Below are 61,772 nucleotides of genomic sequence, written 5' to 3' on the forward strand. Positions count from 1 at the left end.
GCCGTGGTTACAATTGATTGGTGCATAACCTGCGATGAATATATTGTCGTGGGTACAGAAGAATATTTTTAGCCAAACAATCTTACGATTGTCACACTCCAATCCTCACAGTATCCCTTATGAACACTAGAGATATATTTCGAGCATGTTGAAAGATCTGGCCACGAGAAATATTGTTATGGGTCTTAATCGTTTACACTTTGAACAATCCGTTATAATCGGGGCTTAAGACCACTGTCTTATCATCAAATGTTTGGTCGATGAATAAGCTCATTCACATTGAAGGCTGATGAGTACATCACCTTATATTAGAGAGGTTACACGACGCAACTTGTATGTAAGAGAGGTTGCACGACGCCATTTGTATGTACGTTAGGTTGCACGACGGCACTGGTATATTTGAGAGATTGCACGACGCCATTTGTATGTAAGTTAGGTTGCACGACGGCACTGGTATATTTGAGAGGTTGCACGACGCCACTTGTATGTAAGTTAAGTTGCACGACGGCACTGGTATATTTGAGAGGTTGTACGACGCCACTTGTATGTAAGTTAGGTTGCATGACGGCACTGGTATATTTGAGAGGTTGCACGACGCCATTTGTATGTAAGTTAGGTTGCACGACGGCACTGGTATATTTGAGAGGTTGCACGACGCCATTTGTATGTAAGTTAGGTTGCACGACGGCACTGGTATATTTGAGAGGTTGCACGACGCCACTATGTCTTGTATGTTAGAGAGGTTGCATGACGCCACTTGTATGTTAGAGAGGTTGCACGACGCCACTTGTATATTAGAGAAGTTGAAGGACGCCACTGGTATATAAAAGAGGTTGCATGACGCCACTTGTATGTTAGAGAGGTTGCATGACGCCACTGGTATGTTAGAGAAGTTGAAGGACGCCACTGGTATATTAGAGAAGTTGAAGGACGCCACTTGTATGCTAGAGAGGTTGCATGACGCCACTGGTATATTAGAGAAGTTGCATGACGCCACTGATGTATAAGAGAAGTTGCATGACGCCACTTGTATGTTAGAGAGGTTGCATGACGCCACTGGTATATTAGAGAAGTTGAAGGACGCCACTTGTATGTTAGAGAGGTTGCATGACGCCACTGGTATATTAGAGAAGTTGAAGGACGCCACTGGTATATTAGAGAGGTTGCACGACGCAACTTGTATGTAAGAGAGGTTGCACGACGCCACTTGTATGTGAGTTAGGTTGCACGACGGCACTGGTATATTAGAGAGGTTGCACGACGCCACTTGTATGTTAGGGAGGTTGCACGACGCCACTGGTATATTAGAGAAGTTGAAGGACGCCACTGGTATATTAAAGAGGTTGCATGACGCCACTTGTATGTTAGAGAGGTTGCATGACGCCACTTGTATGTTAGAGAGGTTGCACGACGCCACTGGTATATTAGAGAAGTTGAAGGACGCCACTTGTATGTTAGAGAGGTTGCACGACGCCACTGGTATATTAGAGACGCCACTTGTATGTGAGTTAGGTTGCACGACGGCACTGGTATATTAGAGAGGTTGCACTACGCCACTTGTATGTTAGGGAGGTTGCACGACGCCACTGGTATATTAGAGAAGTTGAAGGACGCCACTGGTATATTAAAGAGGTTGCACGACGCCACTTGTATGTTAGAGAGGTTGCACGACGCCACTGGTATATTAGAGAAGTTGAAGGACGCCACTTGTATGTTAGAGAGGTTGCATGACGCCACTTGTATGTTAGAGAGGTTGCACGACGCCACTGGTATATTAGAGAAGTTGAAGGACGCCACTGGTATATTAGAGAAGTTGAAGGACGCCACTTGTATGTTAGAGAGGTTGCATGACGCCACTGGTTTATTACAGAAGTTGAAGGACGCCACTGGTATATTAGAGAAGTTGAAGGACGCCACTTGTATGTTAGAGAGGTTGCATGACGCCACTGGTATATTAGAGAAGTTGAAGGACGCCACTGGTATATAAAAGAGGTTGCATGACGCCACTTGTATGTTAGAGAGGTTGCACGACGCCACTTGTATGTTAGAGAGGTTGCACGACGCCACTTGTATATTAGAGAAGTTGCATGACGCCACTTGTATGTTAGAGAGTTTGCACGACGCCACTTGTATGTGAGTTAGGTTGCACGACGGCACTGGTATATTAGAGAGGTTGCACGACGCCACTTGTATGTTAGAGAGGTTGCACGACGCCACTGGTATATTAGAGAAGTTGAAGGACGCCACTGGTATATAAAAGAGGTTGCACGACGCCACTTGTATGTTAGAGAGGTTGCACGACGCCACTGGTATATTAGAGAAGTTGAAGGACGCCACTGGTATATAAAAGAGGTTGCATGACGCCACTTGTATGTTAGAGAGGTTGCACGACGCCACTGGTATATTAGAGAAGTTGAAGGACGCCACTGGTATATTAGAGAAGTTGAAGGACGCCACTTGTATGTTAGAGAGGTTGCATGACGCCACTGGTTTATTACAGAAGTTGAAGGACGCCACTGGTATATTAGAGAAGTTGCACGACGCCACTTGTATGTTAGAGAGGTTGCATGACGCCACTGGTTTATTAGAGAAGTTGAAGGACGCCACTGGTATATTAGAACGGTTGCACGACGCCACTTGTATGTAAGTGAGGTTGCACGACGCCACTTGTATATTAGAGAGGTTGCACGACGCCACTAATATGTTAGAGAGATTGCACGACACCACTTGTATATGTACGGGTTGACTTAGTCTTGAGAAGTATGTCATGAAGTTAAATGTTGTCTTAACACGTTTAATGGGTATATCTAATATAAAGAACACCTATTAATTGAGATCTTAATATCAAGTTCATAGTTATGTAATGGTAGAAGGTTCACGAAGACAGATACATACGTTTAGGTCGCATGCCACTAAATGTTACAGTTCATGTGACACTAACTAATTTCACTTAACATAACCATACGACTTTACATTGTTTACCAAATTATAAATCAGTTAATAAACAAAGATCACAGAAATAGTGCCAACATTGGAATGAATAGACACACAAGCAGACGGACGGCAGGACGGTCCGCAGAGTTTGGTTGAATATCCTTCAGGTGGTCCACGTCATACCACGCGGGTTTTGCAGCGGCGCCTGTGCACGTGTCAGCCGTCATGTTCACATTCTCGAACTGTATGCGCAGGACCTTAAACATCTGAACGATAGAGGGTTCGGTGCTGTTGGACATATCAACTCGCTCGCACGTGTTCATTGTGGTGTTGTGTATCATGTACGTGCACATCCTCACGATTGTCTTTGACTCCACTGCACCGCCTTAAAAAATACAAATACTGTGTAAATGTATACATCCATGTGATGTTTGTAATTTAATTTACATCTGCGCTGCCTACAGTTTCTGAAATACCGGTTTCGGTTTAAAGCGTTTATATCAATACGCGTTCGGTGCACAGCATATTTGTAAGATGATTGTAAAATATATTTTATATTAATCATTTTCCTTCGCATTTGCTTCATAAATATTCGTTAGAGGTATGGCGTGAGCCATTATCTTGTATAAAGACAAAGCATATTTCATTATGAAACAGCCTCTTTGGCAATTATATTCATACTTTATAGTAAAAAGATCGATTCGAAATTAAAGATCGAACGATTCGCTCGTTGAAATGACGGGCCTAATATTATCCGCAATAAAAACTAAAATTGCACGAATATTCGAGCGCATGTTATACACTTCCGCGACGGAAAAACACGGGGTGCACGATTATGGACTATGGACGACAGGGTTGTTGAAAACGTTAATTTCAGTGGTAAATAACGGCGACAAAATTTGAACCGCGAAGAGTGACAGCGTCGCAAACGATGACAGGAGTGTAATCGACAGCGATTGAAGAGTAACAACGACATTTGGAAGTGTAAAAACGACATACAATAGTCATAAAATCCTTAGTTGTTAGTTTCCAAAAATAAATTCAACAGACCAAACAAAGACATAAAATGGATAAACGTCCTTTTTAAAAAATATTTTAGTTTTAAAATCGAGTATCTATAAATATGTAGTTCCCGAGGGTTAAAAAAACACATTAATTACATCAAAATTCATTGGAAACATTTTTTTTCTATGCATATATGTTACAGTCCATTAATAATTTTTAAATAATTCACAAACAAATTTGATAATTCGGCATCCATCTTGTTGATATCGTCATCACTGAACATGTGCTTTTTCGGAGCACTGCTACCCGACTAAACTTTTGACTTTTTAATGTTGAATAAAGATGCCAATATTGAATTCCAGAAAATGGGGGTGGCATCCTTTGATAGGGGTAAAATAACATTGTTTTGGTAAAAATGGGGAAAATTTAAGCATTATTTTATTATTGTTATTTTTTCCATACTTTTAATTTAACAACCTATATACACTCCCATGAATGACACTGTATTGCTACATTAGATAAATGTAAAGTGTTCTATGCTCCTCCAAATTTTCTTTAGAGGAATATTTTGTTTAATATAGATTTCATTTCTGCAAGGTGTACTACAATTCTATACCCTGACATTGCTGACATAATAATTTAAGCTTACTGAATGGAAGTTTAATGCAGTATCTACATGTTCCATGATTTCACCGGTAATTGGTAACTGAAAAATCCAAGATGGCAGCCACGGTCGGTAAACAAAAGGCAACCAGAAATCGAAAATGGTGTTCCCTGGTATACAAAACTTACTGTTACTGGTGGCAAAATGATTTTTTTTTTAAATATGAGTGAAATTTTAAGAAACTTGCATGTTACCTGGCCAAAATTCCATTGGATAGTTTCTTAATACACCGGTAATATCGGTACATCCACGATATGATTTTTTTCATTTTCAAAAACATACTTGTTCATATGCGACAATAACGTCAGATAGGATTTCAACAATAACTCGTTTTGAACCAAAGTGGCTATTTTGTATGTTGGTAACACAAATCTTATTACGTTAAAGCAACTGTGCACCAGGCCTCAATTTCTCGTAACTTCTTATGCTCAACACGCTTAAGTAGCTTATTTTAATTAGCCAAAATACATACTTAAATTGAATCTTAATAAATGAAAAATGGTTTAATGTGATTTGAGTAATGATAATTCCTATCCAAAGTATAAAAACTCTTAAAGAAGTTAATATTACGCAATTTGTTGTAAAACAAAAATAGTGAGGTTAGCTTAATCCTGTTCTAAGGGACTTAAGTCGAAGTTTTCGAAGTTTCGAGAAATCGGGGCCAGAATATCAATTTGCATGATTTTTTTTTGTCGAAAACTGACATAAACTTGGTATTATTGTGTACAATGCATTTGAACTTACTAACTGAAGTACCACAAAGTTTACAATTTATTTAAGTTTAGCAGTTCTTTCGTATTTTTCCATTAAAAAAGATTACTAGGTATATCTACCTAGTAGAATTCATTCCTTAGGCGTGATTGGCTAGTCGGTGTTATCACGTGATATTACCGAGTTATGAGTATAGCTTAATTATGGTATCCTATTAGATTAAGCCCTCGTAGTTTAGTGGATACGACACTGGCCCCAATTTCTCGAAACTGCTTAAGCTTAAAAGGCTTAAGCTGCTTATTTCGATAAGCCAAAATACATAGTTATAGTGATTTTTTTTTAATGAAGAATGGTGTATTGCGATAATCGTAATGATAACTTTTATCTAAAGTATTAAACTTTTAAAGGAGTATATAAAACGCAAAATATTGAAAGACAAAAATAGTGGGTTTAGCTTAATCCTGTTATAAGAGACTTAAGAAGTTTCGAGAAATTGGGGCCTGGACTGCAATTTTGGCGACACGGGTTCGAACCCGGTCTCCGACACATTTTTTTTTACATTTTGGTATTTTTTTACAATTATGATATCAAAGCGTAACACATTCTATTAAATAATTGTCCTGAGATTCGATACAGAAAAAATGCCAATCTGGTGTATAGTCCCTTTTATCTGGTTAGTATGTTCCTTATTAAGTGGAATTTGCAAACCATAACTAGTTTACCTGATATTGTTGTTCAGTTAAAGAAGGTTATTCATGGCATTTCTGGGCACTGTCAAGTCTGTTTTTAGTCTTATGATATTTATCTTACCAAAAAGGTAACGCGAATATTAACTAGATAGTAAGATAATTATCGCGAAAATTAAGTGGTCAACACGAAACAATTCGCGAACGCTATCAGGTAATCTTACGGCAGTTAAATGCCACCATAGGGCATGAAGATAAATCGATACATATCCCATTGCGAGTTGGCCATTTACTGCAGTTAAATGCCACCATAGGGCATGAAGATAAATCGATACATATCCCATTGCGGGATGGCCGTTTCCTTTCACCCCGTATAGACGTGTAAATGAGGACAACGTTACAATGGGGATACATTAACATTTCAGATATCTTTCGTCAGCAAGTTCCCGCATAGACCGTATATACGCGTACATGTACAATTGATATATTTCCTTACCCGGGGAACCCTTTTTCATGCCTGTGGCCACAAGGGACATGTACATGGTCTCACAAGCGTCTTCAAAGTTCGAGGTGCACTCTGTGGCCGCGGTGAGGTCGTCGCGACACGCGGCGTCTTCCAAGACTCCTACCCCCGGAAACGTCTGGTCCGGTTCTGGGATGTTCATCGTGTTAATGCCTACGTGCTGACACTGCGGGCATTCTGCAACAAATAAGCGAGGACTATATACACACAGCATAATCTCTCACTGGTCGAAAAATTGACTTAGTATAGCTGTAGCCATGGACCCGCTTTAGCATAGCGTTTTTATAAGTTAACAGAAATATGCTTACATGCCAAGAACAAAACATCAACAATTGAGCTACGGCATCGTCGGACAACGACGATACATGAATACACTATTTATGAAATATAACAGAATTAAGTACAGTGGTTGCCGACGATGAGGCAACACATGGCAACAGGGGAAGACACTTTATTAATTATGATAACTATATCCGCAAATCCAAATACAGTTTCACTAACTCATACAATATTTAAACAAACGAGTATGATTTTGTTTTACATCACTTAATAAATATGGTTAAGATAGCGTACTATAAGTGCTAGACAAGCATATCCAGTCAACAAAAGCGCACAAAAACAAAACATTTCTTAATTGCGCCATTTTAGTGTACCCCTTTCCGTTCAGTGTATGTGAAATAATGCTTATCATCCCTTTTATATAGGACATACCTGTCCATATTTCGACATCGCTTTGTCTTAAAGAGAGATGTTCACATTTAAGTGTACTGCAAAAACACATATCACAGAAAGAATACCCATGTGAAGTTACTTTTTTTATAAAATAAAAAGTAACATCACATGTGTATTCTTTTCCGCGTCGAAGGGACTGTACACCAGATTGGCACCAATAAAAGTTTTTTTTCTGTAACGAATCTCAGGACAGTTTAATAAAATGTTTTACTCTTTGATATCATAATTGTAAAAAAAACATACCAAAATGTAAAAAAAAAATCGGAGACCGGCTTCGAAACGTTGTCGCCAAAATTGCAGTCCAGTGTTGTATCCACTGTGCTACGAAGGCTTACCCTGAGTAGTTGGAATGTTTAAGCTATATACCTAACATGGTCATATCACGTGATAATATCGACTAGCCAATCACGCGTAAGGAATGAATTCTACTAGGTAGACATACCTAGCAATCTGTTTTAATGGAAAATTACGAATAAACTGCGAAAATGAATTAATTTTAAACTATGTGGTACTTCAATAAGTAAGTTCCAATGCATTGAACACATCGATACCAAATTTATGTACGTTTTCGACAATGTTCTTCTTTTTTTCGCTGTTTCATCATACTGAGTACAGTCCCTTTAAGCCGACCGGTATCACTTGTAACTCTTATTATTCCCCAACTAATCATACATTTGTGTAATATACGCGACAAAAAGATCAAGATTGCAAATCAAGTATCAGTCACAAATAAAGTGTTTTACATTTTGGGAAAATGAAATGAAAACTAATACGTAGGTGAAATAGTTCACAACGTCAAGCCCACATTTGGTGAGTCTGGCGTCAAAACTCACCAAATATCCATATCCATAAAAAAAACAGCAAAGCCAATTTTATGATGTGTTCTCAGTGTTAGTGCGTTGCAAGCACCACTCGTAAAAGAAACAATCAAGCCCTTGAATTGCGTGGTTTAAAATGAAAGAAAGAGGACAGCTGTGTTAAAAATGGGCTTATGTATGATTCAAGATCCACCCAAAAACTTGAAGAAGAGAATTTCCAGAGATGTCTTTTAGCCGTTTCACGATTGACTGAGAGTCATCTAATCTAGTCTAAATAAACATGAATATTCAAAAGTATTTTGATAAACATGGCTTTTTATCCATGGACAAAGCGTAACTTACATTTTCTACAAACTGCTTTAGTTATAACCGTTTTTTGGCTACATGACTCAACGAACAAACCACTAACACTCTGACGTTGACGGCTCACGTCAACAATATGAATGCAATATTTAGAGCCGCGTGAATTGATACAACAATGTACTGTTTTTTAAACTAACGTAACGTGTATTTCTAGTAGATAAAATGGAAGGGAAGAGTCCGCATGTAATAATTACATTGTCACGCCAATTGGGTCAATAGAGTCCTGGGTGTCGGCCTTTAAATTATGATGAACTCTCAAATTACAAAATACAAAAATATTTATCATACTCCATTGAGTAGATTGCTCAACAAATATTTAACACCCTTAGTAACCGTGCGAGTCCTCAATACAAACATTGGGTAAGGATTAAATAAGAGGGAAGAAACCAACTTATAAATCATATGCTGTCGTTTGAAAGATTTTTTTGTAACGATGGAAACATTCATGAACAAACAAAATTACAAACTATATGTAACAGTTCAGAAAGATTGTCATAATAATTGCCAGTGGATTGTCATTGTAAGCTCACTGCCACCAGGAAAAAAACGAAACTTTTAAGAAGTCAGACATGCGTTAAAAAGTTATGTTTTGTTCATAACTTTCATGAAACGAATTGTTTATAAATTGTGTTTTAGTTCTAGCAATGAATATCGAATTTTCAAGAAATGATGTTGTAACGTGAATTGTGTATATGCTGTTGTTAACGTGAACTTTTCTCTGCTAAATAAGGCCAACATTTTTTAATCGGTACGCTTTACAAATTAACATGCTTATTTTAAGGTTAGAAGTAATCCTTCAACAGTGGCGATAATCCATACAACTTTTATTCTAAATGGTCGTTCTTGCATAAAATGAATATGTATCCATTTGATCTATTTAAAAATGTGCCGCCATTGGGAGTCAATTGGTTGAAACAGTTAAACCGATGTGAAGTTCTACACAACGCAAGAGTTATCTCCCTTTAGCGGAGCGGGACAAAATGCAAAAATCCCAAAGGAAGGGCCTGAAATGTGCCATGTGGCGGGACAAAAATGCGAAAATCCCAAAGTAAGGGCCTGAAATGTGCGACGTGGCGGGCCAAAAATACGAAAATCCCAAAGAATGGGTCTTAAATGTGTCACGTAGCCAGCCCAAAATGCGAAAACCCCAAAGAATGGGTCTAAAATGTGCCACGTGGCGGGTCAAAAATGCGAAAATACCAAAGTATGGGTCTAAAATGTGCCACGTGGCGGGACAAATTGCGAAAATCCCAAAGTAAGGGTCTAAAATGTGCCACGTAGCAGGTCAAAAATGATAAATAAATATGCGGCGCATTTTCGCCTCGCTACGCTGCGCATGTCTGCACCGATACTTGTCGTATTTTTTATATTTTCGAAAGTGAAAATACGCCAAATGTCGGAAATTGCGCTGGGCAAAAATGCGCATCATAATTATTTCTCATTTTTGCGACGCAAACTCCTTCTGTAAAAGACTAAGCATGATAAACTACGATTTGGTTGATAAAATTAAATTTCATCGAGTAACTTTGCTAAATGACATAAAATACTATTAGATCATCAGGATCTAAGCTCATACACCTTGTAGGCTGATAAGAACGTACGGTATTTTGAAATGTATGAAGATTGTCATTATGTACATGTTAAAGATATGGAGAATCAATTACGATCAATGCATATCAAAATGTTATAAATTGTAATTTGTGAATATAGTTAGAATACGAAACCGCACATATGAGTTGATGGTCATTTGAGTCACCGAATCACAACTCATCTTTACAATGTTCGAAATATCACCGCGAAAGCGTCAACGTTGTGGCCAAATATACTCGTATTTATATATTAACTATTTGAAATACTAGTAGGTAAAAACCAACAAGAAAATAACACTGCTCATAGGTCGCCGTCAATGTTATAGTAAGCTGAGACAAATTGTTTATTGGGAAAATGACCTTATTTTTTATACTACATTGTTAATTATTTATCATTAAAATTATGTACTTAATGGGGTAATAATATAATCAGCCAGTAAAAATACAAACAAACACAACAGAGTTGCAATATGCTGTTTTAATTGTACCGTTGACTTACAACTTGTCACTATTTTGCATGCTTATGAATCAAAATTTAAATGCGCAAAGACTATGTTGCTTCCGAATTAATTCAAATAGTTTTGAATTGAAAGCGTTGAATTTTTGTGCCACAATGGAAAGTTATTTTGGTACTGCTATAACGGACTGTAGATCGTAGTGTAATCTTGGCGTTTGTATGAAAGTGATTATGTGTTGTTGATATATCAATGTTTCACTTGATATATTCACATTCTTTACTTAAATAACCTTAAAAGCATTGCTCTTATACCCAATGCATACACTCATGTGGACATTAAGGCCCGGTTGTTCAAAGTGTCGTTAAGGATTTAACGTTAACTATCATCGTTTAATGTTACGCTGTCATCGTTAAAAGTAGGCGTTAACTTTACGACTCTTCTACCGTTGGTCTGAACCAACGTTAGCTCAGACGTTAAAAAAGTTGTTGACGTTAATAATGGCCGCAATAATAGGAGCAATGGTCAACAATCGCAGAAAAGAACGGATTTATAGAAATTTTACCATCAACATGATTGATGAAATAGAAATGCGTAGGCGGTACAGATTTGGACCCAATGGTATTGACCTTATTACTCAACTGTAATAATGAGTAAGGAGATGAAATGAGCAGGAGCGGAATACGAGTCGCTCAAGAGCCCTGACAGTTCGGGAACATGTTTTCTTGCATTCCGAACGTGTGTTGCCGGTCATGTGACCAGTGCTGGAAAAACCCGTCTTACATACCCCATGTAAGATGAGTCACGCGCAACAACGTGCCACTTCTTATTTCTTTTATTGTATGGTTTATGAAAAGTATATTATGCTATTTCAATAAAGCGCAATCAAATATATAAATATGCAAGACTTTTAATTAGAATTGAAAATAAATAATCGTTAAAACGCGATTTTAGAGAAACTATTTGACGGCGATAGTGATTTAAATTTATTGCGCTTTATGACGGCAGTACACAACATCGCACGCGCTTTTTGGTGAAATGTACAAAAGTCGTTTTCTACGTCAATTTTTCAACAAATTCATAATTGTAGGTATGCAAGAAAAAATATCAACCATGCAAGCCTCGTTACCGGCTTACGCGCGTGCCCTCGGGTCGGATTTTTTCTTTCCGTACCGGAAACACATGATAGATATTTATATTCCTGGCCCTGAGATACTATGCTTCTGGCTCATTTATGCAGGTATATATATATTTCAAAACTATTTAAGATTTATCGTTATTTTATCAACTCGTTTGAAACATCACTTAATTACTTGACTTCAGTCATGTTCATTTGATAGACTTGTTTTTACAAACTCTTTCAGGTAGTTGGCGATTCAACTGGCCGCGACAAGGCAGCGGTGAGCCGTGTTATCGCCGATGTCACGGACAGTTTGGTGGTCAGAGAACACCAATTTGTCAAGTGGCCTAGCCAAAACCTACATAAGAATAATTATTTTTTGCGCGATCGGCACTACACGGACACATTTACCGAAACAAAATGCGATGGAATATAACCTTACCAAGAAGTCAGTTTTATGCATTCTTTGTTTCGACCAAATCCTACAAATGTAACAAAAAATGACAATGGTTAAAAAATTTATCAGAGAAATAAGTCAAGAAATCTCTACGTGGAAAAAAAACACTCTTAAAATGATGAAATACGGTTATGTCAATAAAAAATAAAATGCATTTGTAGATCACTTCGTCGAAATGTTCAAACTAACTCTCGGTTGTAAAATGTAAATTTGTAATGCCATTAATATGTATCATCATAATCACCACTGAATGTGCCTCATTAAAATTTAAATGGGAAATAAAACATGAAACAACCTAACTAACGCAATAATAAGGAATTTAATCGCCTAAACACTGACTTAATTATCTTTATTAATGTGTATGTTTAATTTTATTCTGTATTAACGAGGTCATTAGTTACATTGTCTTTTTGTGGTTGTTTTCAATCAAATGATGGTATTTAAACATTGTTTGCGGGCTTTAACTTTAATACTGACCTATTAGGGCGTTCGCGATATTAAAAAGTTCAACATTTTCAACATATTTGTTTTTTTGTGAATCAATTTAACAGCTGAAGACGTCACTACTGCTAAATTACGAAGTTCTTACGCGTGACAGGAAATGTAAGTTAAATTATATGGCCACAATTTCTCGAAACTTCTTAAGCTTAACAGGCTTAAGTTGCTTATTTCAATCAGCCAAAATACATATTTATAGTGAATTTGTATAAATGAAAAATGGTTTATAGTGATAATCGTTACGATAATTCCTATCTTAAGTATTAAACCAGTTAAAGGAGTATTCAAAACGCAAAATATTGAAAGACAAAAATAATGGGTTAAGCTTAATCCTGTTATAAGAGACTTAAGAAGTTTCGAGAAATTGGGACCTGGATTCAAAAATATTGTATGACCAGTACTATGTCGTCGCAGTTTGTCGATCACTTCACTCGCTTACGCGAACAGAAGTTGAACAGAAATTTGACTTACACTTATAAATATACTTAAAGGTGAAAGTAAAAAGCATAAAATTAATACAATCATTGTATACAAATAATTAGGTAACACAATTAATGAAAAATAAGGGAAGTAATCCTAGGGAGTTTTGGAAAATAGTTATAATGACATTCATAAAAAGTATAATAACAATGTAACAAATGGAGATAAAGGTTCTAATTCTATTAATAATACTGAAAATGTAAATTCAAGAATTAACCAGGAAGAAATAAAAAAAAAAAAAGGCTATATGAAGTTGTTTAAAGAATAATAAAGCCAATGGCATCGATAAAAGTGTAAAGGAGCATACTAAATATACTTACCAGATAATGAAACATGTCTATGCAAAATTGTTTAACACTATATTTAATAACAGCTTTGTACCAGAAGTTTGGACAACTGGAATAATAAATCCAAATTATAAAAATGTAGATTCCACTTAACCTGAAAATGATCGTCTAATCACACTTCGAGTTGTTTAGGTAAATTATTTACTTGTGTATTAAATAACAGAACTACAAACTATAAAGAGAACAATCAAATAATTAACAACTGCAAAACCGGTTTTAGAAATGGATTCATAACAACAGATAATATGTTTATTTTACAGCAATTAATTGCAAACCTAAACCATCCCAAAAATATCATTTATAGACCTTCAATAAGCTTTGGACAAAGTTTGGAGAGAAGGATCGTTGGAAAAAGTGCAAACTTGCAATATTGATGGTAAATGTTTAACCAACGTTATAGTGAATATGTACAGCAGTATTAAGCCATGTGTATTCTCCTCAACTACATCAAAGTATTCAGATTCTGAGGGGAAATCGTTCGCCTCTTTTATTTTACATAATGATTTTTACAGTTACCTACAGTCAGTACCCACAGTTAACGGAATTTCGGTTATTCTAAATGTTATTCTCAATATTTCAAACTTTTCATTATGTTATATGCGGATGATAGAGTTATTATGACGGAAACAGCAACATATTTGCAAACTGCTTTGGGTGCTTATAACAGTAATTGTACTAACAGGAAGCTAACTATAAACACAACAAAGTCTAAATTTAAATCATAGTGTTCTCAAAGGGTAGGCCATCAAATATTATTTTTCACACTCAATAATCAACCGCTTGAAACTGTAAATGAATACAAGTATCGAGGAGTTTTGTTTAGTAGAACGGGGTCTTTTTATTCAAAAAACATGTTGCAGTGCAGACAACACGAGCCACATTTAGTCTCTTAAGAAATTCAATTTTGATAATGAACGTAAAGAGTTAATGAGACCATATTTTTACAGACATCATTATTGTTAAATAATGCTAATAAAAATATTTCATAAATCTGTGCAAAATGGCAAAAGTTAACCTCAGACAAAATAGGTAAGCGCGGTATGTTGTAATGTTATTTTTGATGTTTACATTTCTAGTTATATCTAGTATTGATATATCTGTAAGTAAATGCATTTATTCCAACATATCCAACATATATACTATGCTACAATGCTCAATGCTTTTTTTTTGTTTTTGTACTTTACTAAATAAGTAAATCTCCCATTGTTTTAAATTATTATTAATATAATTGAATTAAATTACATTACATAACAATATGCTCTTTAACTTCTTATAAGTATCAACTCTTAAATATTTATGTTCAAGATTATAAAGGTAAAACGTTATCACCAATATCTTTTTATATTATAACTGATACGAGCCTCTATATTTCTTTTCTTTTAATATGCACCTCAATGTTTTCATGTTGTACATGATTTTGAGAGAATAAGAGTATATCTCTTACATACATGTAGTAATGCAAAGGTGTTTTTATATAATCAATGTCATATAAACGAGTTTGTAAACATATTGGTCCTGAATAGAGAGGGGCTAGCCATGACAAGTTCGCACATAAGTGGGAGACGTAAGTGATGAATGGAAATGACATTTATTCAATGTGAAGACTATATATTAAAGAAAACTTTGACATTCTCGTAAAACATTCAGTATTCAGGACTAACATCTTGGGCGTACAAACAATCGCTCATGCCGCACGGTGCTGTGTCTAGTGTGTATGTTGTCTGCGTTTCCATTACCTTCTGTGTGTATGTTGTTTGCGTTTCCATTACCTTCTGTGTGTATGTTGTTTGCTTTTCCACTAGCTTCTGTGTATATGTTGTCTGCGTTTCCATTACCTTCTGTTTGTATGTTGTATGCGTTTCCATTACCTTCTGTGTGTATGTTGTTTGCTTTTCCACTAGCTTCTGTGTATATGTTGTCTGCGTTTCCATTACCTTCTGTGTATATGTTGTCTGCGTTTCCATTACCTTCTGTGTGTATGTTGTTTGCTTTTCCACTAGCTTCTGTGTATATGTTGTCTGCGTTTCCATTACCTTCTGTGTGGATGTGATCTGCGTTTCCATTACCTTCTGTGTGTATGTTGTCTGCGTTTCCAATACCTTCTGTGTGAATGTTGTCTGCGTTTCCATTACCTTCTGTGTGTATGTTATCCGCATTTCCAATACCTTCTGTGTGTATGTTGTTTGCTTTTCCACTAGCTTCTGTGTATATGTTGTCTGCGTTTCCATTACCTTCTGTTTGTATGTTGTCTGCGTTTCCATTACCTTCTGTGTGTATGTTGTTTGCTTTTCCACTAGCTTCTGTGTATATGTTGTCTGCGTTTCCAATACCTGCTGTGTGGATGTGATATGCGTTTCCAATACCTTCTATGTGGATGTGATCTGCGTTTCCAATACCTTCTGTGTGGATGTGATCTGCGTTTCCAATACCTTCTGTGTCGATGTGATCTGCGTTTCCAATACCTTTTGTGTGGATGTTGTCTGCGTTTTCATTACCTTCTGTGTGGATGTCGTCTGCGTTTCCAATACCTTCTGTGTGTGTTGTCTACGTTTCGAATACCTTCTGTGTGGATGTTGTCTGCGTTTCCAATACCTTCTGTGTGGATGTTGTCTGCGTTTCCAATACCTTCTGTGTGTATTTTATCTGCGTTTTCAATACTTTCTGAGTGTAATCAGCGTTTCCAATACCTTCTGTGTGTATGTTATCTGCATTTTCCAATACCTTCTGTGTGTATGTTATCTGCGTTTCCAATACCTTCTGTGTATTTGTTTCCTGCGTTTCGTAATGCCCTTCTTAGCCAATATAAAATGCGCTACTATATTTATAGGCCTTCTGCGGTTTATATCAATTGATTGTTACAAAGTTTATGACAGACGCACAAAAGGAACGTTATAATTTTAATGCATTTTTATGTTTTACTGATTTGACTTTAATGATTAAAACAGAAAAAGCAAATGATTTTTGAACATATAAAAGAATATTAACCATTATAAATGGGTTTTTTTAATTATAGCTACATAGCCACAAATATCCCAGTTAAAAAAGGCGCCTAAATATTGTCAATATTTATGATATCCTTAACATTTTGTCTTTCGGCATGACAGACTTTACAAACTTCATAAATGTGCATGCTTGCCTCCTTGTGCCTTATCTACAATACACGAGGAGCGCTTTAATAAGGAGAGACAACACCGGTACGTTACGATCATAGTTTGTGTATGTAACCCCTCAAAGTACTGTCCCCATTCACGTGCTCTATGAGCTGAAAATGGCGTTCCAAACTCTTCTTTCAAACCATTAAGTATGAGACAGCTCCAACGGCACTGCGCGTCTCGAAACTGCGAGGATTCAGCGAGAGTTCACAAGGTAATAGGCAGGTCTCGACTGGATGATGGGTACAGTATTGCAAACCAAACTGAAATGTGCTGTTGCAAACAGTCTGTTATGCATGGGTACTCTGGTGCAACAACTTGACACCGCGCATTCCGGTACGTGGTCGCTTGGTTAAGAAGAGGACAATAACAGCAAAGAGAACATGACCCTTATAAAATATACCTGTGACACTACTGTCTTCATATATTGGGAATATAGCGTACTTAACCCGCACTCTGATTCGACGTACAGTATTCCATGAGCAGCAGAATCATTCGGAACTCCTTGCCCATTTTTATCGAAAACAACCTCGGATATATATGGACGGTTTACATACTCAGAAATTGGTACGTTTAAGTCCGTTGCGAGTAGATCGCGTAGTAATTTAAGTTAGCAGTTAAACTTAATGACTTAACTCCTGGGAATCTTAATTATGTTTGCAATAATACACTTCACTGGCAATCAATTTAAACTTAGATCAATAAATACAAGCCTAAAAACTAAATTTAATTAATAATATAATTAAAAAATTAACGAACTACTTCTAGTTTGTTCCTATGAGATCAAAACCAGGTAGTGATTACGAACAGTCTCAAGTCTGAGTTCAGACTCCAGACTCCATATGGCAAAACTTTATTTTATTGTAAAACTTTCCTTCTAGGTCATGGTGAACTATGCTGAAATATATTACTATTTGAATGTTGTCCTATTATTTACTTATATTTTTGTAAAAGAAATAGAATAAATATGAATTTTTGTTCCTTAATATAAATGTTTTTCTGGGTCTGGACTTGGACTTGAGACTGTTGGTAATTATGGCCCCAGAACTTCAAGAAGTTTTCCAGTTTATAGGAGGATTCCCTTTCTTATCCGTGTTTTATTCGTGCGTTTTGCTGTTAATATACGTAAAACATTACAGCTGTGTGAAGTTTAGATAAACATACGAATTTAGACGATGGGCACGACATTCATTTTTAAATGTCCATGTCCAATCTCGTGCTGGCACGACATTCATTTTTGAATGTCCAATGTCGTGCTGGCACGACATTCATTTTGAAAGCCCAATGTCCAATGTCCAAAGTCGCTGGCACGACTTTCATTCTTGAGTGTCCAATGTCCAATGATGTATGTTTCGCTATTTTCACACAGCTAAATATTACAAACTCTATTATACAAGCATTATTTCAGGTATTTTTCAGAGTCTGATTTTAATTGAAATCTGGAACTTTTGTTTATGATATTTAACTCCACATTCGAAGATATAGAGAAAAGCTCCATTACAGATAAAATTTGTTTACATTAATTATTTTCAATCACAATATGTATAACGATGATTTGTTTACAAGTATGGTGATGGTATACAAGTATTGTTATGCTATACAAGTATGGTGATGGTATACAAGTATGGTGATGGTATACAAGTATTGTTATGCTATACAAGTATGGTGATGGTATACAAGTATGGTGATGGTATACGAGTATGGTGATGGTATACGAGTATGGTGATGGTATACAAGTATGGTGATGGTATACAAGTATGGTGATGGTATACAAGTATGGTGATGGTATACAAGTATGGTGATGGTATACAAGTATGGTGATGGTATACAAGTATGGTGATGGTATACGAGTATGGTGATGGTATACGAGTATGGTGATGGTATACAAGTATGGTGATGGTATACAAGTATGGTGATGGTATACGAGTATGGTGATTTTTTTTGGGCTTTTAACAATACCGGTGATGCTTATACTGATTGTGTAGATAATCTTATATTATATTTTTAGCATATAATTCATAGACTGTAGTCCTTTTGTAACTTAAAAATGTCAAGAAACATTTGCCTAATAAACGAATAAAAAATATTTTCTGACCCACCTACATTATTTCTTTGGCATATAACCGGAAACAAACATGCTATTTTGTACGCCTGATGCTATACAAACGGATGACATTGAAGCCCTTGCATAACAATTGCGTTGCCACTAGTAAGATACGTAGACAGTTCAATACATAATATCATTAAATGTACCAAAGGCGTCTTATTGTACTGAGTTAACATCATAATTATATAGATGTATCAATACTCGATGTTCCGTATAAGGGTATATCTAACGTCTGACATTAAACATTATGGTGCTGTGTGTGGAAAGACGCTAACAGTTTGTGGATGGTGATGTTGTTGAGTTTATAAAGGTCTGTCCTGGCCTCATAATGGCTGTGGTATAATGGCTTGACCCCGTCACATCCCCAAGTCTCAAAAAAAATTGGAAGCCATAAAGGGAGTTTTACCCCCATCAGTTTGATGCAATATTAATCTAGTCCAAACTAGTTATAATTTAGATATTTGATATAAAATGTATTCGAGAAACCGTTAACATGTTAGAATGGTATGTTTTAAAGGATGAACAAGACTCGCGGTCAGTTCATTGACTCGCAACACTTTATTGCCAATGAACTGACCACGAGTCTTGCTCATATATATATGAACTGACCAATTTGATGTCGATGCCCGACTATTGCCTTATTATTTAAATATTGGAACATCTTTAAGACTAGAGGGTGCGTTGACATTATTTGTTTTCACTACATGTTAATTTAATGTTCATGTACACATATAGAGAGAAATCAATGCTAATTCGTATTGGGATTTTATTTTTATCATTATGCTGTTGTTGGTGTATTTTTTATTCCGGCCCGCGCATTTTAATATGCCTGTGCGGGATATTAATAATACGAAATATCCTTTCTAGACATAGACATGTATCCCCTGGTCCTGTGTCTATCAGGGGGTTATTATATGTATTTTTATTTGTTTAATATATGTATGTTAATGAATTAGGACAACATGTAGGATCACAATCTGTATGTTGTTGTTTTTTCAAACATGACCAAAAGTGTTATAAGAAAATTTATCATCATAGACTTCAAATAGTACTATGGATGTGTACACCGAGTATGTATACATATAATGGTTTAAAGTAGTAGAATTGTTATCATTTCATGGACTATTTTAATATGTATTTTATGCCAGATCTGCTTGCCCGAGGCGAACGGTCAGCAGTTTCTTGTTGTTATTGTTGTTGCTGCTGTTGTTGTTGTTGTTGTTGTTGTTGAATGGCCAATGGTAAGATGCCGATTTGCCAATAAAAACTTGTACTTGTTGTTATTTCAACCATATATAAGATTCTTTCTGTTTATGAGCTGCTGACATCTGCATGCGTACTCCATCACATTTAAGCTAACAAATATATTATAGAACCCTGGCGTCTCATCACATTCCTCATACTTGTTTTCACCAGTATGACATTAGAGAGTGATGTTGATGGAAATGATGCGTCACCATGGTAGCACGCTTTTTGACAACGACATTTTCTGATAATCAATACTTCTATAGTCTGCCTAAGCATAAAGAAGTTCCGCATGAAAACACATATGAAATGTTTACAGCTCTATTCACAAACAGGTCCACAAGTACATAATAATGTATTGAAATACATGCGAACTATTTTAAAATAGGTGAAATAAGTGCGATCATAATATGGAGTGCACATTGGTATTATAAAACTGCTGTTTATATTCTTTACGACGATCATTGTAAATTTATAACTTTACAATGCGTTTACCCGGAGGAGTGAACTCAAGTCTTTATATATAGTGTCTTCAGAGAGGATTCGATACTGGCAGTGAGGCATGGACGTTCAGGACATAACTACCGTGTTGGTATTCCTTGTTACCTTCCTGCTTGCGTACCTGGCCACCAGGCGGCGGCGCGGCGTTCCGCCGGGGCCCCCGCTTTTTCCGATCGTGGGAAACCTTCCGCAGCTGGCCTCCAGAGACGTCCTAGGTCGGCTGAATGGATTCCGTAAAACATATGGGGACATTTTCGCATTGTATGTAGGCAGTGAATTAACAATATTCTTGAACGGCTACGATGCGTTATACAAGACGTTGGTTAAGAACGGGACTCTGTTTAACGCACGTCCGCGGTCGGGATTTGATGCACTGGTCGTGAAAAACCCGGGAATCATCATGGCACATGACCAGCTGTGGAAAGAACAAAGACAGTTCATACAAGCAGCTATCCATCGGGTGTGCATGAACAACAGCGGGGAGGCTCTTGAGAATTTAGTGCATAGGGAGGTGGACGCTCTTGTTGAAGAAATTGGAGAAATCGACGGCCAGTTTGATATTAAAGATTTCATAAATGTTGCAATAGCTAACGTGACCTGCACATTTCTTTATGGTACGAGGTTCAATTTTGGGGACAGTGGGATTTTGCGCGCAATGTCGACATTACGTGACAGTACGGAAGATACAATGACTGTCACCACGTTATGTAACTGTTTCCCCGCTCTAGGTAAACTACCGTTCGATATCGTTGGTGCAAAGAAAATTATCGTACGGTACCACAAGGTTGTGGACTATTTGAGACAATTTCTCCCCAAATCAGAGGAAGAAGAGACAAAGGGTGAACCGACCGTAGCGAACATGTACCTGGATAAGGTAGTGGAGTGCGTGCGGGATGGCAGAAAGAATACTTTCACGCACCAGCAGATGGAGATAACCCTTTTCGACATGTTTGGTGCTGGTACGGAGACTTCCGCTAATACGATCCGTTGGGGTCTGCTCTACCTCACACAGAACCTGGACGTGCAGGAGCGCATGTTCCATGAGATATCCGGCGTCCTAGGAAACAAGCAGCCGTCGTATGCTGTTCGAAACCAGCTACCGTACTCTCACGCGGTACAGCTCGAGGTTTTGAGATGTCGAACCGTCGCACCGCTCGGTGTACCTCACTCGGTGAGACGCGACGCGATTATAGACGGCTTCCTGTTTCCAGAGAACTGCACGGTCATGACGAACCTACACTCCGTTAACGTGGATTCAAACCTCTGGCAGGACCCGGATCTCTTCCACCCGGAGAGGTTTCTGAACGAAGCTCTGGATGAGGTCATCGTGCCCAAACATTTCATTCCATTCTCCGTTGGGCCGCGGTCATGTCTCGGGGAAACTATCGCCAGAGTCGAGATTTTCATATTTCTCGTTACGCTTGTGCAGCATTTCAAAATTCTGCCAGTAAAAGAAGGGTTTTCTCCTGATATGAATGGGTCCTTAGGGTTAACTTGGGCCCCAGAAAACTTTAAGATTATAATTGAAAAACGAAAACACTGACTTTCATATATTAGACATTTTTCGAAAGTTTTTTAAATGAGATTTTTTTTATTGACATTACGGCGATTGTATAATCATGCAGTCATGTTATGTTATTTCTTTTTATTATGTTACAAGTTTCTTGTAAATAGAACTGTCACCTTTATAACGAAATTTTAAATAGCCCAGGGAAGGATCCAGGATTTTGACGTTAGAGGGGCGTAACTGAGGGGCGTAACATTTTGACCTGCACCCCTCCCTTATCTTAAATCGAAATATATATGGTTCAAAGTGTTGGTACGGGGATTTGGGGGTACTCCTCCATTTTTATTAACAATATCCAGTCCTAAATGGTGCATTTTGTGCGCATTTACTTTGAATCCTATTTGTCTCCTCTTTTGAAATTAAAAGTAATTTTGGACGATTTTGACGCGTTGTATTCACTGAATCCGCTAGTGAATACGTATTGTTTACTTTCTGGAATAGACACAATAGCTTATGATGTAAATACGGTATTGTATGCTGAGAGAGATATACCTTGCATAGATCCATACATGTACAGAATGTGTATTACATACCAGTCAAAAGACATTTACAAATAGTTATGGCAAATTTGATTTTATACACGTTTTTACTATTTTGTGAAAAAAAATGAACTCACCATGCATTGCTTGTTGTGTTTGCTTTAAAATTGCTACCTGTTACCATAATACATTGTGAAATGCAGATACTTCACGCAATCTTAAAGATGCACTTAATCGGTGTCTAAATGATTTATTGAAACTTAGTATTGGATACTCAGAAATATGTATGTTGGCAAAGAAGGTTTTAGTGCGTCGGCCTTAGAACATACATGTACTGGCAGCCCTGATAGCTAAGTAGTAGATGGCTCGCTTTGGTGCGAAAAGTCGTGGGTTAAAAACCCCGCCGCGTCAAAAAGAAAGACGTTCGAATATGGAACTAGTAGCTTCCTTGTATAGCGATTGGCATTAAAATGGTAGTACATGGAAAATAGTACACCCAGTACACGTTTAACCCAGGAAAGTTGTATACCGTGTATCGGTGCGTTACACCGCGCACCTCTGCTAGTATCTGGATTTGACTGGGAATTGCGTTTACTTCTATTTTATGTCAATTATAGCATTAAAACACAATCTGATTCTCGATGGCGTCACGGCGGGGTCAAACCCCACAAGCACGGGCAGATTGTCATACACTCAAAAAACAGAACAAAACTTGACATGTACGAAGTAGAAATGGCCATCGTCGTCATTGTGTTGTTACAAGAAATAAGAATCTGTATTTAAAGTCGGGTATTGTCAGTATATGATTACAAGAAACATGAGTCAAGGAGCTATTTTCCGACATATACTAATTAGTTTATTTATTAAAATAACACTCTTATCAAAAATCAATACATACACATGTATAACAAACATAAATCTTGAGTGATGAACCTTTAACTACTTACTTAATAATGCATTTATGGAAAATATTGATTACTGATAACAAAATTGTAACCGTGTATTTAATAGCTGAAAACGCAAAAATATTAAATGATTGGTGAGTGATAAAAGATTGAATGTAATCTACTATCGTCTCATAAGGTAGAAATGCCATGTTTTCTGCATCTTTCTTTCAAATTAAACTCGGTATCCTTCATAAGAACCAATGTTTTCGACAGTTTTTCATTATTTTGGGTATATTAAAACAATTGTATTCATTGTGGTAAATCTTATTTGGGAGTAAGAGTGCATCTTTAAGGTCATGCTTATTCGATGCAGTATCGACGTTTGTTTGATGTCATGTTGAAGAAAAATTATATCTTATACACATTAAAAGATATAATTTTTCTTCAACATGACTCTTTAATGAGACCGTTTTCGTGTTTACCGCTATGACTAAATTTTTATCAGATGGCGCTTAGTAAAGCAAGCGTTTTGTATGATTCAGAGTGAAAATGACAGAAAGTGTTGTCACAGTTGTTCCAACTATTCGGCAACTTTTGACGACAGTTAAGGATGTTAAATGCACAGTTGACGGGTGCAACAAAATATTCTGTCATACTGGCGCTTTGCATATGCATTTAACAAAATCACACCGGCAGATTCATGTTAGCAGTTTTATATTTTTGTTTCCATACTTCCTTCATTGTCTAGAGACCAAATCATGACAACACGGACCTATAAACCAGGTTCATGGTTTAAAAGTCCGTGACGGGAAAAACTGAAGAAGAGTTTATTTTGCTAATGTTGCTGATCATAAACATGGGTTTTTTCATTAAAATAGCCTGCAAAAGATACACTTTTTATTACCTTTTTGTTATTTGGCAGGTTGCCATTTCTGTTTTCTATTATGATAATATATTTACTTAAGATAAATGATTTTTTTACAGAATGAACGTGATGGACGTCTGTTTCACAAAAGGAAAGCATCATCTGGTGACAGTCTGGTCCACTACAATTGTCCAGTCGATCCTTGTGTCTACAACAAGGGGTCCAAAAAGTTTTTTTCAACATTTGCCCTTGTAAAGCAGGTATGTTTACATCCTCCTGCTTGAAACAATCAATACTCAAGGACAGCTGATGATAATAATTTGATTTATCTGACTATCCCTTCCTACATTATTGATTCCGTAACAATTGCTATGGAATAATCAATAAAGATTGTATTTTAATGTTCTTAAATGATCATATCGTTGCAGCACTACAGGAGAGTGCATGCAGAGCGCAATTATGTCTGTACAAAATGTGCATCAAGTTTCTGTCAGGATTATGACCTCCAGAAACATTGGGCCAAGTGTGGGGTAATGTACCAGTGTGGATCCTGTTCTGTGGACTACACAACAAAGGAGGCCCTCCTCATGCACTGCAAGACAGAGAAACATGTTTACCCTGCTGAATACCAGAGACAGAAAAAGGTGGAGGCCAATATAAAAAAGTGGGTTTGATTCCAAAAAGCATTATACTAAAAATAAAAGATAGTTTCTTAAATGATCTTATCGTATTTTATTTTGAAATACACTAAATCCATTAGTCATTACATACAATGTTTACCACTATCTATATAAATATAGAGCAATTCTTAATAAAAGAATAAAGAATTAAATAATCTGATTTGAATGTGCTGGGCCATATGGATGTGCACATTTTTAACAATTAAGATTTTTACTTTAAAGGCTTGTAAAGTGTCCTTTGTTTTTCTAACTTACAGACCTAAGAATCAGCCACAGGAAAGTAGTCCAGCAGTTATCACTATTACCCAGACACCCATCATTGTAATTCCCTCGAACGCTTTACAGACTTCTTTTGAACAAAACAATTCAAGAAATATCTTAGAAGTTGACCATTCCTCGTCTTCTAAAATGACAATTCCAGAAAATAGCCATACAAACATTTTGTCTGATAGAAATGATGCTCTTGTTCAAACAGATATTTATGGGGTTGAAACTTTGAATTTGAGCTCCACAAATGATCATAGTAATTCAGATAATTTTAATGCGTGCAATAGTCCCCATGTTTCAAATCCACAACAGTACTCTGTGATAGATAGACCAGTAAAATCACCAGGAAGACGACAGGGACAGATAAAGCGGAGAAGTGTTGGGGGACGAGACATGAACCCAGGTTCTCCACGAAGGAAAAAGCTGAAGTCTACTACAGGAATGCAGACATCGGTTAGCTTGACTAGGAAAAAGGCTGCAGCTGTGGTGATTAGTACACAAACGCCAGGAGATTTTATCCTGCAAACTGCCATGAAGCAAGCAGATATTAAAATACAGAAAAGAACAATAGGGTCTCAAGTAACTCCAAAGAAGGCCAACTCACAGGGCCAAAGTCAGCTGAAGTCTAGTGAGATTCAGACTTTCATATCTGGGTTCAGGCCTCAACTTGTAGATTCCAGCAGTCAGGTCCAACAGAAAAATATTTTATCTGAAGTGATGGCCCAGAACATGTCTGAACAGGAGACCATGACTGAACTGCCCCTGACAGCTGCCACTCAGACCCCACAGTCATACTTGGGAGGGGAGTCAGCCAATTATAATGTTGGAGGTGGTGGAGCTTACCATTCAAGTGTAACAGTAGATGGTCATTCAAATGAGCCTTTCTCTTACAATGGAAAGTGTCCTGTTTCTACCACAGATAGTAGTGTTCAAATATTCAGTGAAAATTTTGAAACTTCCGTCAAGTATCAAATGCCTTCATCTTTGAGACAGGAAACAAGTGATAGCCAATTATTCAAAGGTACTGCATCAAATCTAGGTGGTTCAGAGCATACTATCTCAAATTTCAGTGCAGACAATAAACTGCCAACTGATTTAAAGACTTCAGATCATGAGGTACAAGCTATGTCTGCATCAGAATTTGAAACACTGCTGCAATCCAGTGGGATATTCATTAACAACTCTGACTTATTTAAACAAACATCTTTTTCAACCGTTCAACCACATACAAATTTTATCAACTCCTCCAGACTCGACAGCCAGGCTGCCAACCTAGATTTTCTGAATATTGGAACAAGCATGACAGATATGAACACACAGACTGGTTCAGATTACAACTTATTCGATGAACTTGAGGCTGTGGATTCCAACACACAAACACCTGGGGACATGGACTTCATAGATCTTGTAATGTCCAACATGGAAACCCAGACTCTTAATGACGACGATTTAAGAAGTCTTGGTCTGATTGATACATACACAATACCGTCAACCCACACTCACAGCATGGCCATTGGGACTAGTGACTTTGAATCCAACTTCAGTTCATTTGATTCCAATCCCTTCATTGAGCATCATGCGAACAACACAGATACGTGTACGATGGGAGTAGGAACCAGTGACTTTGATAAAATGGAAGATGCTATTGCAGACGTTGGTAAAAAGAAAGCCCAGAACATGTATTATGCGTACAAACTTTCAGGTAATGAACGAAACAATGTTTCAACAGAGCTTGAAAGTGTGGCTGATTTGGATCCTTTCAAAGATAATCAAAGTAATGAAAGTGAACGCCATAAAGTAGTAGCTTCTGAAGCACAGACTGGCAGTAGTGGCACGACTGGTGGAGAGGGTGGAGATGGACTTTCACAAGCCGGTATTAACCTTGGCTCTGCTCCAAATGTGTCTGAGACCCAGACGCAGGTAGATTCTACAGACACAGGTTTCACAACCATCAATATGGAAACGCAAACAACATTTGAGGACCTACAGCAGCTTTGTGAAATGATCAAATAGACCCGCGGTCATTAAACTTGCCACTCTGATTTATTATACTCTTGCACTGATTCTGGCTTTTTGTATGTTAAGCTTGATTTGCATCTATTTGTATGCTTACTATGTAGTGTTGTCTATATGCACGGAGTTGTATTATATATATATATCCATGAACGTTGCTCCTTGTCACATGTAGTCAACATATTTGTTTTGCCATCAGTCTATATGCACGGAGTTGTATTATATATATCCATGAACGTTGCTCCTTGTCACATGTAGTCAACATATTTGTTTTGCCATCATATTTATATTACTTAGTAAATCTTATCTTGGTGACTTTTGCCCAGGTCTGATGGTTCAGGAAAACCATTGATATTGTTGTTGAAGCTCTCGTTTATTAGAGAATCTCAAACAACATTTGTAACAATGATATGGGGGAGGAAGGTTTCTATCAATCATTAACTGCTTTCAGTAGTAATGGTTTGTCTATCTTAAATATCTGATCGCACAGTAAAAACAGCAAACAAGTCTTACATAAAATCTGAGCTGTGGAGTGCGGTAGTGAGACTACTGTTAATTTCAAGCTATACATTTAGGTACAACAGATTGATTTTGCTATGTGTACAACATAGATTTTTCATTATCAAATCTCTGTTGAATGAGAATGAAGCAATAGGAAATCTGTGGTTTTGTTATTGATAATACTCTAGCCACAATTTCTCCAACAATCTTAACTCCATTATAACAGGATCAAGTTGCTGATCAATTTCCCGTAAGCTCTCTCTTTTTGCTTCCGTATTATTTGTGTAAGATTCTTATTTGGAGAGTTTTAAAGGAAATTATTTATAAGATAATCGTTATTAACAACTTTTTGTATTGTTAAATCAAGTTTTAGCAAGTATTTAGGATGGCTTGTTATGCTTCACTAGTTGTGAAAAAATTGAGGCCTAAAATTTGATATGAGATTTTCTGCTTTGTTTTAGACTTGTTACTTTCTTAGTTTGTTATGTTTAGTCTTGTACCTTTAAGGATTAGCACCCAGTTGCCTTTCAAATGTAATTTAATTACACATAGATTATGCAATAACAAATATAATTTGTTGAATGAATATAGTAAAGCTTTAAATTGTAAGAAGTGTTGTTTTATATATATCTATAATGAGGTAAGTTGATGTTTAAATGAAAGATGGACTTTAAGCAAGTTGAAATTCTGTATTCGCAGTTTCCGAAGTAAGTTTTGTTCATATGTAGATAAATATTTAGTTTTTGCTGTGTTTTTCTTTATCTATAAGATGACACACTTGATGGTTTCTTCAAGACAACTGGGAGAACAAATGTCATTGATTGAAGGTCATGGTCACTCGGAAGGAGTCAAATGTCGAAGGAACAATTTCCATCACTGTTTAACTTATGTTTAATTAACTCTGCACTTTAATCAAATGAAGGAAAGTGAGAAGCAGGGCATACACTGTTCAGGTCTGAGCTATGACATTCACAATAACACTGTCGAGACTCATATACAGATGTATTTCCTTTAGATGAACATCTCTCAGTTCTGCTTATCTGATGGCAAGTTCTCAATATTAGATATTCCGCAAAATGTCTTGCCTATCTGCAGCGCCCATCATTGTGTCATTATGGAATACACATTTCTGGGCATGCCCACACCCTGGAGGGATAGAACCAGTTCCGCTTGAGTCCTGGGCCGAGTGTCTGGTGTACGACACCTTTCTGTCCTAAAACCAGTTGCAAATACCTTTTATTTTTGTATGTGTGTGACTTCACATATGCACCTTGAACCTACTGACCTCACAATCAATATTGGTGATCTGCTAAATACGGGTATGACCAATGGTAAAATGCTAAAAGTCCAATCAAAATTAGTTGCATGTAAAAAAAAGTAATAGAATTTCGTACGATTTTTAGTACCACTAGACCCTCCTGTTAAACAGAGAAAAAACATTTAACTGGACATGATTTATTCATCACATAGCACACTAACATGAACACTAACTTTGAGTTTCCCAATGATCCATATGGTTTACCTGAAAATTGTAGACACACCTCACATAGCACACTCATGACTGAGTTTTAAACATCAATAAAACATATTTGCATCCTAGAGTGTACCTATATACAACATAGAATAAATTGTTTCTGAGCAAAGAAAATTCTCAATTTTTTTGTAGCGTTGATTAGTAAGATTCGAGTTCAGATATTAAGTGTTCTGACCATTCCTGTCCACTTTATCAACTATGGCATAATCGCTAGAAGTAATAGCACTAAAAGACAATATTCTATTTCTTGCTGTTACATCATTGTACAAATACACAAGCATACTTTTAGTATCCAATCATCAATATTTGCACATCCCCCCCCTTTGGGCCCAAAAATTCAACACTCAGATCAGTACAAGTCTTTGTTCATTTATCTTTTATCATATTGTCTCCAAAATAATCCTAATAGCTCATGTGTCTGCTCCGTCTCATAACACAACCACATCATTATCATCACCTCCAACTTCAAAACGTTTTTTCTTTGAGCTTGGCGACTCCTCAACCTCATCCATTTTACGTTTACGGCTTGCCACTTCATTTTTCGTCTGCTGTGACTCCTCGACGTCATCTATTATCATCAGATCGTCTTCCTCTACAACTGAAACAAACCCAACCTTGTATACTAGTTGCTGTTTTAATTGAATGTTTAAATAATACAAACATCTAGTAAAATCTATCCACGATAGAAAAAATCATCATCTCATCATTAAAGCTTGCCTTTATATTGAATAATGTTACACAAAAACATGACCAACACAGGCGGATATAACAACTTCTCAAGGGGGGTAACATTGTAAAGACATTTACTACACCCACGGTTAATCACATGTCATGACCTTAGTGCAATGACTCAATAACTGCTTCAATTTCTTAATGCAGTTATTGAATTAATGCGCTAGTGTGATGATGTGCCTATCTGACTTGTTACATGTAAACAATGTTCCAAGTCAAGGTCAAGGTTAAATATATGCATAGTGCTGCCACTGCCAAAAAACATGAATGCTAGGACAATAACTTGACGAAAAACAGACGAACCAAAAATATGCTAAATGTGTTTAAACTTGAACACAACTCAAGGTGCTAGCTATACCTATTTCTTTCGACTTTTCCTTGTCACCCCCATTCTCCTCGCCGGCTGTCTTCTCATCTGCCTCCGCCCCTGCCTTGGCTTGCAACTCAGAGATGTCACCCACCACAACAAACTCCTGATCCTCCTCTAGCTTCTCCCTGAGGATATACAGAAGAAATAGTTGTTAAGACACTATTCTTTATAATGAATTCAAACACATGTATAAAACACATGTATAACAAACATACATTTGAATGATCAACTTTAACTATTTACTAATTAATGCATTTATGGAAAATATTAATTACTGATACTATGTTGTCAATAAGAACCGACTGCCGGCCAAAATAGACGGTTCAAATGGCAATTGGGCTGGTTTAAATTCCGAAAAATAAGTGAAGTTTATGTACAATAAGTAATAGCTGGTCGGTTACTTTTACTATTTGAAACGGTTCAACCAAAACTTGTTGAGAACCCTGAGTCTGATAACACGATTGTATCTGTGTATTTAATAGCTGAAGACGTAAAAATATTTAATGATTGGCAAGAGCTTAAAGTTTTACTGTAATTTACTATTGTCTCATAAGGTAGGAATACTGTGTGTTCAGTAACTTTATTTCAAATTAAACATGATATCCTTCATAAAAAAACATTGTTTTCGACATTTATTCATCCTTTATGGTATATTAAAACATTTTATTAATTGTGGTAAATCTTATTTGGGAGTAAAGTTAATGTTGTGGCACAGTGGTTAATGTATTTATGTGGCCCCCTCTCATCCAAGGTTGTAGGTTCCATCCCAATTGTAACGACACCTGGATCCAATTTCTCCAAACTTCTTCAGGTGAACAGGCTTAAGTAGCTTATTTCAATTAGCCAAAATACATACTTAAATTTGATTTTCATAAATGGAAAATGTTAAATTGTAATTATCATAAAGATAATTTCTATTTGTCTGTTATGACAAGCACTTATTTGTTACAGTTACAGGCCACTCAAAAGTTTTTTTCAATTCAATTTTTATTGCCTGTGAAAAGAATTGTAAAAAAAAGTAAAATCATGCTTGAGGCTGCCCCAGCCTCTTAACGGTTAATCTTTTTATCTAGATTGCTTTATACTGATCAGCATATTACCAACTCTGTGTAAATACAATATAGAGTTAACCTCTATCCATGTTATGGCAAAAGATACAGTGTTTGTGTGACCATGACATCACAGTACACACCTCAACAACTATTCATTATTTTAAATCAGAAAAGCCCTCAGGAAGGGAAAGCACACTCCGACAGTGATACTTACTGATGGACAATGATGACGTTGAGTTCATAGTTCTGTAGGAAGTCGTCACACTTCAGTATAGTGTGGTTCCCAATGTTGAAGTTGCTCAGCAATTTCTCATTGTTCTCTGTAATATGATTGAATGCTTTAAATATAAACCAATAGTACAAGCATGTAATACCTTACAACTATTGCCATATGACTATTTCCACCATAGACATCACTTTCTATATTTCCATATCAGTATCCGCAAGTACATGGCAATATGTTGGGTCTTGGATGAGATATTAAGCAAAGGGCAGTTTCATGAAGAATTGTTATCAGTGGTTTTGAATGCAGGGCGGATTGTAAACAGTGAATATGACTGCACTTTTAGATATCTCAGCCACATATGAAACCGTCCCAGGAATTATTGATGAACTTTTATAAATCTATGTAATAAAAGATATGTAATATTTTTTTTAAATTTAAGTATTATTTAGGTAAAGATTCCCTCCAAAACAGACAACAAAGTCAAACCTTCTGTTTCTCCCTCTTCACTGGATATCAGGATAGTGCCTGTAAAGTAGATGAATAAATACGGTATCAATGACATGAACAGTACATGCAATGTTATTAAGTCAGAGATGTGATATTAACACATGACATTTAAATATGACCCATTGCATTTGGTTGTATACACACACAACTACATGCATTAGTACAGACATTGCAAAAAACTTTGGTGCGACGGACCTTTCCAGTAAATTTGGGCTCGCTCGGATTAAATTCATAGTGGGGTCAGAGTGTCTGCTGATAGATTTTCACAAAAACAAAACAAGGTTTAACCTTTATTATTTCGGAATGTGTAATGCACCAAGTCAAATAGTGTATATTACTGTGTATATATCGCGCCATGTTTTCAAACGGTAAAATGATTAACGTTTGTCATGAACATTGGAATGTTTTAAAGGATACTTTCAACTTTTCCGAACAAAATCAGTATTGGTACGGTCCAGGAAATACACTTTGCCAACAAATCAACCTATCCAAATTAAAATTTTATTTCAGAGCAAAATCTGGCAAAAACAACTGGTTTATATCTTAATACTTGTCAAAATACAATTAGCATAAAATGCTTTGAAAAAGCACGTTTTCAAACAAAAAATGTCAAATTTTCAGACAGACAACATATAGTGGGCTGTCTGTCCTTTTCAGAACTTTCGCGATGTCTGTAGTAATACATTTAATAACAAGAAATCCCGCAATGCGACGAAACCAGGTTTTTAATGATCGACAGAAGAACTTCAGCCTGTGTCTGTTTTTCTATTTTTAGTAACAGTGACATTGACCCTAGGGACCCCAAATGCAATCCATTGAAAGGTATCCATAAACTCTTCCTTTATACCAAGTTGGGTCAGGATATGTCAACCCTAACTGAAGTTATTCAGTTTCAACCATTTTTCTATTTTTAGTAACAGTGACCTTGACCTTGAATCTAGGGACCCCAAACGCAATCCCATGAAAGGTATCCATAAACTCTTCCTTTATACCTGGTTTGGTCAAGATATGTGTACCCTAAAATTATTCAGTTTCAACTATTTTTATCTTTTTAGTGACCTTGACCTTGAACCTAGGGACCCCAAACACAATCCCATGAAAGGTCTCCATAAACTCTCCCTTTAGACCAAGTTTCGTCAAGATATGTCATCCCTAACTAAACTTATTCAGTTTCAACCATTTTTCTATTTTTAGTAACAGTGACCTTGACCTTGACCCTAGGGACCCCAAACACAATCCCATGAAAGGTATCCATAAACTCTTCCTATAGACCAAGTTTGGTCAATATATGTCTACCCTAACTAAAGATATTCAGTTTCAACTGTTTTCTATTTTTAGGAACAGTGGCCTAGACCTTGACCCTAGGGACCCCAAATGCAATCCCATCAAAGGACCTTGACCCTAGGGACCCCAAACACAATCCCATGAAAGGTACGCATAAACTCTTTCTATAGACCAAGTTTGGTCAAGATATGCCAACCCTTACTAAAGTTATTCAGTTTCATAGGTGAGTTTGACGCCCGCCCACCCGCCCGAACAACGACGTTCGTCATTCTAATAACCAGGTTTCAATATGTGAAAACCTGGTTAAAAACATATAATATAAAGATTAAGTTAAGATAAATAAAGTTAGAATATTTTATTACTATTATTATTTTTAAATTGGTTCATGATTTTGGAAGTTTATTGGAAATATGATAAGTAACTACCAGTAACTGTGCAATTGTATCAACTTTTTTGACATAGGGCTCTGACAGCAGTTGTTCTGATCTTGGCTTAATATATATTTTTTCTTCAAGCTTCATGATATTTAATGAAGACATGTACAATGTCCCGTCTACTTAAACTAGCACATATAGACATGTGAGCTATAATACTGTGTGTTTCTCTTACCTTTTCCATCCTCTATTTCCACGTCCGGGGCTACCATACCAAGAGCCACTTTCAAAACCTGAAATATATGAAGGGTTTTAAGTACATTATAACATACTGGGATAAACCTTACAAACCACTAATATGATATCAAAATTCAACATTTCAGCTGATGCCCTCATCAGTACTGGAAAAGTCGATAACTTGGGGACATAATTTTTATAACTTGGGGACATGTTTTTCATTAATATCTTTGTTAATTCCAAAGGAATTGCAATAAAATTGGCACGCTAAATGTTAAGTTCCACTTATGAATATCTATGTGAAAAAGGTGAATGATTTTCCATGCTTAATAAACCTTTGTTTTAGGGTTAAGAACTTTTTCTTTATTTTATGAAGGTACCTTCTACTTTAACCAAACTTTCAACAACCGTAACCCTACACCATAACTCAGGTTACCAGCTAGAAACACACATATCATACCTTCTCCTCTAATGTTTTGACAGTGATTTTCTCTGTGTTAAGGACGACAGTGACCTCTGGTTTCGGGGCGCACACGTAACACTTTGGGTTTGGTTTATCCAGGGCACAAGGGATCAACAGCTTCTTGCGTGGGTTGGGCTGTCGGTTCAGGTATATCTGGAGGTGGAGTTTATATAAAAGAAACATTTTACACACATGTTGGTTTCCAATGTAGATTTATAAGTATTACGATATATATTATGACTTACATAGTGAAAATGATCTTCTAACTACATTAAAACGTGGTCCTAGAAAAACTGTTCAGGTTTGGTCCCTGACCGACATGAAATCTTCGAATTTCAATAAAATGTCTTTCAGTCCTTATTTCGATATAATTTTTGAAGATTCGCAATTTTGTGCATGCCCAATTGTACCAGAATTGATGTTTTTATGGCGGTATTTGATGTTTTTCACAAGTAAACAAGGGTAAAGTATGTGTTTTACGTAAAAATGAGTGACATAATCAATGGATTATATTTTCAGAATGCAGTTCATAAAGTCATATAAGATTAAATTCTATTGGAATTATAAGTGTCAGCATGTTTTGTACTCCAAATAATTCATTCTAAAATATATTTGAATTCAGTACAGAGTGCAAAACTAAATACAAGGACTTAGAAGCATCATGGGAGTTATTATCTTTTGCCTTGAAGATGTAACACTCAGTATTCAAATATTGAATACCGATATAAAATCTACCCATTTGAAATGGTAAGAAATGATTTTTTATCATGAAACGCTTTTATCTAGTATAAAACTTTGATTCAGTAATAAAAACTCTTTTGATGTCCTGCACTTTGTAACATGCATGTCATATATTTATATATAAAATAAAATGACCACAGAATGGGTCTGAAATCAATGTTTTAGAAAGTATTTTATCAGACTGACTAATTTTCTTTTGGACTGACAAAATTTCAAATGAAGACATTTCCTGAACCTTTATGATGTTTGTTTTGATAATATAAATTTATTATAGATCACATGTACAAATTATGAGAAATTGTAAATAAAACTTTATCTTTACTTGAAGAACTGCTAAAGCTAGCAAAAGTTGAAACAATGCCTGTGGTGTTTTGTTCACTAGTGAGTGTTTTCCTTACAGAATTGCACTTTTCGATGTTTCCACTCAAAATCTTCAGGCATTCCATGACAATAAGGCCTGCTATGATGGCATTGGTCATCGCTATTGCTGGTATGATGTTCCCTGCCATTGCTGGCAATATCAAATACAAGTATATAGTAATCATATAACAAATAATGTCATAATATTATCATGGAGCTTTCAGGAAACATCCATTAACAACCATAATAAATGAACCTTTCAAACAATTCAAAACCATGAACTTTCATGAAATACATCCTACATCCTTTGCCAAAATAAATTTACCTTATTATCACACTATTTCATATTTTATATCTGAATGAGCACTAGCCACGTGATATGTGCACTTACATTTAATGTCAAATCTTGTTTTGAAGGCAATGCCAAAGATCTGTGCCCGGATGTTGGCTGCCGCAGCAACAAAGTCCATGGCTGAATCATCATCCTTGAAAAGGAATTGCTCAATATTGTAATTTGATAAGCATAGTAGCACTTTAACACATCAAAAGGCATGCTGGCATTTTAAGACTTAGGTTAAGAATCAAACCAAAATACACATTTTTGCATATTAATTACTTATTATAATCAGACCCACAGGTACATTGTACAGTCCAAACTCGCTATGTCGACGTCAGATATCTCGACCTTCCAGTTGTGTCAACTTTTTTCTCCGGTCCCGAATTTATTCCTTCTTATTTTACATAAAATAAGTTTGCTTGTGTCAATTTTTCTATCTCGCTTATTTTGCTATGACGACCTCCTATTTCAGTCCCTGAGGTCAAATTTCACACATTTTCCTTGTTTCATATATCGAACTGTAGATCGAGTTGTAGGTGTGAAAATATTCATGACGGTTTGTGACATGTCGCTAAATTACCGTGTGCATCAAAATAACAAACTGTCATAATTGGATATGGTTAATTGGTAAGTGTGAATAATTAAAGTTGTTTGTTTATGTTTTTGATTAAAGAGAGATTTATTGCTCAAGCTATTGATTGAACCGCACAAGAACGCTGATGACATCATCGGAAAATTCAACAACATTGAAAGTAACGTGACAAAGAAATTTCGCTATACTCCATGTAGAACACAAACAGGCATAACGAATATGCTATTGTAACTTGATCTCATATGCGCTACACCGTTGTCTTACAATGAACAAGTGAATGTAATTGTGGTTTTATATATGTTTTGTGTAATCCATAAAGTGAATTAAATAGATTTAACACAAATAATTCATTTTTTTCACTTTTTTTTCTATAATACGTTTGCTATTTTCATGATGGACACAAGACAGTTCAATTGCAGAAGTCAGATGACGTACATAAATCAAACTCAAACAAAAAATGTAAAGGGATTCGTAATATTATTTTTTTAAATTCGGATGTGTGGAATGTTATCGACCTTTTTCCCTAGGTCCCGACAAAGTCGACAAAACGAGATTCGACTGTATAACAAAGTCCGATCTTTCATGATTGTTTATATTTTGTTTCAGAGAGTCAAGAAATAGTTGCAAGAGTAGTTTCAAAGTTATAGGGGTAAATCACTACCTAGACCACCCTGCCCCTGACTTACTACCCCACCCACCTTGCCCCAGACCAGCATCACTCCGCCCCCCTGGCTAGCCAGGTCAGCCTTGAGAGACTTCATACAATGAGCCAACATGGCTGCACACTCTTACTAAGTAAACCACTATCCAACCCACCTTGTCCCAGACCAACATCCCTCCGTCCCCCTGGCCAGCCAGGTCACCCTTAAGAGCATCAATACTGCGGGCAAACACGTCTGCACACTCCTGCATAGACCACTGTCGTTGATCCTGTATGACACCCTGCGGACGCGCACCATCAACTGATAACAGAATATACAGAACAAAATATTTATTTAACAAGGACTGGCTTTCATTGACATGTTTACTGTGGTTAATTCCTTATCAAAAAGGCTAAAAAAGTATCATAAAGGCCCTATATATATTAACATATTTGCTAGACAGCAACTGTTTGACCAGGTATGATTAAACTTAGAAAGCTCTGTCAAAAATGACAATAGTTCAAAAGAGTTCAAAAAGGACAAACACTCCCAGTTTTATAAAAAAAGATGAACAACCAAAGCTCACAACGTACTGGAAATAAAAATCTTATAAACAAGTGACCTACTTTTTGACCTAACATGACGCATAAGCTATATTGACCTTTATTTGATAGAAACACATTCTGATCAAGTTACTTAAGCATTGGTAGAAAATGTGCTTAAGATGTGAAAACAACCAAACAGCTGACCAGTTGATGAGAACAACAGATTGCAACAGCTCACTACGAGCATTCTTTGCTTGGTAAGGCTTGAAACCATGTTAAATGTTTGTAACAATGCATTCAAGCTAACCTGTATTCGGCAGGTTGTCCCAGTCAAGGGGGGTAGGGGCCCGTCTCTTCTTCCACAAGGCTTCCATAGACAACAGGTACTTTATGTCATCTCGAAACATCTGTAGGGAAAGGCATCTACATGTTATTACCTTAACACAAAGAAGAAGTTTCAATAAAAAAGATTCAAATGACCATTTTATTATACGACTGCTTTGCTTACATATAACTCTATATTGATATTTAAGCCTCTAAACCTTTTCTTAGTACTATCATAACAAAAGAAACTCTTTTATTATTTATAGACTAAACATTGCACATGTAATATATTGAATCATGTTGCAATAGATTGCAATAATATCTAGGTTGTTTTATTGTATTAATATTCACGATACCATTTTTGCATTTGAAACATCAATAAAAACCTTATGTGTCTACAGAAGCATTTCACATACAAGTTGTCATCATGGCACTGCCAATAGTTCATGAAAATGTTAAAACGCCTACACTGTGAAAAAGACACAAGGCAGGTGCAACTAATGTCAGGCAATTAACAAAGGACAGGGCAATCCCATCACTGACCTTGTTAAACAGCTTCTTTGGCTCGTATTTGATCTCCTCTACCCATGCCCGTGTGGACACACGGTGGAGGCCCCCTGTGCCCCCTGCCTTAGCTTCTCCATCTAGGGCATTCTGGCCTGCTTTGGCTGAAAAGGGAAATACCCGGTAAGTGTACAATTTGAATATGATCTGTTATATTTTAGAGAGCAAAAATAGCTTCAATGTATACTTAATGTATAACCTCAACACATTTATCCCCTTTAAAGATACAAAAGCCATTTTGCAAAGAAACCAAAAACATAATGAAATTTAAAACAATAAAAAACAATAATAAGCTACAAGTTTATCTAGCCGAATGTTTTCATATCATCTCAGTGTTGTGATGACATTTCCACTTCCTTCCTTCTACAAGTCAACCTTCCTGTCTACATCCCTTTCCACCTCCACAAGTCTAAACCCCTGCTCCACTCAAGTCCACAAGATTTTCTCTCCCTTCTACACCCTTGCTACACAAGTTCCCCTCCCATCTGCACCTCTGCTCCTCCCAAGTCCACAAGCTTACCCTCCTGTCTAAACTCCTGCTTACCTCCTGTTTACAAGCTTTCCCCACCCATCTACAACCCTGCTTCAATGATGTCCACAAGCTTCCCTTCTGGTCTACACCCCTGCTCTACTCCGGTCCACAAGCTTTCCTCCAGTCTACACCCCTGCTCCACTCCAATCCACAAGCTTTCCCTCTTGGCTACACCCCTGCTCCACATGTTCACCTCCTGTCTACACCCCTGCTTCAAAAGTTTCCCCACCCATCTACACCCCTGCTCCACTCAAGTCGACAAGCTTCCCCTCCCTTCTTCAACCCTGCTCCACAAGTTCTCCTCCCATCTATACCCCTGCTCTTAACGCCTGCTCCAACCCTGTACACAAGTACACCTAACCTGTGAGTTCAGGGTCCTCTGTGTCCGGGGAGACGTCCTGGTCCGGATCTTCCTCACCAAACAGCTGGCTGTAAAAAACGTTATAATATATTAGTTATTAAACATTACATGGCACATAGTTAAACTTGGAGTGGCAATACTTCTGGATTACAGAAGTTTTTTAAGCAATTAATTTCCAACAACAAAACAAGTTTGACAGTGATTTGCAAATTGTCAAAATAATGCTGTGACAAAGACGTGTAAAGAGAATTCAAACTACCATTGACCTTTCTCTTAAAGCCTTATACTTAAGCCTGCAATTGCATTTTTAAAATATTTCAGAAAGCCTCTTACTTGAATAAGTGTTTAGCCCAAACGACACAATGTATTGGCTCGGAAGGGGTGTTTCGGATTGTGCAGCCGGGGAATGTCTTTTGGGGAGGCTTTGGTATGCACTCATAACATTCTGTCAGACCCTGCGGAGACGAGCGCACACATTTGTTACATTTCTTTTATTAAAAATCTAAAACAAAATTCAACATTGGCACTGTTCAACAATTCTTATAAATAACTATTTTACACATGTAAGGCAAAGCGCTAGCTTTTGCCTTTTATGGTGTTGAATTTTAGTTTTATTTTACAGTGTAATTTTTAGGGGCTCTGATTGTCAACAGGAGTGCCAACTGTTGCAAAATATGCCCATCCTTTTTTTAGGACAAGTAAATGATAATTGAATGTACATTAGAAAAAAATAAGAAAACGGAAACTGTTCACACAGTTTTTTGCAAATTTGGGGGTCATAACTCGTAACGAAGCTGTTTATCAGACCTGACCGAAGTATACTGCCCATAAACATATTGTCAGAAATTAAGGATGATTGGACAAAATCTTCTAAATGTATTGATCAGACAAGTACAATTTCAGGTAATGGCTATGTGAAGTGTGATAACTCTTCAGTGAAATGAGCCATATGGCTTATAATCAAACTTGTCTAAGATATTGTGCCCATACACATTCTGACTTAATTAGGTGAATACCGTAAAGATCGAAAAAAGGCTTCTTAAGCTGTTATCAGACAAGACCAATTTCAGGTAATATTTATAATTATAAACAAACGGCGATTACTCTTGAGGGACTCAAGCAATAAAGCTGGTTACCAGTCTGGTACCAAGACATTATGCCCACATTCTGACCAAATTAACTGATGGTTTGATGGAGTCAAAAGTTATTCATCGATCAACACAGAAGACGCCGCCTGTCCGCCTGCCGCAGGAGAAACTGTATTATTTCCGGTTTTATGAACAGGCATATAAAAATAAATATTTTTCCCTACAAGTTCCAAATCAAAATATTCCCCTTCTCCAAAGGCTTAAGCCTGCAATAATTGAAGTGAACTAAAATCTGTTACAGTGTCATTTTTTGTTCAGTTGTGCTTCAATCATGGTACCGTAACACATTATATTTCATATTTAAAAAGGAGTAATGACATGTCAGTGTTCTTCATATATTGTGTGACATAGACAAAAGTACATGTATTAAATTAAAATCTGCACAGAAAAGGAAGAACACACAAAATTAACCATCTAAAGTGAACAGGCACCCATTTCCCCAGACTGCAAAATATGCATTATCATCTATAACAAACTATATAATATCCTTATCTAGCCAGATTATTAGGAAGTATTCATTCTCATTTAATGAATAAATTCAGAAAAAAAACAAATGTAAACAATATCCCTAAGCATGCATCACATCATTACTATTGACGCCTTTCAGAAATTTACTGCAAAGAACATAAAAAACAACTTTAATATTGATGGAGAATACTAAGACTACATAGATAGCATTTGGATAATGTAAACAATTCTCATAAGGTTTTTATAGGAAAATTACCTTTTTAATGACAGAGACTTGACCGAGATAGCCTGCCGTTCCACTTTCTATTAGAGGCTTATCAGCTGCTAGACACATCCTATTCACATGGTTACGGGCAGCTGCAAAGGTTTGGAGGTCAGATAGTCAAGGACATAAATATTTTAATTTAAGGCTTACCATGCTCTGCTATAAATGTACGTTGTGCAGACCAATTTCTCAAGCACTTTACACTTCACATAACACAATATTAATACAGTAGTTTTAGCAAGCCATAATAATTTTAGTTAGCCATAATAATTAACAAAAAAACACACTAAAATACCTCTGTTATCTAAGGCATTCAGGACAACATCAAACTTCTTGAAAAAACCAAGGCCATAATCTGTGGTCATAACGCTATCATGGTAGGCAATGATCTTGGCGTCTGGATTGAACCGCAGAGCACTCTCTTTGGCCACCTGTAACCAATAATATAAACATTAACATTACATTATGATTGCATCCATTGCATCAGAATTCAATTTAACATAACAAGCTTTTTTGAAAATGCCAACATTTAGCAAGTACAATTACACATGTCACAAAGAATATAAATGAACCAGTCTGTTTTTACTCATAATTTTGGGAATGCGGCTGGAGCATTTCTGATTGGTGAAAATGTGTCAATTAATATTGTGATAATTAAAGAAGCAACGTTTCGGCCCTCATCAGGTTGTATATAATAAACAGGAAAACAAGAGCTGTCACAGTATGTGACAAATGCCCCCGAATGTGACATTGACCTACAAACAAGGTCAGTACATGAAAAGTTGATCTTGCCTTTACGTGTCAAATACATATGGCAAGTTATTTTAAATTGCCTCTGAACATAAAAAAATACCACCCATACTTGACAACCTACACTGTTATGTCCTTATATTCGGAATTCCCTTGTGAATAAACACTTAGTGTATCTTTCACCTTAGAGGTAGGGACATGGGTCTTGCACACGACACGTCGTCTTCGTATGTGGAACACATGTAGCAAGTGATTTTAAAATCTGTCCATACAAGGGAAAGTAACAGCCCTGACACGACAACCTATACTCTTATGTCCTTATATGCAGCACTCCATTGTAAATAAACACTAAGTGTGACCTTGACCTTTGAGGTAGGGACACGGGTCTTGCACGCGACATGTCGTCTTGGTATGTGGAACACATGTGGCAAGTTATTTTAAAATCTGTCCATACAAGAGAAAGTTACAGCCCGGACACGACAACCTATACTCTATGTCCTTATATGCAGCACTCCATTGTGAATAAACACTAAGTGTGACCTTGACCTTTGAGGTAGGGACACGGGTCTTGCATGCCACACGTCGTCTTGGTATGTGGAACACATGTGGCAAGTTATTTTAAAATCTGTCCATACAAGGGAAAGTTACAGAGCCGGCCGGCCGGCCGGACGGACAGTGCGATTTTAATATGCCCACCTTCGGGGGAATAATAATGTCAATCTTGCAGAATTAATTTTTCTCACTAAAATCAATAAATATTGGGATTTCTAATTTGGCCTAGAAATGAACAAGAAAGCTTTAAAAATAAAAAAGACAAAAAAAGTGAAGTTTATTTTTTTAAAGAATACACCAATTCAGAATCACCATTCTATAGTAAATGCTGTATGATACAATTTTTGGATGATATAATAAAATCATAGAATAGGGAATTTTATTTTCACATCATGCAAGGATAACATTTACACCACAAACTTTAACACTGTATTATGTGAAATAAGAAAGCGACATTAAATCTAGAAAAGCGATGTTCACTTCCACAAAACTTTGCAGAACAAAGTTGGGGATTTCACAATCAAAATGCACAAATCCAAAGGTAAACTTTGATTTCACAACCAAAATGCACAAATCCAAAGGTAATTTGGTGCAATATTTTCAACAATATCAAATATAAAAGTTCTTTGTTTGTGTGCGTTATAAGGAAAAAATCAAAAGACACTTATTACCAAGGGTATTATAAAGAAAGAAATATAAACATAATTTTCTTTACCTGTGCCTTAGACTTGCCGACATGTTCTTTCCTAAACAAAAACTGCCTGTTTAAATTGCTCACATCAATCGTGTCCAGATCAATCTGAAATGTACAAAGCATGAACAGGGGAATTAAAATTGGAAGATTTAACCTAACATCTAATTGTCTTTTACATGGCATAAAATAAATGCAGAAAGATTTACAAGAACCATTCAATCTGAGGAAAGAATATCTCAAAAACCCTCACTCAAATGTTTCATATGCAGAGGGTTTTTATTATGGCCTACTACAGTCTCAATTTGGGGTTTTGAAATATAGTGTGCATTTATTAGAATAAATTTTAAATTTTGAGTTTTAAAACTTTCACACACTTCATCTGTATAACAGTGACACTTTGTTGAAAAACAAAAGGAAAAACTCAACTTAGACCCCCTCACTTTATTTGTACTCATAAAGTATGACAAACTTTAATAAGTGGAGGTAATCTTACTATTTATTTAAAGGCACATAATCTGCAATCATGGAGTAATCATAATATGAACTCAATCCTAATATTTGAAAAACATAACAATGTGATAGATGATGTTCAGTAGACTCAACGAGTTAGACCCAAGTTCTGTTTCCTTGCCCTGATATTCGCTATAGCGGCCAACAAATGAATTTATTGACTGTCTGCATTCCTCAGAGTTTGAATTTAAGGCCCTCGAAGGGTGATCAGTCAACTGAAGAATTATGAACGTGGCTTTCCTCGGAGTCATTAACTCTGCAAAACTCTGCGGACACTTCACATGAATCTACACTAAGTTTTTAAAAAAGTAATTAAGATTTTTAACCGATTATGACTGCTACACTAAATTGTTATTATTATTTTTCCTCTGCCGAGCAGGTAACTCTGTAGTGTGTGTGGGTTAGAACCAGCCTCCCGGTTAGCTCAGTTGTTTAAAGCGCCGTGCTAGTGTTTTAGCAGTCGTGGGTTCGAGACCCACACCGGGCATACTTTTACTCCCAGGTTTACTTTACTGGTGACAGCGGTAAACGGCAGGAGTGCCTCCGTCGGCCTAAAAGATTAATGGGGAGTAGGAGTGTAGTGTGTGTGGGTTAGAACAAGGTACCCAGTTGGTTAGGGCGCCATGCTAGTGTTCCCCCAGTTGTGGGTTTGAGCCCCACACCGGGCACACTTTTCCTCAAAGGTTTACTTAAATTTTATTAAAATAAGTGTTATCGAACTTATGCACCAGTCAATTGTAACCATGGCCCCCCCAGGCCCAGGGGTATACCGGGGATAGCGGGGAAAATGGGCCGTGTTTTTACCTTTCAGGTGGCCCAGCAGTGCTGGGTGATAGTCTAAAATAATAGACGTGTTATACGGGATTCTTCCAATCCCTAACGTCTAAACGGGAATGTGCAAAAAACGGGGGTGTTTTAAAAATATTGAAATTGTTTTAAATGAAGTATTTTATGGTTGAAATTGATCATAAAGAGTTATATTCATATTTATCCATGTAAGTGAAATGTTATTTTGCACTAAACAAGCATTTAATGCATTAAAACAAGTTGTTTACCTTTCCAATAAAACGAAAGTTGACTGACACAGAAAACAATTATGCGAAGGGGAACAACTCAATACAATCGTAATAACTCGGCCTCCTCCGACAAAGCTTCGAGATAGACCTCGTTACACAATCGTAGCAACTCGGCCATGGCCGAAATGTTCCGAGCGATTTAAAACTGTGCCCTGAAGCCTTGCAGGTGCCCGTCATGTATATATCGTTATGTTTTGACAGAATGAAATGAAGAAAAGCCGTCAAACTCATAATTATAAGTTGGATATTTATTTTTTGTGTACTGAACTAATATAAAATAACATTATCTGGTAATATTTTTTGTTTTTATGATATTTTATAGACGCTATATGCTTTAACCCGGAATCCTGATCGGAACAACTACCCACTTTTGATACTAAACAATTTGTACGTGAAGGATTTGCCATATCAAAAATCTAAAAAAATCTGTCAACGCACAATTATTTGGACTATGCTGGGTGAATGCAGTGGTTTGTCTTCGCGCAAAATATAGCAGGAAATGGGCCTTACCTAGTGTCCCTGGGCTCCGGGGATTTGGCGGGGATTTTACCATCAGTTTGTTCCCGCAGGACAGGGATTTTACCCGGGGTTGGCTAGACCGAAAGTCAAAGTCCTCGGACCTGGGGTGGCCGTAGTAACACTTGACTGGTGCATTGATTTAGTAGGTTAGATAGTTGGTAATACATATCCAAAGTTTCAATGCAATAAATGATGTATTTACTGAGACAATGACTTATAGGTGCTTACATGCAAAACCTTAACCAAGGTGTGAGGTCGACCCCGACGCCAGGGTGAGTAATATAGCTCTCCTTATTCTTCGAATAGTCGAGCTAAAAATCAAAATAAATACAGTAGCCGGTGTAGGCTGACACAAAGAAAAGCAACATCAGTATTTTTACCGTTTCAATGTCCACAAACCCAGTGAGCACTAAATTCTTTAACAGTTCACATCCAATACCGCCGGCGCCAACGACGAGGACTTTACTATTTGCTACTTTTTCTCGGACATTTTCATCCAAAATTCCGACCATGGACGCAGCCATTTTGAAACTGTTCAAAATCACACACCGGATTATACAGTTCTAGTCAAAACGGGCATATCGTTGTACGGTTCATTTCAATGCAATAGTATATGAGCTTTTACAACTGTTAATATGATTGAATAACTTCTTGTACGCTGTTTCTTCATGCATGTTTAGTGCAGGTCTAAATGGAATGCATCTGGAATTTTTCATTGATTATATGTTTACATTTACATGTTACTACTAATTATAATATGTTATCATAATAATGATTTGTACAACTCCTTGATTGTTTGGAGGTTTCGCGTTACAATTCTAACCAAAAGATTGCTATTGCATTAGAACACGAGGTGCAATATAGCATCATATGTCCACCATAGATCTGTGCATAGGTCAAGGGCTTGAATGTGGTCACTGTCGAGTGAGTAGTGCAATTATTGTGAGTTTTCACAGTTGATTCCACTGCTATTTTTGTGCCGTTTTTTCCCAGACATGATTAGTTTACAACATGATTTAGTCTCTTGTTGATTCTGTTTGGCCCACATGTATATCCAATTCAGGAGGTCGCCTCTAGAGTGTTTTCTTATAATTCTACTGTAAGTAACATGTGATAGATAAAATACGGAGTAGGATTTATCTGTTTATTTGCATTTTCATATTTTTCATCTAACCTAAAACAGTAATTGTTACAAAATTCCATAAAAAAAGAAATAAATAGTGTTACTTTTCACAACATGTTCTGATTATTACATGGAATTATATGTTGAAGTACATGTGTATATATAATTAAATTAAAGAATACAATATACAGAGTATACAGCTTAATGCTATTATTGCCATATATTGGGGAGTAAAGAACAGATCTACAAAAGATACATACAATGTACATGTATATATCATGTAGCAATTATGAAACTAAAATTGCCATAAACATTTTAATAACGAATTTTTCCCTTTAAACAATTTAAAGAAAATAGAAATTGGTATATTATGTATTTTGTAATTACTCTTTAGTAGTCAAGGACAAAAATACATGCTGGTTAAATTTCTTTGTGAACAGGTACTTCATACAAGCACAAATCTAGTACCATGATGTTCACAACTGGACACATTTGGAATAGAAATAAGCACTAAAAAGTGGGAATTGGGGCTGCAGCAATACGCCAAAAAAACATTGAAATATATTCTATATATTTGTTCAAGACTTCCATCATTCCAAGAAATACAGAATAAGCTGTTAAACAAGGACACTCAATTTCAACATTTCATTTTTGCATCAACTTTAGAATGTTTTACCAGGAATGGTATGAACTGACACAAACTTTAAATTAAACAACTTTCAATTCTGCCAATTTTCAGTCATATTGCAGTTCAAAAACATAAGCAAGTACAACAATATATATAAACATGTATACATCGGTATACCAGTTTATTGTTGCAGCCCAAATGTGAACAATTACAAAGTTCTGAGAGCCAAGATGCTGATAAGCCAAATACACATTTAAAGTATCAGATACACAGATATGTAAATTTTAGATGCCTGATTATCCCATCTTATGTTGGTATCATTTGAAAGTATTTTGTGAAAGATTGCGAATTAGGTTATTTCACGTACAAATCCAGTTTAAATAAACAGCAAACGTACAAACTGTAATAACTTGTGTATGATGCTTTTTGGTCATTTATTTTACCTATAAGTAATCTGCATATAATAACCTTTTAAATCATACCCCAATGTTACGGGGGTTCCGGCATCAAAATTTAATGAAATCGTTAATGGACTACATTTGTACCAGTGTGTCAGATGGCTCCACATTAAACTTATGTTTGTATATTGGCTTGGAAGAGCTAACGCAATGAATCATGTTAACTGTACTGGCCTAAACATATGAGACATTGATCTGATGATGGATGATAGCTGATGGCTTTTTAAATGAGGTAATACTTATTTGAAGTGGAAAATTTTGAATTTGTCAAAAACAGTCTGAAAAAACAAAACACAAAGAAAACAGTCTGAAATACACAATACAAAGAAGTAAACATTAACAGGTATGGATGTAGACTTACATCATAATGAGTTTTACAGACGAACACATGTCAAAATCTACAGCCTCACATTCAAAAACAACTACCCGGTATTAAGAATGTTTCACATGCTTGATCATTCTTAAGAGAAACATCGCTTATATTTCTATTTCATTGCAAATAAATTATCTTATTCTGTAATAAAATAGTTGCCCTTGCCATAATATTTTGAGCGTTTTTCAATATATATTTTTTTTTAAAAGTACATGTATCTAAACTTCCTGATATAACATAAAATTCTGTACAAGTTCAATTATATGCATGTAAAATGTACAAGTTATATCTACTGTACATGTTTAATCACATGTGACCAGCACAACCATTCAGCTAGCATCACCAGCAATTTTATGACATACAAAAATAGTCAAGTACATATACTTTGGTGTAAAAATGTAAAAACAAAGATTGCGAATGAGAGAACATCACAAAGCCAGCTAAGTAATAATGGTGATCAATGGTTTTACCTGTAAATTAGTTTTATCCATAATAAACAATCAGAGATAAAATTGACAAGTACATATTTCAGACAGTTTGAACCTGTACTGGGCGATCATACAACCCATGTCCAGACTATACAACATGATTCCCAGACAGTCAGTACTGTGGTGCATCACAAGCTGCAATGTCCAGTCTATACAACATGATTCCCAGACGGTCAGCACAGTGGTGCATCACAAGCTGCGATGTCCAGTCTATACAACATGATTCCCAGCCGCTCAGCACAGTGGTGCATCACAAGCTGCGATGTCCAGTCTATACAACATGATTCCTAGACGGTCAGCACAGTGGTGCATCACAAGCTGCGATGTCCAGTCTATACAACATGATTCCAAGATGGTCAGCACTGTGGTGAATCACACGCTGTGATGCCTATGGTCATGAGCCCTCACTAAAGTCGTCGTCTGTGTCATCATCCACTTCAAGTGCCTGTAAGTTGGGACTGTATGCTCGCAGACTTCCTCCATGTCCTGTGTTGGACTGGGAACTGCGTCTTAGTCTGGAACAGAGTAACTTATCAAATGCATTGAATAAGTCAAGGAAAGTACTGTGTGGAACTTAAATCCCTCTAAATAATTGTGTTGGTGCTAATATGCCCCAAACTCCCAACACAGTCACAAAGATATGAATGATCTCGGAAACGTTGATCACATGGATTTTGCTTTTAAGGCATTAGCCAGGGTATTCCAATTGTGTATAAGTACCCCAGTAAAATCTGATCAATCTATCAGTCTCCTAATTCAATTGTCTAGTAGTAACATTTATATTTTTTCTCTAAGTTGTATAGCCAATTAACATATTATGGGATACACCAAGGGGGCATTTAAACCATGAAACTAAAGTAGGGTTTGTGCAATGAACACTCTACACTGAACATACCTTCTCTACTCATCACATACCTGCTCTACACAGAAAATACCTGCTCTACACAGAAAATACCTGCTCTACACAGAAAATACCTGCTCTACACATCACATACCTGCTCTGGAGGTGTTCCAGCTGTACATTGAGGTTCTCCACCTGTTCCTGAAGCTCATCGTTTGTCCGCTGTACCTTGCGCACGTTGTTCCCCTGAGTGTCCACCTACAAAAAACATTGTCACAAAATGTGTTATTTGGGCAGAACCGAAGATTTAAAAATAATCATGAGACTGCTGTACTTTCTGGACATTGTCCATTGTAGCAAAAATGGTTACGACACTGTTATATAAAATGTAATTGTATTTATGAAATGAAAAAAAATGCATACCTAAAAGTACTTGCTTAACATTAGAGAGAAAAAAACAACTATTTTTCAGCTTAAAATTTTCCTCTAGCGATATTAAGTCCTGTAGTATACTGCATGATATATGCAAAAAAACACACATTTGAAATCAAAGATTCCCCACTGTCAAACTGTAATCAACTTATTAAGGTCTTGAACAAATTTTCAACCAGTGTCAGACAAGTATTTATTTTTGGCCTGCGATGTTTTGCTGACCTCGTCCTCGGCATTTGCCAGTTCTCGTTTGAGTTCCTCCACACGAGACCGGAGCTTTTTCACTTCCATTTCAAACTGATCACATCTTCGGCGACTGTGGTCCAGATCAGTCAGTCGCTCCTGGTGGGCCTTCTTCAACTTCACATGGATGTGCTTCAGGTCTGCCAGCTCCTGGGGGAAAAACAAGCAGATTGCTATGATATTTACATTTTTGTATGTTGCATGATTGTGCAATGTATATGCAAACAAGAAATGTCACAGAGACAGCGCGCTCAATTATTCCGCCGCTTTTAGGTGTATGGATTGAAAAGTTTTGGCGAAACATGCATGGATCACTGTTAGATTAGATTTCAATGCAAAACATGATGTGCTGAGATATTTACATAAATTGAAATGGAAAATATTTGAGGTGGTACGCAAACTTTAACGTAAATTCTAAGTCGAAAAAGGGGCATAATTTTGTCAAAATGCTTGATAGAGTTACCTCCTCCTGTGGACAGGTTGGGGCATGATGGTGAACAAGCGTGCAAAGATTCCAAGCCAGATGTCAATGGACTTTGAAAATATTTGAGGTGGTACGCAAACTTTAACATAAATTCTAAGTAGAAGAAGGGGTACGCAAACTTTAACATAAATTCAAAGTAGAAGAAGGGGTATAATTTTGTCAAAATGCTTGATAGAGTTACCTCCTCCTGTGTACAGGTTGGGGGCATGATGGTGAACAAGTGTGCAAAGTTTCAAAGCCAGATGTCAATGGACTTTGAAAATATTTGAGGTAGTACGCAAACTTTAACGTAAATTCTAAGTTGAAAAAGGGGCATAATTTTGTCAAAATGCTTGATATAGTTATCTCCTCCTGTGTACAGGTTGGGGCATGATGGTGAACAAGTGTGCAAAGTTTCAAAGCCAGTTGTCAATGGACTTTGAAAATATTTGAGGTGGTACGCAAACTTTAACGTAAATTCTAAGTAAAAAAAGGGGCATAATTTTGTCAAAATGCTTGATCGAGTTACATCCTCCTATGTACAGGGTGGGGGCATGATGTTGAACAAGTGTGCAAAGTTTCAAAGCCATATGTCAATATTTGAGGTGGTACACAAACTTGACGCTCTGGTGACTAGGATAGCTCTCCTTATTCTTCTAATAGTCGAGCTAAAAAACGAGATGCTCTAGTAAATCTTTAACTATTAAATATTTATACAGATTATTTATACACATGAAAATATAATTCATTAATAGCGATAATTTTGGTCAAAGTAACTTTCAGTTATTAATATTTGAACCTTTAGCTACAAAGAAACACAGTTGATCACTTTCATTTATAAAAAAATTATATACACATATTTCTGTGAATATCTTTATACTGCCTTTAGGCATTATTAAATAAGTAAATATATAATGATTTAAATAAAATGTCCTTTCTTCTACAGTCGTGGTTAAAGGACCCCTATTTGGAAAAACTATGTATTCCCCATGTGTTTTTGCCCATTATACCTCTGTAAAGACACTGCTAACCAGATCAGATAGGATTTTTATTGATATACCACACCTAATTTCTTCAACAAATATGTTACCAAACATACCTTGTTTCTCTCGGACACATCCAACTGTAGCGTCTTCATGTCCTTGTTGACAACAGTTGATGCATGCGTACTCTTCCGTTCAAGTTGCTCCTCCATGTCTGAGAGTGTGGCTCGCAACTTCTTGTTCTCACGCTCGATTCCTAATTTCTCTGTCTCCAGGCGCTCTCGTCGTCCCCACTCGTCAGCATTTTCTCGCTGAAGCTTCTCGAGCTGATAAAGACATTGAGATTATCATTTTCCGATAAAGCACTGATGATTTATACAAAAACTGTGACTTTTTACTTCAAATATGTGAACATACTTATCTGCAAGACCAAGAAGCATTTCTACCCAAAATATAAAGTAAATGTAAATTGTTTTAAGCAGCGTCCGCCTTTAAAATACAGTTCAATTACATTATAGAAAGTGGGTGGATGAAGCTAGTCAGTTCTGCTCTGACAGTCTATAAAGGGCCAAAGATCATAAAAATTTTAACCAAAGTGCTACACATATATGCATTATTAAAGCGTGTACCAAAATATTGTTTAAAATGTCGTATCAATATCATGAAAAGTTTCCAAGCCATGGCCAACATTAACATGTTTTTAAGATGACAAAGATGCCAACACAAATTTAGGCTAGATGCATTGCTATACTACATGTACCTCGGCCCTGAGTTCTGCAACCCGTTTGTCCATGTGTGCCCGTGTGGCCTGCTCGTCCTGGAGGTCTGAAGTTACACGAGCGAGGTCATCCCCGTGCTGTTCCCGTACACGCTCTAACTGAATAACATAAGAAATCTTACATTCTCATAAATTCTATGCAACAAAGTATGTTTTACTTACAGTTTCTGGCACAGAAAAGCAGTTGAAGCAATGTCTAGACTTTACTTTGCATTAAAGAGCTCATTAACTTGTATTGATTATTTTTAGCTATTAAAATATAACACTAGACACCAAATGGAGACATGTTGAGCCCGTTCAAAAAGCCCTAACTAACTAACACAGATGTACAGCTCTTCCATGCAGTTGCAAAACAGAACAACATGGAGTTGAATAATACGTTAATCCTGCAACACTATGCCAAATGCAAAATGGTGAACCTCCATGATATGTTTTTTGAAAATCCTATCATACATAGTAAAGATGCAGCCCTGATAAGGCTTGGTCCAGACAAGTCCTATCAACAGAACTCATTGTGACATTTCACTTTTAAGTGTGACCTTAATCATTGAGGATCAGACCTTGGTCTTGTGCGTGACATGTTGCCTCATCATGATGAAGTATGTTTTTTTTTAAATCCTATAGTGCATGATCAAGATACAGCCCTACCAGGATCACGTAACCTTTGATCTCTAAGCATAACATTGACCTTTGAAGTACAGTCCTGGATCTTGTGCATGACATGCCGCCTCATCATGGTGAACCTTTATGGCAAGTTTTTTTTAAAATCCTACAATGCAGCTCTGAATGGTCAAGATACAACCCAGAAAAGGATCTTTTCAACCATTGACCTCTTACCCTGACAATTACCTGGATATTTAATGTACCGACCTTGGTCTAGCGTGTGACATGCCACCTCAACATGGTTAACCTTTATAGCAATTTTTTGAAAATCCTTTAGTGCATTGTCAAGATACAGCCCAGATAAGGATTATTTCGACTTTTGATCTCTAAACATGGATCTTTACCAAACAGACCTGGGTATAGTGTGTGACAACCCATCTCATCATGGTGAACCTTCATGATGAATCCTATAATTCATGGTTAAGATACAGCCCAGGCAAATTCACTTTGGACAGACACATACAAACATGCACACACATACACTGAACTGACATTGTGACAACTATGTCTCTCTTAATGCAAGTGGTCTCAACAAATAAAGCATCATGTTATTTTATTTCCACAGCCTTTTTTGTTGTAGTTTTCTAGATGTTGAAAAAAAACACAAGAAAATACTCAGACTGCCTTGTGCTGATGTGCAATACCTGCATTTCCAGGTCAAGTTTTGATTGTTTCTGCTCTTCATAGCGGGTTTTAAGGTTAAGCAGCTCGTGTCTTGTGTCCTCCAGTAACTTCAGAAGATGGGTCTTTTCTCTTAAAGGTGCAAAATACATACTTTTTTATTTTAGAATAATGCTGGGTTTTTTCATTTATGTCCAGAGCAATCTATTTATCTATATATTTTTCATTAAATAATTGCCATGTCAGATATTTCACAGAATTAAACATCTATTCTTAAGTTGAATGTCATTGGAGTTGGAAATTTTGGAACAAAGTGAAAATCAAGCACTTTTGTTCGGGAAATGATAACTTGCAAAATGACAATGCAAATAATCTACATGTATGAATGTGTAAGGCTTTATTCTGTTTAAAATAATGATTCACAATAAGGAATGTCACTTACTCCCTCTCTCCTGAGATGGTTTTCTGAGATTCATCCAGCTTCAGTTCTATCAGTGTCAGCCTTTCACCACCAACTTCTTCCTCTTTGTCACTGTGTTGCCGTAAATCTCTGAGGTCTTCCAATGTCTGGCACTCTGAGTCAGTCAACACGTCCCGTCGAGCCGGAGATTGCAGTTTTGATTGCACACTGTCCGAGTTGCTGGTGTCAGATCTTGTTTCAATATCATCCTGAGGTTTACTCACTCCTAAAGCACTTGCACAAGATGTTGAGCCAGTCATTGACTCCACATTTTTGTCCTGAAGTTTGTCAGTTTTCCCAACAGTAATTTTACTACTGTTAACTAGCTCATCTTTATCTCGTTTCAAACTATTATTCTCCTTGATCAGCAAATCCAACTTCCCGCGTAGCTGCCTGTTTTCTTCACGTGCCTTGTTCCGCTCGTTCCTCACCTTGCTCCACTTCTCTCTCCAGTTAGACGTACAGTCCGACCACCAGCGCATGGTTTTCTCCATCTGAGCAGCGCGGGCACGGATCTCCTCCAGTTCCCTTTGCTGAAGTTCCAGCTTGTCCTCCAGATCACTGTTTACATTGTGCTGCTGTGGATGGGCATTGGCCAGGTGATTGTTGTCCATGGAAGGCAGTGGGGAGGGGGCGATAGGGTACTGGGGACCAGGCGTGGCTCGCACATACGACACATCACCCTTGGGCCCAGTGTTGTGACCTGGCTTTTGGCTCATGTTTTATTGTTTGTATGTGTTAAAAAATTCTGTTCTTAAATTAAAGCATGCTGCTTCTACACGACATTTGAACATGTATTTGATTCCGCATTCTTTAACATCTGAAAAGGAAAATATTTTGTTTTAAACCAATAATCCAATATGCACATGAAATCAGTTAAATCTGTTAAGAATCCTGCTAAAAACATCTAACATGTAAAAAACAAAACCTCATGGTACCATTGTTATCAGCTGTTATGGCCCATACTAAGTATGTATCTTCCTAGTCCCTAAAATCGCGACCAACCTTGATTCGCGGCTATCTTTGTTTTTACCTGGTTATCACGTGAAATGCACGTATCTGCAAAGCTATGACATTATTTTACTACGAACTATTTACAAGAGTGGATGCTTTCAAACTCGCGAAAAAATGTCTTCAAAACAGATGAATTCACTTAAAACAATGGTTAACACTGCAAACAACGTAGTTTTACTAATCCCAAATTAATTGCCATAGAAACCAACCATATTTGCCACATAACATCCTTAAAAATTCGCTGGTTATTTCGTCTGCTTTGTATACATTTTATCAATGACGGTCACGTGACCTAAATTCTTGTAGGAAGGCAAAGCAAACTTATAATATGTGTTTTCATAACCCATAGTCTTAGTGTCAAAATAAAGAAATTAGTGAGTGTTAATTTCTGTTTTAGGTGCATCCCTAAGCAGTGATAAAGCAGTACATAATTTATTTCCAACTGCCCTTAAACATGCTTATGTACAAAATGATCAGAGAGGAAGGCACTTATGTCCTTAAGTCATCTAGAATGTTCAGTGTCCCTGAAAATACACTTAAAAAGACAGTTTTGTCTTTGGGTTAAATTATACTATCTCCCACTACGAGTAATTTGACATGATTTAATGTTTATGTTTGCAAAATACTGTAAATCTTTTATTACAAGTTGAAATTTTGAAATTAACATTTTTAAAGATATGTTTAACTGTTTTTCTCAAATAACAATTGATCAAAATAGTGTTGGCCTAATTAAAACGTGCTGACCTAGATTACGTCAGAGCTCGCGAATCAAGGTACTAGAATCAAGATGGCGGCCTAGTTTCAGTGTCTGTACTCTGTTGACATTATTTACGTGAACATTTGACCGTTTGTTCTTAAATACTTGTGGAAATATGGATACATAAATGGCATGTCTGACAAAAGTAATTAAATTATTTCATTGTTTTGCTCAACTTTATTATTTTTTATTTATTCCTTACATCCGCGAATCATGGTTAGTCGAGGATATAATATGCATATAAATATTATAATTGCTCAGTCAACAGGAAATTTAAACAGAAATGTAATGTATAAAATGTCTTTCTATTTCAACATATTTAACACAAAACCACTCAATCATATATTTTCTTAATTACTCCTTTTGTTTATATCACATTGCTTAATGTTGGCACTGTACTCCTGAGTTGAAAAAAAAGGAAACTATACACCGTCGCGAAAATACATGACATTCGTGATATCCCCCATCAGGCTTGTCTAAGCGTTGAAAGAGTAGGCTATGCTTTTATTAACATTTTAAATAAACAGTTAAACGTTTTAATTAAATATATACTTGAGAAAATCACACAATGCAAACCTGAAACAAGAAAAATTGACTTAGTTCAGTTTCGATCACAACATTGTTTTCATTAGCAGAAAATAGTGACAACAAAACATTCACATTCATTTTTGTCATTGTACCATTGTATTCAGTGCAATTTTAGAAAGTCCTTCATTCTTAAATTATTGAAGAGGCTGTTTAACTAATCTCAGAGGATTGGATTATATAACATTTCATCAATTATAAATGTAGTGCTGTGAGTATGATGCAGAAAGATGTCATAAGCCAAAACTAGTTACTTAAAAAGTGTCTACCAATAGTAAAAGGGGTCGGCTTAAACTAGGTGAAAAAAACTAGTGATTTTAAAGATAAATATAATGGAGTGCCTCAGGGCTCTATCCTAGGGCCTGTCTTATTTAATATTTCCATTAATGATATCTTTCATTTTGCCTACAAAATAAACTTATACAGTACAGTATAATTATGCTGAATGATAATATTTACTCTGCCACATTCTGAACATGATATAAATGAAGTTAAAAACACTCTAAAAGTAGAACAGGACAGTCTCTCTTTGATAAACTGGTTCTCAGATAACAGAATTCAGGCAAATACAGATAAATTTCAGGCAATAGCTGTTACAAAAACAAGAGCTGTCACAGAGACAGCGCGCTCGACTTTTCCGCCGCTTTTCAATGTAAGGATTGTTCAAAACGTTTTGGCGAAACATGCATGGATCACTGTTAGATTAGATTTCGTAGCTTCCTATAGGCCGTGTAGGCCGCGGCCTACCCAATTTTCAGAAAAAAAACACGAAAAAATAAAAATGCCAAATCTGCAATAAAACTTGATTAATATATCGGAAACCAGGTATTTCAAATATATCGTTTTCCTTTTCACTATAATACATATTCATACGACATAAATGATACGAATATTATTTGTCGAAATTTGCATACCAGTAGTCTGCGCTTTGACGCCGTTCATTGCATAAAACATTTTTTTAAGGTAAAACATATTGATATCGTTACTCTCATTAATGTTTTAACAACAAAAAAATATACGCTAAAACGCATCCACGACCATCTAGCTAAAACGAAATCCTGGGGATGCATGCTCTCGTATCCCCCTCCCCAGAAAGTGGCCTACACATATATTTTCGTCAAGCTACGCCCCTGGGTGTGCTGAGATATTAACGTAAATGTGGTTCCATGCAAAATTTTAACGATAATTTCTAAGTCTAATAATAAAGGGCCATTATTTGCAAAATACAGTTATCTAACTTGGTCTTTAATTAAGTTGGGTGGTTGAATACCATTGTATAAAGTCTCAATGCAATACATCAAATAGTTGCTGAGATATTATCCTATGTGTGCTAACATGCAAAACCTTAACCAGAAATTCTAAGTCGCATAATAAAGGGGCAAAAATTATATACCCGGTATTATAAAAGATAGAGTTATCTTACTTGATTAAATAAGAAGGTTAAATAGATGGGAGCCTGTGTGTAAAGTTTCAATGCAATACATGATGTATTCGCTGAGGTATTGACTTAAAAGTGGTAACATGCAAAACCTTAACCAGAATTTCTATGTCAAATAAAAAAGGGGCCATTATTTTAATTTAATGCAAACTGGAGTTATCTTACTTGGTTATTCAAGTAGATTGGATGGTTGAGTACCATTGTATAAAGTCTCAATGCAATCCATCAAGTAATTGCTGAGATATTAACCTATGTGTGCTTACATGCAAAAAATGTGTTATCTGGGAATACATATTTAATGTTTCAAGGCAATACATGATAGATTTGCTGAGATATTGACTAAAATGTGGTTACATACAAAATCTTAACCAGAATTTCTAAGTCGAATAATAAAGGGCAATTATTTTGCATTAAATGCAAACTGGAGTTATCTAACTTGGTTAATTAAGTAGGTTGGATGGTTTACTACCATTGTATAAAGTCTCAATGCAATACCTCAAGTAGTTGCTGAGATATTAACCTATGTGTGCTTACACACAAAACCTTAACCAGAATTTCTAAGTCAAATAATAAAGCACAATTATTTGCATCAAATGCAAACTAGAGTTATCTAACTTGGTTAATTTAGTAGGTTGGATGGTTTAGTACCATTGTATCAAGTATCAATGCAATACCTCAAGTGGTTGCTGAGATATTAACATATGTGTACTTACACACGAAAGCTTAACCAGAATTTATTCTTATTCTTTTAGGTATAGTAACACTGCAGAGGTAACAGGTAATGCACCAGTCAATTGTAACCATGGCCCCCAGGTCGGGGGAATAGCAGGGACTTTGAATTTCGGTCCAGCCAACCCCCGGTAAAATCTCTGTCCTGCGGGAACGAACTGATGGTCAAATCCCCGCCAAATGCCCCGCACCCTAGGGAGCCTAGGTAAGGCAATTTCTCCGCTATATTTTGCGTGAAGACAAAACCACCGCATTCACCCGGCACTGCGGGGCCACCTGAAAGGTAAAAACACGGCCCATTTCCCTGGTATACCCCCAGACCTGGGGGGCCCTGGTTACAATTGACTGGTGCATAGGGACCACAAAGATATTATCCTATGTGTGCTAACATGCAAAACCTTAACCAGAAATTCTAAGTCGCATAATAAAGGGGCAAAAATTATATACCCGGTATTATAAAAGATAGAGTTATCTTACTTGATTAAATAAGAAGGTTAAATAGATGGGAGCCTGTGTGTAAAGTTTCAATGCAATACATGATGTATTCGCTGAGGTATTGACTTAAAAGTGGTTACATACAAAACCTTAACCAGAATTTCTATGTCGAATAAAAAAGGGGCCATTATTTTAATTTAATGCAAACTGGAGTTATCTTACTTGGTTATTTAAGTAGATTGGATGGTTGAGTACCATTGTATAAAGTCTCAATGCAATCCATCAAGTAATTGCTGAGATATTAACCTATGTGTGCTTACATGCAAAAAATGTGTTATCTGGGAATACATATTTAATGTTTCAAGGCAATACATGATAGATTTGCTGAGATATTGACTAAAATGTGGTTACATACAAAATCTTAACCAGAATTTCTAAGTCGAATAATAAAGGGCAATTATTTTGCATTAAATGCAAACTGGAGTTATCTAACTTGGTTAATTGAGTAGGTTGGATGGTTTACTACCATTGTATAAAGTCTCAATGCAATACCTCAAGTAGTTGCTGAGATATTAACCTATGTGTGCTTACACACAAAACCTTAACCAGAATTTCTAAGTCAAATAATAAAGCGCAATTATTTGCATTAAATGCAAACTAGAGTTATCTAACTTGGTTAATTTAGTAGGTTGGATGGTTGAGTACCATTGTATCAGGTATCAATGCAATACCTCAAGTGGTGCTTACACACAAAAGCTTAACCAGAATTTCTAAGTCGAATAATAAAGGCCTATTATTTGCATTATAATTTATACAAATCATTTTTATCTAACTTCATTAATTTAGTATCTAAGATAGTTGGGAATACATATCCAAAGTTTCAATGCAATAACTGATGTATTTACTGAGATAATGACTTAAAGGTGCTTACATGCAAAACCTTAACCAAGGTGTCACGCCAACGCCGACGGCGACGCCAGGGCGAGTAGTATAGCTCTCCTTATTCTTCAAATGGTCGAGCTAAAAATAGACTTAAGAGAAAGTTTCAATTATCATGACTCAAACACATGTTAGAAAGCGTGAAGGCAATTCAATGTACTAAACGCATTGGGAAAAATCTCTGCAAATTAGGTAAACTTAATATCTACTGCTCTTTTTTATGTCAAACTTTAATTTCTGTCCCTTAACTCAGCATTTTTGTGGTGAACTAAATACTAAGAAGATTGAAAAGATACAAGAAAGAGCATTACGGTTTACCTATAATGACCATGCATCAAATTCTTCTTCTTTATTAATTAAGTCACATCTTCCATCATTAAAAGTTAGACGACTAAGATCTATTGCCTTAGAAACTTTTAAGATAATATACAAACCATTTTATCTACATGATTTAGTTAAAATTTTCAAACAACTCTTATTCTTTTAGGTATAGTAACACTGCAGAGGTAACAGGTAATGCACCAGTCAATTGTAACCATGGCCCCCCAGGTCGGGGGAATAGCAGGGACTTTGACTTTCGGTCCAGCCAACCCCCGGTAAAATCTCTGTCCTGCGGGAACGAACTGATGGTCAAATCCCCGCCAAATGCCCCGCACCCTAGGGAGCCTAGGTAAGGCAATTTCTCCGCTATATTTTGCGTGAAGACAAAACCACCGCATTCACCCGGCACTGCGGGGCCACCTGAAAGGTAAAAACACGGCCCATTTTCCTGGTATACCCCCAGACCTGGGGGGGCCCTGATTACAATTGACTGGTTCATAAGGACCACAAAGTATGGCTTCAACTCTTTCTGTTTGGCTGCTCCCAAACTCTGAACCGCCCTCCCTCAGCACTTTCGTGATGAAACAAACGTGAGTCAGTTCTAAAGTTTGGTCAACGCATGGAACGGACAGAGTTGTAGGTGTTCTTGTTGCGCTTCTTATAGTAAAACCTTCCCTTTCATTTTGATTTGTTCTGGGTTGTTTGTTTTCATTCTGCCATGCTTTTTATGTTTAGTAATGCTTAGTGCTTCTCTAGCCATTGTATCCATCATAACTATTTGAACCATTGCTTTTACTATAGATATCCTTTGTCGTAACATTTGCTTTGAATTATGTCTTATGTGCTTGCATGTTTACTGCATAAATGATGCTAATCAGGTCATCTTGAATCTGATTCAAGCTGTGAAATGTTTTAGTATCCCTTAAGTTTTAAGTAATGCATGCTTGTGCTTCTTTTCCATTCAGTTTTTTACTAAATTCATTTTACAATATTTTTAGACTATGGTCAAGATTAGCGGCAGCACATCAGTTTTTAAATGTGTATATTGTATATTACAAACATGCTGTGGAATGTTAAATAGTAACCATAATCAGGTTTAATAACACATTGATCGTTGCATGTACCACCAAAATGAAACATGAACAACATCTTTTAAAATCAATCAGCTGTTTAATGTTTTATGTTTCTGTTTTTAGGTTGCAGAACAACTTATAGGCGGGAATAGCACACGTATAAGGAAATCCAAACAAACAAGTGACATTTTTTAACCTGACCTCTTTGGCGATGTGCAGTGCAGAGTCAGCTTGCACAAGTATAATTCTAATGTTTATAAAATAAAACTCAAATGAAATGTTATTTTATTTAAGGGAATGTTTTATTTCGTATCGTGGCATTACCTCTAGGAAAGGCCGATTGGAGGTCAAGTCCAACAAGACTATGGCTCCAGAAACACAGAGGAACGGAAAACAACAACTCATGTATGTAAAACATTTTCAATAATATATGTTTTTTATATAATTGCATTTTGAAATGACCCTTAAATCGAAACAATGAACGGCCTCTGAAGTTCATGAAAATGCATACATTAAATTATTT

General features: G+C 36.5%; 4 protein-coding genes across 5 annotated transcripts; 2 read left to right on the forward strand and 2 right to left on the reverse strand.

Annotated features, from left to right (window-relative positions):
* The first annotated feature begins 20,232 nt into the window (after positions 1–20,232).
* LOC128243685 (vitamin D 25-hydroxylase-like) lies at positions 20,233–22,564 on the forward strand. The gene has a single exon (XM_052961588.1). The coding sequence runs from the start codon at positions 20,449–20,451 to the stop codon at positions 21,928–21,930; it is 1,482 nt and encodes a 493-aa protein (XP_052817548.1). The 5' UTR covers positions 20,233–20,448; the 3' UTR covers positions 21,931–22,564.
* A 1,298-nt stretch (positions 22,565–23,862) lies between these two features.
* Positions 23,863–28,277, forward strand: LOC128242227 (ATM interactor-like). Its single transcript, XM_052959315.1, has 4 exons — positions 23,863–24,022; positions 24,305–24,445; positions 24,614–24,849; positions 25,123–28,277. Exons 1-4 carry the CDS (start codon positions 23,870–23,872, stop codon positions 27,143–27,145), a joined length of 2,553 nt encoding a protein of 850 aa, XP_052815275.1. The 5' UTR covers positions 23,863–23,869; the 3' UTR covers positions 27,146–28,277.
* Positions 28,278–29,085: 808 nt separating this feature from the next.
* Positions 29,086–45,943, reverse strand: LOC128242228 (SUMO-activating enzyme subunit 2-like). The gene is made up of 17 exons (XM_052959316.1): positions 45,785–45,943; positions 43,321–43,404; positions 41,599–41,734; positions 41,295–41,395; positions 39,756–39,877; positions 39,423–39,490; positions 38,509–38,633; positions 37,949–38,048; positions 37,272–37,417; positions 35,918–36,011; positions 35,565–35,677; positions 34,423–34,578; positions 33,961–34,018; positions 32,047–32,085; positions 31,549–31,654; positions 30,271–30,407; positions 29,086–29,778 (listed from the first exon to the last, which is right to left on the reverse strand). The coding sequence occupies exons 1-17, from the start codon at positions 45,926–45,928 to the stop codon at positions 29,609–29,611; spliced, it is 1,899 nt and encodes a 632-aa protein (XP_052815276.1). The 5' UTR covers positions 45,929–45,943; the 3' UTR covers positions 29,086–29,608.
* A 591-nt stretch (positions 45,944–46,534) lies between these two features.
* On the reverse strand, positions 46,535–56,363 carry LOC128245126 (coiled-coil domain-containing protein 102A-like). Of its 2 annotated transcripts, none has more exons than XM_052963367.1 (8): positions 56,306–56,363; positions 53,941–54,778; positions 53,522–53,630; positions 52,197–52,313; positions 51,553–51,762; positions 49,970–50,140; positions 49,470–49,573; positions 46,535–48,989 (listed from the first exon to the last, which is right to left on the reverse strand). In XM_052963367.1, exons 2-8 carry the CDS (start codon positions 54,675–54,677, stop codon positions 48,869–48,871), a joined length of 1,569 nt encoding a protein of 522 aa, XP_052819327.1. In that variant the 5' UTR covers positions 54,678–54,778; positions 56,306–56,363; the 3' UTR covers positions 46,535–48,868. The 2 variants fall into 2 exon arrangements, with proteins under 2 accessions (XP_052819327.1, XP_052819326.1); XM_052963366.1 differs by having other exon boundaries at positions 56,282–56,339.
* Positions 56,364–61,772: the final 5,409 nt, after the last annotated feature.

Source organism: Mya arenaria, chromosome 8 (genome assembly GCF_026914265.1).
Source record: "Mya arenaria isolate MELC-2E11 chromosome 8, ASM2691426v1".
NCBI lineage: Eukaryota > Metazoa > Mollusca > Bivalvia > Myida > Myidae > Mya > Mya arenaria.

Bases quoted from the DNA above. Each gene is read 5' to 3' on its own strand.
- LOC128243685 (XM_052961588.1), top strand. From the start codon at position 20,449: ATGGACGTTCAGGACATAACTACCGTGTTGGTATTCCTTGTTACCTTC.
- LOC128242227 (XM_052959315.1), top strand. From the start codon at position 23,870: ATGACAGAAAGTGTTGTCACAGTTGTTCCAACTATTCGGCAACTTTTG. The intron at 24,023-24,304 runs GTTAGCAGTTTT...ATTTTTTTACAG, and splicing joins AATCACACCGGCAGATTCAT to AATGAACGTGATGGACGTCT. The intron at 24,850-25,122 runs GTGGGTTTGATT...TCTAACTTACAG, and splicing joins GTGGAGGCCAATATAAAAAA to ACCTAAGAATCAGCCACAGG.
- LOC128242228 (XM_052959316.1), bottom strand. From the start codon at position 45,928: ATGGCTGCGTCCATGGTCGGAATTTTGGATGAAAATGTCCGAGAAAAA. The intron at 38,634-39,422 runs GTTAGGTGTACT...TTCCCTTTTCAG, and splicing joins AGAGGACCCTGAACTCACAG to CCAAAGCAGGCCAGAATGCC. The intron at 32,086-33,960 runs GTAAGAGAAACA...TCTACTTTACAG, and splicing joins GGAAATAGAGGATGGAAAAG to GCACTATCCTGATATCCAGT.
- LOC128245126 (XM_052963367.1), bottom strand. From the start codon at position 54,677: ATGAGCCAAAAGCCAGGTCACAACACTGGGCCCAAGGGTGATGTGTCG. The intron at 51,763-52,196 runs GTACATGTAGTA...TGTCTTTATCAG, and splicing joins TTGCAGAACTCAGGGCCGAG to CTCGAGAAGCTTCAGCGAGA. The intron at 48,990-49,469 runs GTATGTGATGTG...ACTCTGTTCCAG, and splicing joins CTGGAACACCTCCAGAGCAG to ACTAAGACGCAGTTCCCAGT.